The sequence below is a fragment of the Heloderma suspectum genome, chromosome 2 (assembly GCF_057233095.1).
Source record: "Heloderma suspectum isolate Gila_16-S chromosome 2, 16-S_ref, whole genome shotgun sequence".
Classification (NCBI taxonomy): domain Eukaryota; kingdom Metazoa; phylum Chordata; class Lepidosauria; order Squamata; family Helodermatidae; genus Heloderma; species Heloderma suspectum.
Genome location: NC_139459.1, coordinates 128,869,589 through 128,941,677, shown reverse-complemented (window position 1 = coordinate 128,941,677; position 72,089 = coordinate 128,869,589).

Sequence of the window (72,089 nt, the reverse complement as noted above, 5' to 3'; positions counted from 1 at the left end):
GAAAGCCCAGGCATGTTGCCTCTCAGATCACTGGTAAGATGGTTGTGTGCATCCCCTTGGAAGCAATGTTGATGATGGCATGTCAAAACCCGAGTCCTGATGTGGCTGTAGATGATGCATACAAGTTCACCATAAGCTGGTAGTCAACATACCCAGACTTTTCCATAACCCTTGGAAATTATGCGACTGTAAGGTTGTGTGAATGTAAATAACATCACCCCTTTCTTGTCAGTGCAGAGAAGGACAAGGAAGACCTTTCTGCAAATACACATTATCAGTCACCTGAGTGAACCAGCACGTGAGCAAGGGGATGTGCCTAAATTCCTTGGAGTTTCATGGCTGTGTAAGCAAGTGTCATGAGAATACTTGGGATGGAACAACTTCTGGCATCTTTGTTTATATACACAAACCCATGGGGAAAGGTGTTACAGTTCTGGAGTGCATGCAGTCAGGCATGACAGCAGCATTATGTACAAAACTCAAGGCAGTGACGTAACGTTAGTGTGAAAACAAATGCTTTCCCATGAGTTGTTGGGAGAGGGTGCTTATTCCATGCTCTAATGATACACCACTCTTTGTACATCATTTTGCTGTTGTGCTGAGCACATGTATTACAGTCAATTATAGCACCATTACCAGTGGGTGGCATGGGTTTAATTACAGAGTTCAGCCACCAGTGAAGAGGTTGTATTGTAAAGCGAAACCTACCCTGACTACTGTGTGAAAAAAAGAGTGGCTGTCAGGAATACAGAAGTTGCCCATCTGTGGTTTTGCTAGGAATAAGCCATTTTGTGACCATTTTATATTTATGGCATCTTAACTTGTTCAGTCGTTCAGTCGTGTCCGACTCTTCGTGACCCCATGGACCATAGCACGCCAGGCCTTCCTGTCCTCCGTTCTTTCCTGAAGTGTGCTCAAATTCATATTCATTGCATCGGTGATGCTATCTAGCCATCTCATCCTCTGCCGTCCCCTTCTCCTTTTGCCTTCAATCTTTCCCAGCATCAGGGTCTTTTCCAGAGAGTTTTCTCTTCGCATTAGGTGGCCAAAATATTTGAGCTTGAGCTTCAGTATCTGTCCTTCCAATGAGCAGTCAGGGTTGATTTCCTTTAGGATGGACTGATTTGACCTCCTTGCAGTCCAGGGGACTCGTAAGAGTCTTCTCCAGCACCACAGTTCGAAAGCATCGATTCTTTGGCGCTCAGCCTTCCTTATAGTCCAGCTCTCACAGCCATACATTGCTACTGGGAAAACCATAGCTTTGATTATACAAACCTTTGTTGGCAAGGTGATGTCTCTGCTTCTTACTATGCTGTCTAGGTTTGCCATAGCTTTCCTCCCAAGGAGCAAGCATCTTTTAATTTCATGGCTACAAGTCACCGTCTGTGGTGATCTTGGAGCCCAAGAAAATAAAATCTGTCACTGCTTCCATTTCTTCCCCTTCTATATGCCAGGAAGTGATGGGGCCAGATGCCATGATCTTCGTTTTTAATGTTGAGTTTCAAGCCAGCTTTTGCACTCTCCACTTTCACCCTCAACAAGAGGATCTTTAGATCCTCTTCGCTTTCTGCCATTAGGGTGGTATCGTCTGCATATCGGAGGTTGTTGATAATTCTCCCAGCAATCTTAATTCCGACCTGTGATTCATCCAACCCGGCGTTTCTCATGATGTACTCTGCATATAAATTAAATAAGCAGGGCGAGAATATGCAGCCTTGTCGTACTCTTTTCCCAATTTTGAACCAATCGGTTATTCCATGTCCGGTTCTTACTGTTGCTCCTTGACCCTCTTACAGGTTTCTCAGGAGACAGGTAAGGTGGTCTGGTACTCCCATCTCTTTAAGAATTTGCCACAGTTTGTTGTGATCCACACAATCAAAGGCTTTAGCGTAGTCAATGAAGCAGAAATAGACGTTTTTCTGGAATTCTCTTACTTTCTCCATGATCCAGCGAATGTTGGCAATTTGATCTCTAATTCCTCTGCCTCCTCGAAACCCAGCTTGTACTTCCGGTAGTTCTCGGTTCACATACTGCTGAAAGTATTAATCATGTTGAAAGCCCCATTTTGTGAGTTTGTATTTTAATTATGCAACAGCATAGCCAGTGGGTGTAGAATTGATTACAACATAAACTCAGTGGGTTTATGTTACAGCAATGGGTACATTGCTGTACATTCCATCAATGGCTTACAGCAAATCACCTTCTCTTGGCTTCATTTATTATTTCCTGGAGAGTGGAGAAAAGAACCAGCTCTGACAGAGGGACATTATGGCTGAAGGACTCTATTGTACTTCATAGACTGGATAAAAGATGGTGGTGAATAAGAATACTAATAAATACATTATACCCAACACAGGGAGGGAGTAATCCTATGGCCGCTAGACAGCGGCTAGACGGCCATAGGATATCTGGTTTTCCGGGAACCGACCTTCCCCAACTTCCACGCTGCCTTGTAGGCAGCATGGAAAAGCCCCATGCTCCGTGCTCACATGAGGACTGCATAATGGCCAAAATTGGGCGTTCCCAGGGGGCATTCCCAGGGGGCGTTCCGGGGTGGGCGGAAATGCCTGTACGACACATGCAATGTGTCGTATGGTAGCCTCCTCCCCTGCTCAGCCCTCCCACAGCTAACCCTCCCATGGCTTCCTCCCAATCGCTGTCTAGCCGAAAATGCAGGGAAGGAGAAACACGGAGGGAATGATCCCCTCTGTGCTTCTCCTGCCCTGCTTTGGATAGGCGGTCATCTCCGAGTTCGGAGGTGGCCGCCTATCTGCATTGGATTGTGCCCTTAAAATATCCTACATTTAATCCAACAAAAAATAAATAGGGATGGCGGAGAATTCTGCCACGGATTTCAGTGAGGCCGAATGTACTGGCATTCAGCCCCCCAAAACCCGTGACAGAACGGCCTCCCCCCCGCCCCCCCGCAGAATCCCCCCCGGGATGAAGCTTACCTGGGGTGGATGTCCCGGCGGTGGCGGCTCCGGCGGCAGCTCCGGCGGTGGTGGAGGCAGCTGGTCTCTCGGCCAGCTGCTGCGGACGCAAATGGCAGCCACTGTAGCGGCCGCCATTTGCGTCCGGCTAGGCTGCCATGATAGGCTACGTAAGTATTTACATAGCCTATCATGGCAAAGAGCAGGGGTGCAAATGGCGGCTGCTATGCCGTTTGCGCCACTGCTCTTTCCGTGATAGGCTACGTTAGCCTATCACGGCAAAGGCAGCCACGCAAATGGCGGCCACTATGCCATTTGTGTGGCTGCCTTTAATGCGATAGGCTATGTAAATACTTACATAGCCTATCACGGAAAGAGCAGCGGCGCAAACGGTGTAGTGGCCGCCGTTTGCGTCCCTGCTCTTTGCTGTGATAGGCTACATAAGTACTTACATAGCCTATCACGGCAGGCTGGCTGGACGCAAATGGCAGCTGCTATGGCGGCCACCATTTGCGTCCGCAGCAGCCCGGCTGTGGCCGGAACTCTGGCTGTGGATGGCCGTGGCTGGCGGCTCTGTGGAGCTGCCACGGAGCAGAGCTGGCCAGGGACAGTTCCAGGGGGAGGGACGGAGCGCCTCTCCCGCCACCGTGAATCAGACCGGCGAAAAGGTAAGTGACTTTCATACATCCCTAAAAATAAATGAGGGATCACATTGGAAGTTGCTTCCGTGGCTACTACAGCCTTTAGTTCTCTCTAGAAGGTCTAGTAAATAGAGAGATTCCTAGTGCAATCTTATGCATTTCTACTTAGAAGACAGTCCATTGAGTTTGCTGGGGCTTACTCCCAGGTATGTGGGTATAGGATTGGAATTGTTCTGACTGTCAGGAGCAGGGAACTATGGATCAGTCTATTTCCAGTCAATGGCACTTTTGCACATGTTCGCTCATAAGTTTGTTCAGTCCCATATCTGTATTAATCTGCATTTTTTTTTAAAATCTGCACACACAAAAATCACATTTAAATTCATTATTTTGAACATATTTTTTACAGGATGCATGTTTTTGAACGTATTTTCACTCAGAAGGTGTGTTTATGTGTGGACTTTGGCTAGTCTTCTTCAGGAATCTAGCTGCTGCATTCTCAACTGATTCAAGTTTCCAGTAGGGATGTACGAAAGTCACCTTTCCGCGGATTATGTTGAGGGGGGGGAGGCGATCCGTTCCTCCCCCCCCGGAATCCTCGATGGCTGGCTGTGCGCTGCGGCAGCTCTGCAGAGCAGCCGGCCAGGCCCAGCCCAGCCCAGCCCAGAGCCATCCGCAGCCGGATTTCCGGCCACGGAGGGCTCTGGGGAAAATAAAAAAAACCCCACGTATGCAAATGGCGGCGGCTACGGCCGCCGCCATTTGCGTTCCTTATTTTTGGCCATCTTTAAGTCTACGTAAATATTTATGTAGACTATGATGGCAAAAATAAAGGGGAACGCAAATAGCGTAGCGGGCGCTGTTTGCATCCCTTTTTGATTCACCGTTTTAGCCTACATAAATCTTTACATAGGCTAAAATGGCGAATCAAAAAGGGACGCAAATAGCGCCCGCTACGCTATTTGTGTTCCCCTTTATTTTTGCCGTCATAGTCTACATAAATATTTACGTAGACTAAGATGGCCAAAAATAAGGCACGCAAATGGTGGTGGCCGTAGCCACCACCATTTGTGTACGCGGTTGTTGTTGTTGTTTTTTTTAACCCAGCCATGATAGGCTATGTAAATCTTTACGTAGCCTATCATGTCGTTTTTTGTTTTTTGTTTTAACCCAGCCATGATAGGCTACATAAATCTTTATGTAGCCTATCATGTCATTGTTGTTTTTTTACAAGACAAATGGCGGCGGCGGCCGGTCAGAAGACCAGCCGCCGCTGGAGCCGCCGCCACCCGGAAGATCTGCCCCAGGTAAGTCTCATCCCAGGGGGGATCCACGGGGGGGGGGGGCAGGCCGTTCTGCCACAGATTTCGGGGGGCCGAATGTACTGGCATTTGGCCTCACCGAGATCCGTGGCGGAATTCTCTGACATCCCTAGTTTCCAGACACTCTTTAAAGGCAAACCTACATAGATAATGTTGCAATAATCCAACCCAGAGGTTACCAAGATATTTAGGATGATGGCTAAGTTTTGTTGTTTCCCAGTAAGGGTGCAGCAGAAATACACAATGTAGATGGAAAGGGAGGCTGTTGATAATGCTTACATCATGAGAACTTGAAATATTTCATCAACATCCTTCTCAGCTGGGGCAATTGAACTTTAACCATTGCTAAGAAATACTGATATTGTCATTAGCTATATTTTGCACAGTATTGCCAACTTGAAGTGCCACCTATTTCTACAAACATGAAAATAATCTTCAATCATCCTTCTAAATGGCCTCAAATCTTTGCATTTTGGCCACAATCTAGAAAGCCCCTTTACACATTTGCATCAGGAGCACTAATTTTAAATGTTACATCTATCACAGGTGCTGCAGAAAGTTCTTTAAAAATGTTCGTACTCTATGCAGTGGATGTCATGTTTTCAGAAAGGCTCTTATTCCATGGACTGGGGCATGCATGGAATTAGAGCCTTTTAAACATTACAGCTGCTACATAATGCAACCAAGGGTAACTGCTTTTCAGTGTCCTCCATAACATTTCAATCAGCCATCAGTTCCTTTCCAAAACATTATGGAATTTGACAATGGCCAGGATTATATACTTACCTGAAGCTTCCCTTCAGTAGGCCCAGTGAAGGGAAGGATGGATGCTTGCAAACTTCCACTATGCCTTTAATATATGTGTCATTTTTGTATGTGTGGATGGCTTGTATGATCTCCACTGTGCCACTAACCTTATAGAATGCCCTCTATGCTGGTATTTGGGAGGTCCCAACTGCAACACATTTTAGTCGCCTATTAAAGAGACCCATCACTTTATGCAGGCCTTCCCTGATTGATTGTGCTGTACAGTTTGTTTGTTAATTGTTGTGTTTTGCGTTTTTTATTTAAAATGTTTAAAATGATGAATATTTGTATTTATTATGATGCTGTATTTTATTGTCTGCTTTTGTAAACCACTTTGAGATATATATTTTGATAAATACCTAAATGTATGCATTGATTAAATAAATAAAACAAACAATTTTTGCCCACAAAAAGGGAAATAGATAACAGAAATTATTTATGCGTGCATACAAGCTGTGTACACTCAGCCTATACCTAAGTGTGACAAGGGTGCATGTTTCTTCACCATGCCTACCCAGAGGGACCATTTGTGTTGGGTGAATGGCCCAAACCATAAAGCCATCCATGTTTTGCCCATCTAAAGATGCCATGCTTTGCACACCTAGACAAGCATGTTCCGGAATGCCAGAGGTACAAGAAAGGTGATGTGGGAACAATCTCTCTGTGTTTAAAGAAGGTCAGCATATGTCCTTTCCTACAAACCTCGCTGGAGTCTGATCTTCAGCAATAACTGTTCACATGCCCTTACACAAAGTTCCAGGTTTTGAGTTGTGGGGAGGGAAGGCAACCGATGACAATAGTTAAAATTGAACACATGGTGCTATTCAAGAACATTTTTGTTACACGCGGAGGTCCCATTCGCAGCTCAGCTGAGAGCCTTCAAAAATATTTATCTTATAACCAGATTAATATTTTGCAGTTTATTATTGCAAACAAATGAAAAATGATCATAACTTAAGAGCTTTCCAAGACTTGTCTGCTATGATGAATGCAAAATAAATAAAGAGATTTGGAATTTGACAATGGAAAATCTCTAAGCCACTGACCAGTGGGAATTGGGTGAGAGGGAGGGCTTCAAAAAGGTTTTCACTTTGTGTTCCTTCTCAGCATGTGGAAGCAGTACAGCGTTCTATCCAAGTGTCATTTCACCCATTAAGCAGAAGCATGGATCTGCAAATGGATAGCAACATGGAACTGCAGCCGGTCACACCTAATTACATCCCTGATTGAACTGTTTGCAAACATGTGTTCATTTCATTCATGCTTTCAATTTTTAGGTGTACTTCTTAAAATGTTTTGGTATCCACCAGTGGTGGGCAACACACAGGTTGCATTGCCATTGCCCCCTGGACCTTTTTTTGCAGCCCTTGCCACGCCCAAGTTGCTGTCTGCACCAAATTGCTGCCGAAATTTGGTGGTGCAGTGGTGACAAAGCCACATTTTCACTTTAAAACAAAGTGTGCAGGGAGTGTTGTTGTTGTTCAGTCGTTCAGTCGTGTCCGACTCTTCGTGACCCCATGGACCATAGCACGCCAGGCCTTCCTGTCCTGCGCTCTCTCCCGGAGCGTGCTCAAGTTCATATTCATTGCATCCGTGATGCTATCTAGCCATCTCATCCTCTGCCGTCCCCTTCTCCTTTTGCCTTCAGTCTTTCCCAGCATCAGGGTCTTTTCCAGGGAGTTTTCTCTTCGCATTAGGTGGCCAAAATATTGGAGCTTCAGCTTCAGTATCTGTCCTTCCAATGAGCACTCAGGGTTGATTTCCTTTAGGATGGACTGATTTGACCTCCTTGCAGTCCAGGGCACTCGTAAGAGTCTTCTCCAGCACCACAGTTCGAAAGCATCAATTCTTTGGCGCTCAGCCTTCCTTATAGTCCAGCTCTCACAGCCATACATTACTACTGGGAAAACCATAGCTTTGATTAGACGGACCTTTGTCGGCAAGGTGATGTCTCTGCTTCTGACTATGCTGTCTAGGTGTGCCATAGCTTTCCTCCCCAGGAGCAAGCGTCTTTTAATTTCATGGCTACAGTCACCGTCTGCGGTGATCTTGGAAACCAAGAAAGTAAAATCTGTCACTGCTTCCATTTCTTCCCCTTCTATATGCCAGGAAGTGATGGGGCCAGATGCCATGATCTTCGTTTTTTTAATGTTGAGTTTCAAACCAGCTTTTGCACTCTCCTCTTTCACCCTCAACAAGAGGCTCTTGAGATCCTCTTCGCTTTCTGCCATTAGGGTGGTATCGTCTGCATATCGGAGGTTGTTGATAATTCTCCCAGCAATCTTAATTCCGACCTCTGATTCATCCAACCCGGCATTTCTCATGATGTACTCTGCATATAAGTTAAATAAGCAGGGTGACAATATGCAGCCTTGTCGTACTCCTTTCCCAATTTGGAACCAATCGGTTGTTCCATGTCTGGTTCTTACTGTTGCTTCTTGACCCTCGTACAGGTTTCTCAGGAGACAGGTAAGGTGGTCTGGTACTCCCATCACTTTAAGAATTTGCCACAGTTTGTTGTGATCCACACAATCAAAGGCTTTAGCGTAGTCAATGAAGCAGAAATAGACGTTTTTCTGGAATTCTCTTGCTTTCTCCATGATGCAGTGAATGTTGGCGATTTGATCTCTAGTTCCTCTGCCTCTTCTAAACCCAGCTTGTACTTCCGGTAGTTCTCGGTTCGCATACTGCTGAAGCCTAGCTTGTAGGATTTTGAGCATCACCTTGCTGGCATGTGAAATGAGCGCAATGGTGCGGTAGTTTGAACACTCTTTGCCGTTGCCCTTCTTTGGAATTGGAATGTAAACTGACCTTTTCCAGTCTTGTGGCCACTGTTGAGTGTTCCAGATTTGTTGACATATTGAATGCAGCACTTTAACAGCATCATCTTTTAGGATTTTAAATAGTTCGGCTGGAATACTGTCATCTCCGCTAGCTTTGTTGTTACTAATGCTTCCTAAGGCCCACTTGACTTCACTCTCTAGGATGTCCGGCTCAAGTTCAATGACCGCACTATCATGGCTATCAGGGACATTCAGATCTTTCCTGTATAGTTCTTCTGTGTATTCTTGCCACCTCTTCTTAATCTCATCTGCTTCTGTTAGGTCCCTGCCTTCTTTGTCCTTTATCATGCCCGTCTTTGCACAAAACGTTCCCTTGAGATCTCCAATTTTCTTGAAGAGATCTCTAGTCTTTCCCATTCTGTTGTTTTCCTCGATTTCTTTGCATTGTTCATTTAAGAAGGCCTTCTTGTCTCTCCTTGCTATTCTCTGGAACTCTGCATTCAGTTGGATATATCTTCCCCTTTCCCCCTTGCTTTTCGCTCCCCTTCTTTCCTCAGCTACTTGTAAAGCCTCATCAGACAGCCACTTTGCTTTCTTGCATTTCTTTTTCTTTGGGATGGATTTCGTTGCTGCCTCCTGAACAATGTTACGGACCTCCGTCCATAGTTCCTCAGGCACTCTGTCTATCAGGTCTAATCCCTGAAATCTATTCCTCACCTCCACTGTATATTCATCAGGGATATGATTTAGGTCATACCTGAACGGTTTAGTGGTTTTCCCGACATTCTTCAATTTAAGACGAAATTTTGCAAGAAGGAGCTCATGATCTGAGCCACAGTCAGCTCCAGGTCTTGTTTTTACTGACTGTATGGAGCTTCTCCATCTTTGGCTGCAAAGGACATAATCAATCTGATTTCGATATTGACCATCTGGTGACGTCCATGTGTAGAGTCGCCTCTTGTGCTGTTGGAAAAGAGTGTTTGCTATGATCAGCATGTTCTCTTGGCAAAACTCTATTAGCTTTTAATGCAAAGTTGTGTTCTCCCACAGCTTCCAGGAGTATTATGACATACTGAAGTGAAAATATGGCTTTCTTTTGGTTCGTTTTAAAGTGAAAATGTGGCTTTTTTTGGCTGCAGCCAAATTGCTACCAAATTTCAGCAGCAATCTGGTGGCAGCAATTTTAGCAGTGGCAGGGGGATGACCCCTGGTGGGTTCTGCAGGTCAGAAATCAGGCCCCAGACCTCCTGAAGCTGCCCATCACAGGTACACAGCAAAGAATGTGATGTTTGACATCGCTCAAAGAGAAAGAGAGATGCAACCTTAATCTCTGTAGTTCTGAACCACGTGGCAAATTGTAATATATATAGTATGGCATTTTTTGTCCACTAGACATCCAATATTATGTATTTTATGCATACATGTATAAGTAGATCTACCCAAAGGAAAGCTGAACAATACTCAGCCTAAATCTGAGCACAATCCAGTTCTCCTTAGGCTGAAAAACTTTCAGCCGCTCCTTTCCCCCACCCCCACCCCTTTTTAAATACACAGTCAGTTGGTGTACATGGCATTTTTAATGAAGTTTCAAAAGCAAGAAAGACAAGTCCTTGCCCTGAGGAGGTTACAATTTAAATTTAAAATGTGGAGGAGAGAACAGAGGGATTGAAGGTGTTAGAGTGGTAAGGGTGAAAAGGGATGGATGGGACCAAAAGAGAAAAACAGAGGTTTTATATAACCACAAGTTCCACTGAATGGAGCGCTGCCTATATATGGTTATGCTGGCATGGATCTACGTGACTAAGTACAGTGTGCTCAGATAAAGCTTGGGATAAGGTGGCTTAGGCAGCTAAGTTTCTTACTGGATAAAGTTACAACTGTTCTGTGAATGAGAGCGTCAATATGACCCGCAGTTTGCATTTATGATGATAAGTAGGGAAAGGGTCAGGACACTGCTTTTCCTCCTAAAACCACTGCCATGTCACTAGTCCCTCCTGTTTAAAGAGTAGGACTGGTCTACTCTTTCAGCCATGAAATCAAATCACTGGAATGAAATATAGTGGAGAAGGATAAAGAGCAATGTGTCAGGGCCAATGCATAAAGAGGAGAAGCCAAAAAGAAAGTGCAAGTCCTCTCTTGTAATGTGGCAACATGCAGATCACCCCCCCCCCCATGGGGAAGTGAGGAAAGGTGGGGCCTTCCCCCTTGCTTTGTAAATGAATGAAGCAGTCCTTTGAGAATTAGGCTTTATAAAGTGAAGCTAATGAAGCTGCAGAACATGCCCAAACCTGGAACTCAGATTCTGTGGACAGAACTTTCTGGACCACAGATACTCGGGTACAATTCCCATTCAGTCATGAAGTTGATTGGCTGGTTCTGGGAAAGTTGAAATTTCTCAGCTGAACCTGTCTGCCGGGGTTATCATGAGGATAAAATGGGATAGCCAGTGTACCCCAGTCTTGGTTTCTTGGAGGAAACTCTGGATAGAAAAAGGTCATAGCAATGACCCTGAGACAGAAGCAGAGTCTATAAGACTGGGATTGTCTTCATTCTGCACTTGGGAAGAAAGTGAAAGAATGGTCTGGTAGATGTCCCAGAAAAGTACAGGGATAGCCCCCTTCCAAGCCATATTTTCACAGAGTGTGGGGCCAAAGGCATGACATGGAAAGTGTTCCCCATGGGCTATGATGCTGGTGAATCAGCAAAAGCCACATTTTGCTTGGCATCTCGATACCACTACACCCAGTTCAAACAGAGTTGCGCCAAGGGCTCCTGGGATAAAGGTTGGGATTTCCCCCTCATACCATGACATTTTTATGTTGTTGTTTTCTTAAGCTGAATGGAAACAGCATTAGACTCATCTGGCTTTGCCTCTGAATTTTGGCCAAGGATAATGACAAAGACGGCAAAGGTAATAATTTGTGAGTCAAAATTCTAGTCAGATGTGGTTGCTCTATTAATTTATTTCTCCAATTGGACTTTCAAAAGAGAAGGAAGTGGTGTGTGGGGTAACCTTTTCACTGCCAAGGAAATGATTTCTGATGTGAAAGGTCTTCTTCTTCTTCCCTCCTGACATATAAAAGAGAGTGTCAGCCAATGCAATATTAATCTGATCTGACCATATGGTTTGTTGTGGGAGTAGCCCTGTACAGGGAAGGCTTTAAGTTGTCACGGTCAATTCTCTCTCCGGTTTTGTCTGATTCTTTCAGCCAGGAGGAGCACTTCAGATTATTTTTGCATCGACACTCTCACACTTTTCTGGGAAGTTCCTATTTTCTGCATGACTCAAAAGATTCTGAAACGGTACTGAAGTTGACACACAAAGTGTGCCCTCCAAACCACAGCTAAGACTCCCAGTTAGCAAAAAGAAAAACAAACCAGCACAACATAAAAACCTGAGCCTATTCCATGCTGATTGCTGGTGCCCTGTAGTGGAACCTCTGTGAGACAAACAGATGAGTGACACTCTCGGTGACTCCATCAGTAGCACATGGAGTGGGGGGGCGAGGAATGGCTGCTTCCAAACAATGACTCATAGATGGGCTCTGTAGCATTTCTGCCTTCTCCTTGTGAGAATTCCCCTTCTCTAAGGCTTCCCCCAGCAGGAACCACCTCCTCTCTCACACACTGGGTTTTGCGGCCAGCAGGACCTTTAAGGCATAGGGCCAACCCTTTGTGCAGTCCTCTATCAGCGAGGACACACAGGCTTTACTTATAACCTTGTATTGTTCCCTTTACACCTTCCCCTTACATAGCCAAGAGCAGAAGGCATAGGATTTATAAATAAAGCAAGCTTTACTGATTATAATAGTAAGTTGTTGAGTAATAAACAGGTAACACTTAATGGCTTAATCAGTATGTTCTCTCATAAACCATTCTCTAGATCACACTCTCAATCACTTCACAAATCCCCACAGACCCCCCTTTCTCTCAATTCTCAATCCTAACACTATATCTGTCTCTTTCACAAATGCTATCTGCTTCTCACAGCAAAGCAGTTAATATAGCACACACACTTCACCCCACTTCACTCTCTCAGCCGATCTTCACACATATGCAAATCCACCATTCTCCCAGTCACTCATCTTGCCCTCTCTCCACAGAAATACTCACCATAAAATACAGAGATATAACAGGAATACCTAACCAAAACCATAGACCTATTATAAACAGACATGTAATGTCACAGGCTCTTTCTTCAGATCAAGTAATAACTTGATAGGTTGTCTGACTAAACTTCAAAGGCAAGAGCCCCAAAGCTAGAAAGAGCTGCTAACTGTTTGCAAGAGCTGCCTATAGCAGATGAGGCAATGGAGCTGTGAGAGAGAATTATAAGCCCAAACATGTGTCAGGATTGGGTGTCCAAGAAGCTTGTGAGTCCACTCCAGAGGATCAAGGGCAGCTGGTAGTTGGCTCCTGAGCCCATAGGAGGACAATAGTGTAGCGGTAAATTCTGAAATGCAGACACTCATCATGACAGTCCCCATAGCCATGTCCTGAAGGAGAGTCCATATCAACAAACCAGCTCTAGCAATTGTCATCTCCACCAGAAGTAGGTCTTTTGTAATGCTAATGGCCATTCAAGACCAGGAATTGAATGGAATCGAATGGAATGCCATTCAAGACCAGGCTACCCTGAAATACTTCACATTACAACAGGGATAGTTCACAACCATATATTGTTGCTGGGAACATCCCTTCTCTCCCCAATGTCTTTATGAGGAATGCAGCTAGGTTCAAAGGAAACAAGTTAGCCTGAGGTGATGTCAGATGATGTCACATTCTAGGGCGATGTTAGATGATGTCACTGTCCCTGCTAATCAGAACGTTCCGGTCCTTCAATCCTGAAAGCCCCTGCTCCAGTACAACACTGGAGGACAGCAAAGACAACATTTCCTGTCATAAGTTCAGATAAAATCTTGACTGCAAAGGCCAGCATTTAGGCCTGAGTTCTGCAGGATTAGAAGTGAAGTCTGTTTAGTTGTTAGGGGTCTGTTGTTTAAAACAAACAGACAAATAAACTGACCTTCTTAGCAGGTCCTATAATTTTTCTAGAATTGATGCCTTTTCACAGACATTTTCAACCCAGGGTTTGAAAGAGAGGGACCTGATATTATTCAAATTCTCAGCTGGCAAATGTCTCTTAGAATCCAGCTCTCCAATTGCTTGCTCCAGGACACCTTGTTGTTCTGCTCCAGGCCTAAAACTCTGCACCCCTTCACTGCTGAGCTTGCCTAACAGCCCCACAATAGTGTGGGGTCCCCCCCCAAGCTAGGTTGCTTCAATTGTCTTCGGAGTGTTGAGGCAGCTGAAGCTTCCTGACACCTGAACTCCAGATGACAGAGAGCCAACTGTAAGTTAAGGGTGTTTACCTTGTAGTAGTAATCGGTTGTGGTATTACCCTGTAGAAATAATCAGTGGTTGTTGTAACCCAAAGCTTCAATGTTTATGAAGAACACTGTGAAAGCTTCCCCTAGCCCTGCAATGTGATCACTGGGGGAGCCCTTCAAATAGAGGGCTCTTCAAATAAAGGGCACTCCTATGCGTTGTAAGACACATGGCCACCCTCTCCCTTTATGAAAGAGTCTATCACATTAATAGGGCTGTCTTCCAGTGAAGAAGAAGAAGAAGAAGAAGAAGAAGAAGAAGAAGAAGAAGAAGAAGACGACAACAACAACATAAGGCTGTTCCCTGATTCCCTGATTACAGAAATCTTAGTTGATTAATCACATTTTAATTGATCAGTTAAATCTCCATGCATTTACATATGACTAAGATTATCATTTTGAAGATGGGGGGAGTCTTCCTTTCTTTGAAGATGATGCATGTGTGTGTGAAGTGGGCACTACTTTATAATTGTGTTTCCTCAAGAAGATCAGGAATTTCTCATTAACTTGTTAATGGTTGCCAGAATCTCAATTAACTATAAATGGAATGGAAAAGATGTCCTGTTAATATGAGAATGGATGATCAGGGTTTGGGAAGTGGTATTAATGTTGAAACTCAACAATATGGTTAGAATTAGAGAGGGTAGACAAGGAAATACATGTTCAGTTTTAAAATAGTCCATTTTTATTTATGTTTTGGAATAATAAAGTGCAGGATAAGGTGCTAGCTTCTGATTAACTGGGCATATTGTAAGAAGTGAAGGCTATGTAAAGTTATACAGCGATATATATATATATATATATATATATGAATGATTGCACAATGGAAATATGTGTAAGTTCTTACATGAGTTTGTATTATTTACAACAACAACAACAACAACAATGAAAAGGGAGAAAGATTTATGGTAAGTAGATTTACTGGTTCTTCAGGTTGGGAAAGGCTGCTATTAATTATGACTATTTATTTATTTATTTATTTATTTATTACATTTATATCCTGCCTTTTTTCCTCCTTAAGGAACCCAAATGATCAGTGAGAGCCAGTGTAGTGCAGTGGTTAGGGTGTTGGACTGGGACTCGGGACATCTGGGTTCTAGTACCCACTCAGCCATGAAGCTCACTGGGCCAATCACTGACTCTTCAGCTTAACCTACCTCACAGGATTGTTGTGAGGATAAAATGGAGAGGAGGAGCATGTCAGCCACCTTGAGTTCCTTGCAAGAAGAAAAAAGCTGGGATATGAATGTAATAATAAGTATAATAAAAAATATGAGTTCATCAGGGATGGATCCTTGATGCTTCTCCTCCTGTGGCCATTCAGAAGGAACCAAAGAATTGCAATTCCCATTCAGTATCCTTCTTTTTCATTTGTCCTCATCTATCCCATCACAAGGAGCAACTTTCATATTTAAAAAGTGTCCTTATTTTCACCATGTCCACCTTATTTTCACCAGAAAGCGATGGGGGTGCCATGTTGGTAGGTATATCTGATGTGTTTTGTGCAAGAGCTGTGTAATGGCAGGGGGAGGGAGCATAAAATGTGCCAGACCATGCATTTGCAGTGGCTTCTGTAGAACAGTCTACATAAACAGCAGATCACATGGAAAAACTGTTTGTAGACTATGCCATTTCAGACTACAAGTGGGGGACTGCATTACTGAATATAGCCCTGTATAAAAATATATACCTACACATAGAAAATTAGATATTTGGGAGAAATACCCTACCCCGTGTCCAAATCGCCTGGCCTCAAAGGGGCCATTGCGGGTGTTGGTGGGGGGGAGAGACGTGGGTAATCGCCACTGGCAGTTGCCATATTGTGCCACCAGCTCGGGGAGGGGCTTGAGAGGTGTTTTAGCTCACCGGGCCCCTCTCTCCCATGTCTTCAAAGCACAGCTCCCTCCCCACTCCCTGTATGCAGTGGGGGTTTTACTGGTCATCCTTTTGGGGGCCGAGTAGGAATTTTTGGCTCATAGTCTGATTGGCCAGGGGCTGTGAGTCTTTTTGCCTACTTCACACTGTAAGTGGGGCAGGGGTGTTCCTTAGGCGAATTGGGATTCATGTTGATGGCTAGGTTCATTTGGTAAGATTTCATTCCAGGTAGGCTGCAAGGGATGGGCACTGCTGCAGAGAACAGGGATGGTGAGCATTCTGAGGCACTGTTTGGGTGACAGGTGACGCCTAAGGCCTCCCATTCAGGGTTTTGCAGTCCCAACAGGAGGATAAGGGTTACCTGTGAGGCCAACTCATCTCACCCACCTGGTGTTTTGCGGCCCGGGAGGGGATGACAGGGGAAGGCCTCCCTTCCCCAAAAGGGGTAGTCTTGGGAGGTGGTGTGGTGATCTTATCAATGCCACTTATCAGACAGAGAATGTTTTGCCTGTTATATTGCCTAGCTAGTTGCTGGCATAGTTTAGCGGCCCATCTCAGTAACTCCCCATTTCAGATTTTCAATAAATGTGGCCCAAATTTGATACTAAATACTTGTGTCTCATATCTTATTTCCCCCCTCCTTTCACCTGCAAAGATTCTAGCCCTGACAAGCTAGTTTACTCTTTGCAGACATGTGAGTTTACTCTTTGCAGGGGGAAGAGATGGGTGTTCAAACATGCAATTCCTCCTGCTGTCTGAAGCGGTATCATACAGGTACAGCTTTAGCTGCTTGTGAAGCCTGGTTCTGAATGATAGATACTGGAAGCCACCTGGCACAGAACTTACTCAACTTAATAATGGAGATGCAGAATGCCTTTCATTTGCCCCAGACCCTTGGTAGTAGCCGATTATAAATATTGTTGGACTAAAATATGTTTTTTAATGTAAATAGGAGATTTCCAATGGAGTGAACAGTTATGGTTCTCTGAGAGAGAGAGAGAGAGAGAGAGAGAGAGAGAGAGAGAGAGAATGCATTCACTGGCAAGGATTAATTGCCTATTGAATAGGAATGGAATGACGCCCTTTGGCTGTTCAGCTTTTACACTGTTTACTATAATGATGATCTCAGGACAAATATTCAGCATAACTGTGACCCCCAGATGACCTACACTTCTAATTTTTTTTATTATTATATGTAGCAAGGACCATGAAGGTGCTGAGAAGCCTTCTGTTCTGTACTAGGAACTCTCAAAACTGTATAATGTTGCAGTGTTGCAAGGATCTGTGATAAATGAAGTACTCTGATTAGTCACACACACAAAATAACATACGTAAGTGTTTTTGCGGCCTAAGAGTTCAAACGGTAATCTGGAATAAATTGATGAACAATGCGAACATTGCATTCGGGTAACATTTGGTTTGCGTTTACCCTAACCCCTCCGCACACATAGTGAAGATTGTGGTCATCATAACATGCTTTTGTTAGTTCCTACATGGTTCCACAGTTAAGACGGAACTTAGTTTTGTAGCAAGGTGGAATCCTAATCATAGACAGACATAAGACCTCACTTCTGGAACAACATTGTTGAAATACTGATGTATGTCTATGGTAGAGACAAGCCAATGGGCAGCTGGACATGGGAACAAAAATACCGTGTACAAGGAAACAGTGTACCATGGGCACCAACTAGCCTTGGAACCAGGACCTTGTCCCATAGCCCTGGTCATCTCTGTGATGAACCTCCAAGAGGTGGTGATGCGGGCTCGCAGAACATCGTATTGCACAAGAAGGCTCCTGAGTAATTCCCACCTCTGGTGACTGGGATTGCTTCCTTCTAGCCCTGGATCTTTGTAAATGGTTGCTGATCAGTCCTTGAAAATTGCCTTAGCAACAGGTAATGTTGCTGCTTCCTGTATATTCTCGTACTCGATTCTTCCCAGCCATCTTTGCTTGCTGCCAATATTGATTTGCACTGTGGTCTCTCTCAGCCAGAACTGTTCACTCCACTGGAAATCTCCTCTTCTAAGTGTCCATCAATCCATTCAGGGCCAGCTCCAGGCTGCATTCAGTGTCCCCAGTAGGCCCCACCTGATTCTCACCTACCAGGTGATGGAGGACAGTGAGGAGCAGTGATGGCAGAGCTGAGAGTTGAATGCACTGAGTAAGCCATTTTCTTCTCTGCCCCCCACAAATCCTCACAATGTAGGAATTCTGTGTCAGGGGTATCAGGGAGACAATATAACGGCAGCTTGCTCACACACTCACATGCTCAGTGAAGCCACCTGGCACCTCCTGGGTGGGCAGCTGCACTGAGAGGCATGTCCTAAGCCAATGAGTGAGCCATCCCACCATGTCCCCAGTGTAGAAAGACTACACTGGGGGCTTCGGGAGGAAGAATGAAAAGATGGCTCACTTGTGTACTCAGTGCAGCAACCTGGTCACCTCTTAGCTGGCATGGCCACCAAATTTTTAAAGATCCTCCCCTCCATCCAGCCCAAAGTCAGGCAGGCGTCAGAGGTGGTGGGCAGTGCTGCAGCCCCTGGTATTTGCTTAAGGATGCTGGCTGCCTGATGACACTGAACATGAATCTATTTTTCCAATTCTGCTCTGAGTTATCCTGACTCTGGATGGTTCTGCTAGCACTTGACCTTGCCTTGGGCTCTAATAATGCCAGCTTTAACTTTTGGATCTTGTAGCTGGTTCATTGGTTTCATCTACCTTGAAGTGTCCTGGATCCCTGTTAGGATCTGAGCCTGACCATACCTACAGGTCTGTGCTAACCATGTGTATTTCATGACTCATGGAATTGTTTTGTAGTAAGCAATCTGAGGACAAGATTATTCTTGTTTATGCTCTATACCTATTGTCTTTTTCACAATTTTGAATCACATAATGACACCATTTTGCAAGCACAGCAAATAGGCCACTGGGTTTGTACAACGGAGAGAGCTGAGACTTCTAATGTGGTAGTCTTAAGCAGTTATCCACTATCTGTTTCTTGAATCAATCTCCTACGATGATGACTTTTGTCAGCGCTCTTGTGTAATCTCTCTGCCTTAAGGAGTAATCTCTGTGACATCTGGAGGGATCACATCCTTGAGAATACAATGGTGGCATCCACCAAGGGTGAATACAGATGATTGCTTACCAGTTAACATGGCCAATGGTCAGGAATGATGGAACTTGTTGTCCAACAACACCTGGAGGGCCACAGTTTTCCCGCCCCTACTATACAGCAAACCCCCCAAATAAAGCCCATGCCAGAACCCATGTCAACGTATGTCTCAATCACTGAGTAACTGACAAGAAGCACGGAGCTTCTGGATTGGTGGTCACAGTACTAGTTCCAGGTTTCTGAGGGCCCTTGGGCAAGACAACCTCAGTAGATCCCTTAGCGAGTCTGCCCTCTCACTCCAATTGTTGCCAGCTGCTATTGCTCCCCAGTCTCTTTTTAAAATCATTACTACCACTTGCTTGCTTGACAGGCAGACAGTCCATGAGTAAGCAGGCAGTGGCATCTACCTTCTTTTCACCTTCACCATTGTCTATGCCAGAGTGAGAGGCAGGTGAACAAGAAGGTTGCAATGGTGAAGAGGAGGAACAATGCTAGAGGGGTCTTGTCAGTGGACCCCTGCTGGGATGTGGACCCTTGGCAGGTGCCCAACCATGCCTACCCTCGATGCTGGCATGGATTGGCCTGTTCTGGAATAAATATTAGAAATTTGGCCTTCTGCTTGGTCAGCAGAGCAGTAACTTGCATTTCCTGAACTTCTAGCTCTAGCTTATCCATCTTACAATTTAAGCCACTGACTTCAGAGACCCTGGACTGTACAATCCCCAGGGTAGATTTGGCTCCAACCACTAACAGATCCAGCCTGGTTCTGGCCAGTGTGAATTCAATGGAAGATCTTGCAGTAGAAGGTTCAACTTTATGGCCTTTTGACCATTTCCTGGCCTGCCTCTAAGAAATGCAGTGCATCCCAAACCCAAAGCAAATCTGTTGATGAATTGAACATATTCTTATGTTTCCACAGTACTGTTTTTTATGAGCCCTCAGATGGCCTTCAGTGTACTTAAAGTCAGTAACCAGATTGCCATTGGGAACTAGAATCTGATGAAATAATCATTCCTATGGCAATGTGGCTTTCCTAATTGGCACATTGTATCCTCAATTTTATCTGACAAATGAGAGGTAGATGAGCTCCTCTGTCCCTGCCCCCTGTCTGTCCATTCCCCAGTCACAGTTGTTCAGCTATTATTTTAATACAGCAGGCAGTCACTCGTATCATAACACTTTATGGACAGATTGTATACTTTTAATGGGCAAGCCTGTGAATCTTCGTAGCTGATGATTCTACCCGTAAGACCTGCAGCTTCAGAATATCATTGTCACCACTGGACTGCTCTTGAAGAGCTTTCTCATGAAAGAAAGAAGAGCCACAGAATTGCAAGGTCTTCTTCTAAGGTGGCGGTGGGGCAGGGCGGGGGGAGAACCTCTTTCAGCCAAAGGGCCAAATTCCACTTTGAAGGAGCCCTTAGGAAGGCACATTTCAGTGGTGGGTGGGATGAAAGCAAAGGGGCAGAGCCAACATACCAGCATATTGTAGCTTAAAGCTCGTACTGAGAGATAGCCAGTGTGGTGTAGTGGCAAGAGTGTTGGATAAGGAGCTGGGAGATCCGGGTTCTAGTCTCCACTTGGCCATGGAAGCTCACAGGGTGACTTTGGGCCAGTCACAGACTCTCAGCCCAACCCACCTCACAGGGTTGTTGTTGTGAGGATAAAATGGAGAGGAGGAGGATAATGTAAGCCGCCTTGGGTTCCTTGCAAGAGGAAAAAAGGCGGGGTGTAAATGCAATAAATAAATAAAATAATAAAATACTGCCAGTAACGAAGCCTTGGGAGAGGCATCTCAACCATTTAGAATGGGGGAGGACCTGCATAAAATTCGGAAACCATCAAATGATTGGTGGTTGGGGAATAGGGGTTGTGGCCAGGGGAAGGGTGCGTGGCCTTCTTGGGACCTCTGGAGGGCTAGATTTAGCTCCTGGCCTGAGGTCCTGCACCACTGTTCTAATGGCAGATCATATTCATGGAGCCTAGATCTGAAAAAGTTTCTGGATCCACAAAAGGGAAAGCACTGAATGAGAAGTACAGGGAGTTCATGGAAACCATATTTCAACTGCATAGATCTGACCAGTACTTAATTTCTAAGAAAGCTCAAACCAACCCCACAACTGTGCCACCAGGCAAGGAAGCCCTTTTCCATGATCCTACCTATCTGATGAGGTATTTGGTGTTGACCAAAGTAATGTGTCACAAGCTGCCATTTTTCTTTATTACTACGAATCAACCCTGCATTTGATAAAGGATTCTAGGCCTAAGGCCTACTGAATTTGGCTCAGATTAAGCCCTGAGTCTGCTTCCTTACTGGCCTATGTAAATAGAGCAGTGGTGGGTAACTTGTGGCCTTCCAGAAATTTTGTCCTATAACTCCCATCATCCCTCACCATTGGCTGTGCTGGCTAGGGACAATGGGAGTTATAGGCCAAAACATCTGGAGTTGCCCACCCTTGTAATAGAGTATATATGGAACTTGCTAATTTAGTTACTCATGTACAGACTCCATGTGGGTGAAGTTGCTCTTAGGAGGCCGCTAGCCCTAGCTAAACTACACCCGTAACCTGTGAGCTGTACATTGCTGGTTTACAAACATTCTCTGAATATGAGCCAGCTCATGGTCTCAGACCTCTTCAAAATATGACACAGTCCACATGGAGCATCTGCAAATACTTTTTGGCGCAGCTACAAGATTTCTGCTACATTTAAATCTGCTCTGTGTTTGTAGCATGATGCAGCTGAAAATATATTGGTTTAGTTTTGTTTTCATTTATGTGTGTGGGGGAAATATATCTGTTTTTTGCTAACTTTGTAGCTCTGTGAGGGTGGGCCTCAGAAGCGGGGATCTGGGCCAGATGCTGTGCTTCTAGACCTTTTAAAGATCAACCTCAGTAAGTATGGGACCCTTGCTCATCATTGGCCAAGAGAGCCTCTGCCTCTTGAAGAGGAAAAAAGAGCGTCTGCCTGTTTAAGCTAATGTCCATTTGCAAGTGGCCAGCCTCTCCTCAGCCAGGTACTGAGGATGCTGCTCCGCCTTGTTGGAGCACCTGGAACATGAGGAGGTGGCTTTTCTGCTGCCTGTGGTGGTCAGGCCTCACCTCTCTGTTTCTGGGCCTATTCTGCATCGGTAGCTATGAGAGGTTACTGCCTTCTTGGTCCCCTTTGGGAGGAAGGCATGTGGAGCCATCAGGAAGTGCTTCTTCCTGCTCTCACTCTGTGTTCCCCCACTTGCTCCCCTTTTGTCATATAGCAGCCATGTTTTGTCGCTAGCTTTCCTCCATCTCCACTGTGTCTGTTTCTAGCAGGGTCAGGTCATGTAGGGTGGCCAGGTGCCCTACTTGACAGAGGACACTCCTTTATTTTGGAGGTGTCCTCTGTTTGAAGAGATGTCCAGTCCAAGTCTGGTTTAAAGTCAAAAAACCCTAAGGAGGGGGAACAGGGGCCTTGAAGTTGCCCATTAACAGCACCTGGATAGCAGAATGAGCAGGCACACAGATCACCTAGTGCAGGAGTGGGCAGAAAGCAGATCTCCAGATCTTTTGGACTTCAGCTTGCAGCATTCCTGACCATTGGCCATGCTGGCAGGGGCTTCTGGGAGTTGAAGTCCCAAACATCTGGAGATATACCTTCTGTCTCCCGCCTTCAGTCTTCCTATAATGACATATATTGTATTTCTATTTAAATTTATTTTATGCTAAATTTGCACCTATACATATAAATTTGCATATGCAAGCATTATGCAAATTGGTGACCTCTTGTGTGTGTGTGTGTGTGTGTGTGTGCGCGTGCGCGTGCGTGTGTGTGATCCATTTCTTCTTCTTTGGTGCTGCTTGTCATCCTAGTAAGGTGGAGTGGAGCAGCCCTTGTGACCATCTTCTCAGCAGTGCCATAACGGATACCCTTCTCAAAACATTATATCAGTTTTGAGGAAGCTGTACATAGTTGGCCTGCCCCTGATGTTGGCATGGGAGCATTGTGCAGCCCCCAAACTGGCCTGTAAGGGACCGGAAAGCTCTCAGACCTCAGAATGAATGAGAGTCTTTGAGGCAGCCCTCAAAGAGAACCCCCCTAACCTCCTTAGGAGCACATGCTGGCTGGGGAATACTGGGAATTGAAGGACCTTTTTCAGTCTAAACATGCACAGGATTGTGCCCCAAGCTTACGTCCAATAATAGATGCAATACTTTCCCAGTTTTATGCCAGAATAAAGATGTTTTGACAGAAGACTCTTCAAAGGACATTTTGAGCCTCTCATTGTATTTGTGTCCGTGAGGTAGTTAGTGTGGGATAGGAATGTGCAAAATTGTGCACGTTATACTTTATTTAGTCCATGTCGCATGATCGCATTACAGAAAGTGGCAGATTCTAGTGTAAAATTGCCCTAATGACATGAAAAAAAATTGTGACCAATCCTTGATTCTTGTGGCTTCCCAATGTTTTTGGCTAGATTCAACAATATTTATACCAAGTACAGCAGTAGACTATATTGTTTACAACTGACGCTGCTCTGTTTTACTGTTTTGTTTTAGTTGTACATTTAACTGTTTAATATGTTGCATTATATTTGCAAATTAGCTGTGGTTTTAATAATATTTTGTGTATAAATCATTTAGATACGTTATTATATTAAGCAGCAGATGAGTATTATAAAAAAAGAAGAAGAAATTGTACTCAAAACCTCTATCCACAATTAAAGAGGAGTTCTATATTTGCCAGATATGGAGTCTGCAGTTGCTGACACTCATCTGAATTCCAATTACACGTTTTCTGTAATCTTATATTCCATAAAATACTATTGATAGGAATTGTTCCCACAACACTTCTCTGTTATCTGGGAACTTAATTATACATAGTTCTTTCCACCTGAGAGTGTATAAGATTTAAATAATTCTACTTTTTTTGTTTTTCTCAGCTTTCAAATGGAATAGGACTATATATCATTTGTTGTTGTTGTTGTTCAGTCGTTCAGTCGTGTCCGACTCTTCGTGACCCCATGGAACATAGCACGCCAGGCCTTCCTGTCCTGCGCTCTCTCCCAGAGTGTGCTCAAGTTCATATTCATTGCATCGGTGATGCTATCTAGCCATCTCATCCTTTGTCGTCCCCTTCTCCTTTTGCCTTCAGTCTTTCCCAGAATCAGGGTCTTTTCCAGAGAGTTTTCTCTTCGCATTAGGTGGCCAAAATATTTGAGTTTCAGCTTCAGTATCTGTCCTTCCAATGAGCACTCAGGGTTGATTTCCTTTAGGATTGACTGATTGGACCTCCTTGCAGTCCAGGGGACTCGTAAGAGTCTTCTCCAGCACCACAGTTCGAAAGCATCAATTCTTCGGCGCTCAGCCTTCCTTATAGTCCAGCTCTCACAGCCATACATTACTACTGGGAAAACCATAACTTTGATTAGACGGACCTTTGTCGGCAAGGTGATGTCTCTGCTTCTTACTATGCTGTCTAGGTTTGCCATAGCTTTCCTCCCAAGGAGCAAGCGTCTTTTAATTTCATGGCTACAGTCACCGTCTGCGGTGATCTTGGAGCCCAAGAAAGTAAAATCTGTCACTGCTTCCATTTTTTCCCCTTCTATATGCCAGGAAGAGATGGGGCCAGATGCCATGATCTTAGTTTTTTTAATGTTGAGTTTCAAACCAGCTTTTGCACTCTCCTCTTTCACCCTCAACAAGAGGCTCTTTAGATCCTCTTCGCTTTCCGCCATTAGGGTGGTATCATCTGCATATCGGAGGTTGTTGATAATTCTCCTGGCAATCTTAATTCCGACTTGTGATTCATCCAACCCGGCGTTAGGGTTGGCGGAGAATTTCTCCCCGAAACTTCAGGGGCTGAGCGCCAACGTGTTCGGCCCCCCGAAGAAGTTTCGGGGAGAAATTCTCTGAACCCCCCCGCCCCCTGCACCCCCCTGGGACGGGACTTACCTTTCCCGAATGTCCCTCCCGGCGGCGGGTCCTGGCGGCGGTTCGTCGGGTCTTCGTCAGGGGTGGGGGCGGCAGCTGGTCTTTCGACCGGCTACCGCCGCCGCCATTCCAATAAAAGTAAAAAAAAACCAAACGCCCCCGTGATAGGCTACGTGACGATTAATGTAGCCTATCACGGCTAGATTTGCAAAGTCAGCCGTGATAGGCTACGTCAATCGTCACGTAGCCTATCACGGGTGACTTTAAAAAAAAAAAAAAGCGCGTACGGCTAATGGCGGCCCCCATAGGGAGCCGCCATTCGTGTTCCTTATTTGGTCGCTGTAGTCTACGTAAAGATCATGTAGACTACAGCGACCAAATAAGGAACGCGAATGGCAGCTCCCTATGGGGGCCGCCATTTGCGTACGCGCTTTTTTTTTTTTTTTTAAGTCACCCGTGATAGGCTATGTGACGATTGACGTAGCCTATCACGGCTGACTTTGCAGATCTAGCCGTGATAGGCTACGTTAATCATCACGTAGCCTATCACGGGGGCTTTTTTTTTTTTACTTTTTATTTCGCGGCCGGGCGAGGCGAGGCGTCTCCTCCCCGGCCTGAATTTCGGCTGGGCGAGGCAGGAAGCCTCCCCCCCAGCCTGAATTTTGGCCGGGCAAGGTGGGAAGCCTCCCCCCCGGCCTGAACTTCGGGGGGAGAGCCGCGAAGCGCCTCACCCCCACCGCGAAAAGCTGCAAGACCAGGTAAGTGGATTTCGTGCACTCCTACCCGGCGTTTCTCATGATGTACTCTGCATATAAGTTAAATAAGCACGGTGACAATATGCAGCCTTGTTGTACTCTTTTCCCAGTTTTGAACCAATCGGTTGTTCCATGTCTGGTTCTTACTGTTGCTTCTTGACCCTCGTACAGGTTTCTCAGGAGACAGGTAAGGTGGTCTGGTACTCCCATCACTTTAAGAATTTGCCACAGTTTGTTGTGATCCACACAATCAAAGGCTTTAGCGTAGTCAATGAAGCAGAAATAGACGTTTTTCTGGAATTCTCTTGCTTTCTCCATGATCCAGCGAATGTTGGCAATTTGATCTCTAGTTCTCCTGCCTCTTCGAAACCCAGCTTGTACTTCCGGTAGTTCTCGGTTCGCATACTGCTGAAGCCTAGCTTGTATGATTTTGAGCATCACCTTGCTGGCATGTGAAATGAGCGCAATTGTGCAGTAGTTTGAACACTCTTTGGCATTGTCTTTCTTTGGAATTGGAATGTAAACTGACCTTTTCCATTTCCTTCGGTGCAATAAATATTTGTGTGAATGCTGTACCTGGTCTCTATTTTCATGGGAGTGGACCATGAGCAGAAGAAAATGGTTGAACCATGAGCAGAAGGAAATGGTTGCTAGTAGTCTTGCACAAGAGGTTGCTCAAGAGTTTTCTGCCATGCGATAATTGTTTGGTTTCATAGCAGATCTGATTGTTGAGCAAGAGTTTAAGATAAACTCTTGTTCAAGTAAAAAACTCCCTCTGGATTTAGGTTCCCTTCAAAGCACACTACCACAAGATGTGAAGCGGTCTACCTATGAGCAGAAGTGACTTTCTTCATGCAGAAGCAAACCTTTATCTCTGATCCACTATTCATAAAGCTTCTGATCTGTAAGTAAATTTTAAATGGAGCTATTCCCTGTGACAGTGTTCAGGCCTCGTGACAAGGTTGTACAAACAGTCTACATAATTTCTTAGTTTAAAGTCATTTTCCAGCCAAAAACATTTGTTTGTTTGGAAATGGCATTGCCATTTAATGTACTCTAGTCTCAGAAATAGAAATATCTTAAATAAGAGATCAGCTGACTTTTAAAAAGAAAGTCTATTCATTCAAAAGATGTTAGGGATGTTAAGGTAGCTTTAATTTATCTAATGTGGTGCAGGTAGGGATGTACAGACTGTGTAAAATCTGCTCCATCTGTGTTTCGCATTTGTGAGGTGCCTTTTGTTCCATTGTCCACCCACAGATGGATGCAATTTTTTTTTGTCATGAGGAAAAATATGCCAATAATTATGCAAATATTTACGTAGGTATTTACATAATTTTCTTCAGTACGTAACATTTAGTGTATTGTGTGCCCTATTCCATTCAACATTTCCTCAGCAGAAAAGTACGTATTTTTCTACGGATTTATATGTGTACATTTCAGGAAAGTAAAAAAAAATCAACCGAAAGTCCACGGACTCCATGTGGCCTGTAGGGATTACTCCACAGCGGATTCTGCAGGTCAGATTCTTAGAAATCCGAGTTCATTGTAGTCTGTCTCGAATTTCTCCAGTGTCCCTACGTGCAGGTGTCTTAACTTGTTTTGAAGCTTGAACAAAAAAAAAAGGCTGTCTTGAGGAGGATATTCAGTTTTTTGGCTCCTTGAAGTATTCCTTTGGGTAGTAAGCTGCCCCATTGGAGCTCTACAATTTTGAGGTTAATATTATAAGTAGGCTTGGGATGATGGAACGGGGTGTCATAATTAAAAATAAGAGACATCTGGGTGTTTTGAAGAGGTTCCAATTGGAAATGAAATGTATGACTTGAAGCATATGCAATCCATAAAGTGGTGAGATAAAGGACGACTGTGTGTGTGTGTGTATGTGTGTGTGTGTGATAAAAGTTGTAAAATTAGGAATGGTGTGGAGAAAAGGAATTTTCTTCTATCTCTCTCATAATACTAGAATCTGAAGTCATCCACAGAGCTGACAAGCATTAGGGGTGGGATTGGAGTTGGGATTGACAAAATGAAGTTGCTCTTCATGAAACTTGTATTTCAGGGCCAAATTATAAGAGGCCAAATTATATGAAAATTATACGTGATTGGATCTCCTCACAACTTTTTCTCTTGCTAAAAGCAGTTGCGGGGTGGGGGTTGACTTGGATCAGGGAATTGGTATGGAGGGGAAGGGTTAATGCACACACTCTTGTACCATAGCCCAATCCAGTACCAACACCCGCTACTTTTAGTAAATGAAAAGACATTCGGAGATACTTTAGCTTGTTACAGTGGCCTTAATGTTGCATCCACTACCATATGTGTTTGTAGGTAAGTTGAAGTGCCATTTTTGTTTCTTTGTTCAGAGAATGTGACTCTTGAAGTGGACAAAGTTAATGAGAACAGAGACTAGAGCTGTACACAAATGGCCTCTTTTAATTCTCCACCCTCTTTCTAGACAGAGAAATTAGGAGAATAATTTCACCACATTTCTCCAGGGGGAGGATACATTTCCCAACAGATTTCCAGGGGTGAGATGCAGTATTAGCAGAGGCAGTAGCATAGTTTCTTTCTTTTTTTCCCTATATCTCTTCACCCCCCAGTCACTAGAAATGGCAGCAACAGCAGCAACTGCATTGGCTGCTTGGTCACCATTCCTGGGTGGAGAATATTTTGGAGAATGTTCAGTGAAGTTCTTTTTCTAGGAGGTTGAGGAAAAACTCTTAAATATTCTCTGAAAAAGTCTTCTAAGAAATTTTGGCTCTGCTCCAGTTGCTACTAAACAAATTGAATTTTTAGATGCTTGCTTGAGGGAAACACCTGAGGGACTTGAGGAAAGAAAAAGTGTTGCTTAGACTGGGGGATTTTCATAAAGTTACACACACCTTTATTTGAAAGAAGTACACCATACTTTCTAGAGCAGTACAGTCAATACTAGCATGTATCTTTGTACGTTTGTTTTTGGCCACACTTCTAATGTCTGGTCGTCCCAAGTGATCATGGAGAAATGGAGAGACCTGCCAAAATACATGGGTATCCCTTGGCAACTGATCAATTGCATTCTCAAATACCCTGCAGGAATACTTTTGTGGTTGGAAAGAGCCTTGGTGGCAAACCACCACCTCATTATCAGAAGATTAAAAGAATGTCTGAACAACCACTGAGAATAAACAACTGACATCTTTGGGGCATCTTCCAGTGATTTATCAGGGGGTAAATGTGTGGTCTGAAATCAGTTTATGTAATCCCCCCCTTATAATAAATGTTAGTGTTCATGCATTCCTCGTAATGCAAGCCATTAGATACCATAACTCTTAAACAGCTAGGTCCCAAGCATTTCCCCCTGTATCTCCCTCCAAAGCACAAACAGCTATCCCTTTCTCCTCTTGACTAACATTTCATCAAAGCAGGAGGACTTTTAAAATTCTGGTAAAAAAAAAGAAGGTGCTCATGCAGCAATACATAACAAACTCCCCCCCCCCCCGCACATACACAGATGTTTTTGATCATTCTCTATCTGGCAAAGCTTTCCACACTGGAGATTTTATCGTATTCACTGTGAGCAGTATCGTGCGCATGTTTAAAATCCCCCTGTGGATTGGTTTATGTGGGTAAAGCCGGCTGCCAAATAAAACAAGCTATGGTTGCAACGGAGAGGCGTTTTTCATTGGAATGATAAAGAATATCCTGTGGCATCCAGTATGAATGCATTCCACCAAAATGTTTCCACTCCCAGAGTTAAATGGAAATCGGAAGAGGCTGAATGTCATAGGCTTAAAAAAGAGAGCACATGATGCAGCAGGGGAAATTAGACCCCCCCCCCCAAAGAGGGGGAAATTGGGCTTTTAAACAAGTTTGTCTTTGTTGTTGTTGTACTGTTTCTTTCATGTTTAGGGTGACAAATTGTGAGTAAGCCCAGCAAAGTTCTTAAGAAAAAACTGTAATTCTCTCTCTCTCTCTGAAAAGTGATGGATTAAAGGATGCCAGTCTTTGTGCTAGATCTCTGACTGCTGCAATTTTGCATCACTTTTGCAAGATCAGTCAGCGGTGGCAATAAACCCAGTAGCAGAAATCCCTAGTTTTTGCTAAAGTCAGCAGCGCAGGCATTGTTCCCTTAGGCAAGAATAGTTAAGCTAGGCAGCTTGCTTTATTTGTATTTCAGATTTTTTTTGGAAAAATGATCAGTTCCAATTGATTTTTTTTAAAACATAGCATTATAGTGTATAATACAGTCAGGGGTAGATGCATTCTAATCATGTTCGCCGAGAGAACAGATGAATGGTGAGTATTGACAAATTCACTCAGTCCTTGTTAGGTCTGCCCAACTCCAACTGGTTAGAGGGCCTTGGATAGCTAATGCCATAGATCTGACTTGGGATTCTTCCACACTAGGTGCGTTCTTCTAGAATAGCCATGTTTTGTTCACTCACCTTTTAGGCAGCATCTATGTAACACTGTCATCAAAGTTTCTCCTGTGTTTTCCTTGGAGTTATCTGTCTCTTTTTGGACTGCAGAAAATACAACCTTGTTGTTGCTGAAACAACAGAACAGTAGTGCAATTTCCATATGTGAGTAGCGCTACTTTAGCGCTACTCTTCCATCTTTCTAAACAGACATGGGGGGCTCCATGAGTAATTTATTGCAAGGTTGCTGCGTTTGGAGGTCATTCGAGGCACATGATGTCATGGCCATCTTGCAGCCACCCCAGAGTTTTGCACCAAAAAATGGTTCTTCTGAGATGAATTTTAGTCCAATTGTTTCCCTTAATTCAGCTTGTCTGCACTTCTGTTGTGGTGTGCCCTACCCTCTGCATTTACTCTGGAATGATTTCCCTGCTCAGGGGTGTGTCTTTCACCTGGCCATGACCTCCCTGACCCTGGTAAAGGGGTGTTTCCCCAATGTTTTTGCCGCCTGTGTTTCCCCAATGTTTCCGCCATTTCAGGGCTGGCTGTCAGAATTCTGAGCTACCTCATGGCCTTTACTTCACCTTGCCTACCACTAAACTCTGGTGGCCATCCCCACAAAGTATAGGTGTGCTCTGGGCAGCCTCTAACTTTTTTTTTTTTTAAAGTAACTCATTAAAGCAAAATAGCGCTTTTGTCCTGCAATACCTACACCCCCATCTCACTATCGAGCAATTGTGTGATAGTGAGATAGGGGCTATAGGACTTGCTGGCAAATGTGTGATAGTGAGATGGGAAGGTAAAGAAATAAAAACAAAATTGGTGGAATCCAGCATAGGTTGGGGAAGCAGGTGTCTCCTCAGAAGTAACTCCCATTGTGGTCAATGAGGGTTATTCCCTAAATATTGATGCCATGTTTCTTTACTGTTTGCTTGGTTGCTGTAAGGAAGTAATTAATGTGAAACTTCAAACCTTTGCATTACGGGAGCTTCAGGGGAAGGAGGCAGGGGGGTAGAGCCTGGAAGGGGGGGCTCTCTTATTGGCTGAGCAGCCCCTGCCAGTCTGATGGTGTTCACTCCATCCCCCTCCCCAGAAGTATGTTCCTGTTAAGCGACTTGGAATGGTGTGGTGCACTCGTTTGTGGAGCCCTGCACAGACCAAAGCGTTTCTTGAAAAATCCAAGTAAGCCAGCATCCGCTTCTCTTTCCGTTGTCGTGGAGACACAGCCATAGACTCATCTGCCTGACACATCACTACCACACCTAGCACCACACATGGTTTACAACCATGTCATGAGGACTGGCACACTTTGGGCTGGCAACTGACCTTTGGTGTCCTGCTTGACTTTGCTTCTTGGACTGCATTTGTATTTTGACTGCTTACCTATGTTTGGATCTTGGCTGCCCCTCAGACCTTTCTGTTGGAACTCTCCATCTTGCCTGTGCCTTAGACTATTGCCTGTTTACCTACACCTCCTATTTACCCCCCCCCTCCACACACACACAACAGCTAATTGGAAGGTTGGGTGGGGGGCTGTATCTGCTGGGAAACAGGTGTGTGAGGAGAGTCCTCCTTGTATGCTGGGTTCCCAGCAGAATTGCCCTCCCTACCAGCCTGCCAAAAAGCTGTTTGATGGGCTGGGAGGTGGGGGGCTCCCAATTCTGCTGAGAAACCAATACATGAGAAGGAACTGCAAAACAAGTGCAGCTTTTTAAATAGACTATCTTAAACCAAATGAGGGGGCAACTAATGAATCCTGAATACTTAATACCTAATCAAAGCAGTTCTAATATAGTCTATAATTTATCTACAGCTGTTTGGCAGGGTGGTGGTGACGTTGAATCTGCTGGGAAATGGGTGCATGAGGTGAGTCTTCTTCATGTGCTGGTTTCCCAGCAAAATTGCCCCCCTTCCCAGTAGATTCAGCATCCCCCCCCCCAATCAGCCCAACAATCATCATCACCTTCTCTTACTCTTTCTCAGCTGCTAATATGTGGTAAATGATAGTTTTTACCCCCTTCTCAATGTTCTAAATCTGCCGTGATGGGCGGTGGTGGTGGGAAAGCTGACCATTAGTCCTACTGACTATCATTAGGCGTAAAAAAAAACTTTATTTAAAAAACTCAATAAATGGAACTTTGAAGTAAAATAGTTTCCCACGGATTCCAAGACCCAACCCACAGTACCTCCATCTTGTCTGGATTAAGTTTCAGCTTGTTCACCCTCATCCATCCCAAAACAGCCTCCAGGCACTGGCTCAAGATCTCCACAGCCCCCCTGGGATGTGCAAATGGAAATGAGTGGCAGAGCTGAGTATCATCCGCATACTGATGACATTTCAGCCCAAACATTAGGGACGGGGGAGAATTCCGCCACGGACTCCTAATGGAAGACTTACCCCTGCCTCCACACAGAATCCTCTTTGGCTGGATCCTCTGGCTCCGGATTGCCAGCGATATGGCCGCCATGCCGTATTGCTGGTTGAAGGGAAGTGACTGGGGATGCAAATGGCATCCTGGAAGCCATTTGCATCCGTGCTTTTACTTAACGCAATAAGTAAAAGCAGGGACGCCTATCGCGTTAACTAAAAGCACAGACACAAATGGCGTCCAGGACGCCATTTGCGGCTGTAAAGGCCTTAGTTTAAGGTAAATGCAGCCATTTACAGCTGCATTTACATTAAACTAAGGCCTTTACGGCCACAAATGGCGTCCTGGACACCATTTGCATCCACAGTCACTTCCCTCCCTTCAACCAGCGATACAGCATGGCGGCCGTATAGCTGGCACTTTGGAGCTGGCCGGCAGCTCTGTGGAATCGCCGTGGAGTGGAGTCAGCCAAAGAGGATTCTGGGCGGGGGGGAGGAACGGATCGCCTCCCCCCCTGCGCCCCCCCTGCGGAATGGCAGGTAAGCGTTCTGCCCATCCCTACCAAACCTCCTGATGACTTCTCCTAGCGGTTTGATGTAGATACTACAAAGCATGGGGCACAAGGTAGAACCTCGCGGCACCTCACAGGCTAATGGCCATGGGATGGAAGTCCCCCAGCACCACCTTCTGAGAGCGTACCTCCAGAAAGGACCAGAAGCATTTTAAAACTCCCAAGCAGGCCTCTGGCAGCCACGCCCTATATGCATCTGCAGGAGACCGCAGAGGGTGGGACCAGTTTGACTGATAGGCTGGAGAGCCAGCAAGATATTATACACACAGTGTCTCTTATAATATGCTTACAGTAAGACAGGCAGTCCTTCATAAATTTCGCATCTTGACCCCATATAGAGTGAGGGACCATCTATAAAGTATATGATGCATTATGTGGGAAGAAGTGGCGTTGCAATTATGAAAAAGGACAGCCTTAATAGGTTAAATTGGGCAATGTTGAGAAGATATGTTTTGGTTTTTGGTAAAGTCTTAAAGTGTTTCATACTTTATGGATGGCCCTTAATACCATACACTTTCAGTTTTTTTCTCTTTTTTTAAGACCCTATGGTGGTGGAATTTGGGGGGAAAGTGGTGGGGTGGAAGGATTTAACCTCCCCTCCCCATGCCCCATGCATGGTTGTCCCAAACTGGATCAGGCCCCCACAGGCTTACACTAAAGAAAACAATATGATGGGGATCAGCTGCATGCTACATATTTAATGTAGCATGTAGTTTAGCCCTCAAATATGCAATACAAGACAGTGGTTTTAGGCTGGTTTATGTATTTGAACTTTGGAATAATTGCTCAGAATGAATCACTGAATCTTTTAAGGCTCATCCATGACTAAACAAAACCCTTTTTTAATGACAGATGTAATGCTAATAATGAAGAGTTACAATGAGTGTACATATATTTTTCTTTCCCCTCTGGTGACTCACTGATGAGCAGAATGAACTGTTTCTGTTAGAAATGTGCATGCAAAATAAGTCCGACAGGAAGACGGGTTCTAGCCTAGAATAGCCGTCTTCCTAACATGCCAGTTCAGTATATGCTGCCTAGCGATGTTGCTGAAATTTGGAATTTGAGGATTTGGAGCTCAACTTTCTGCACTTCTATTACTTAGCTTCAAAGCTCCAAAGCTATTTTTTTTCTGCAGCAACAAATGATCTAATGAAGGTCGCAGTAGCAGATTTTCTCATTGCCTCTGGTTGGGTTGGGTGGGGGGCAATTTTGGATGCTTCCAGGCATCACTGTGTATCCAGTGACATGTTTATTTATGTATTTAAAAGATTTATAAGCTGCCTTTCAGGATAACGTCTCCCAAGGCAGTATACAACAAAACCGAAAACTATAAAGCATAATAAAACAATAATAAGAATAATGATAAAATCAAAATTAACAGTGAAAACCGAACAGCACTATGTATACGTTGGCATCATTCAAGTCTGATTGGGTGAGACAATATATGACTATGCAGGAAGCATTGCCATTACTCTCTCAGTTGGCTTCGTTTCTCCACAGTAACATTTTTACGTAGTCATATCTGATTGGCTATGTAGCACTGTGACTTCATCAAGTTCATTTTATGATCCCTGCTTGGTTGGGATCACTCAAAGAGGGGAAAATGTAGCTCTAACCAGGAAAAACGACAGTGATAAAGTAGCAGCAGAGGAGGGTGACAGTGATGATAAACATAATGGACTGGCTTTCAAAAAGGTGAACATTACGGGATTTGGGGGAAAATTTTTCACCTGTCCTAAAAGCTGTATTTTTGGCTCAAAAACTGAAATGGCTTAATGTTTGACACAGGCCTTAAAAAACAACACTGAGGCATATTCAAATATTAATTTGCCCATCTGAAGGTTGGAGTGGCGACAGATGCAACAGAAGTGGTCATGGGAACATGCAGCCCAGGCACAAGAGACACAGGGCCAAACTTAACATTTTCCTTACACTTACATAGTTTTCCTTACACTTATGTAAGCATGTGTGGACCCTATTTAGATCAGGACCATGGCACGCTGGGAGAGTTTATAATTCCCTCCCCCCAAAATACCACCCTACCCACGTGTGCGTGTGGTGGGGGTGATGGGGTTAAAAAGGTTTTTTTTTTAACCATTTCAGGAAAAAATGGGGGGGGAGGTTTAACCCCACTTCCCAGAGCACTACGTTCACCATCCAAATGGGGTGTGTGTGTGCTTGCTTACACAAGAGTAAGAAAAACTATAATGCACAGCTACACTATGCATGATTAGCAGAACGTTTCGTTTGGTCTTCAGGCAGTCTGGTTAGTAGAACTATTCTCATATTGCCTTGTGCATCTTGCATGTTGTTTGCATTGATCCTTTCTGTGGAGTATTATTGTCTATGGCAGAGCTGTTGAATCCAGAGTAACCTATAGAAGGCCTTACTTTACCTGAAGGGCTAGCTTAGTTTCTTATGAAGGTTTTTACAGCTCCTTGGCCTTGATTCTCGATATAAATCCTGAACATCCATAATTTTAGGCCACAGTTTTCGAAAGGAAAATTGCTTAGCCACATTCAGGCTAAGCACGTTAGCTGCTAGTGATCTGATGACTTCCTTGGGTTTTCCCTCTGCCCTTTATTCTGTCTTTCGAGATGAGATAAAAGAAGGCCTCTTGGAATAACATCCAGCCCTTGCAGGCTTCAGTCAGTCAGAACTCTCCCCATTCGATTACTCATGTGAGGAGATGAAAGCAGCAATATTTAAAGTTCTGCAACCATAATTGCACGTTTGGTTTGGAAAAGGATATGCGTACAGGAAGTATATCTGCAATACGAGATGAATTTTATGTGTGTTGGGGGATGTGGTGTTTACTGATCATGGAAAGGATTGACTTGATGATGGCGAAGTCTATGTTAAAAAGGCACCATGTGCTGCTTGTTTTAGGGAAAGCAATCCTGGGCAAATAGTCTGAAGAAGAGTCCTGTTGCATCAGACTAAGGATCCATCTAGTCCAGCATCCTCTTTCTAAGCAGGGAAGAAGGAGCATCCTTGTGTTTGACCCCAAAGAGGGTGTGGCTCTGAGCACATTCCAAGGGGACATGTGCAAACCTCCCAAAGATTCTTGAAGTCCCTGTGGTCCAGAGGTGTAGAACCTCAGGCCCAGGGGCCAAATCTGGCTCCTTGAGGACCCCAAGCTGGCCCTCCAGGATTCCCCAGAAGGCCCCACCCCTTCCCCTGGCCCCACCCCTTTCCCCCCAACCACTGATTGGTAGTGTGGTCGCCCTGATGCATGACCTTTATCAAGGGAAAGACAGTGCCCGGTCACTGAGGTTATTGGAGGTCTTGCTCCTGGTGGTTCCACATGGGCCTATGGCCAGATAGGAGACTACCAGGAGAAGAGCCTTCAACATGGCAGCCCCCTTTCTTTTGGAACTCCCTGCCCTTGGAGGCCAGGTAGGCACCAACACTGTGTTGTTTCTGGCACCTCCTGAAAATAGCACTGTTCAGGAGGCATTACTTAACTGACCAGCCACAGTTTCTATTGGCATTGTGTTTTTTTTTTTAAACAAGTGTAATTTTAATGTGGTGTTTTAATTGTTTTAGGCTCTTACTGTTTTATCCCTTGTGTTCACCGCTCCAAAATGTGTTCTAGATATGGAGCGGTATACAAATATTGTAAGTAAATAAATACATATATGAATAGTTTCCCGGCTTTTATGCAGTTTTTCTCCCTTCTAAAAGGTTGAAATGCCTCTCCTAAGACATAGTTATTCACAGTAAGAGCTATAAATTAAAATATGCTGGCATTTTTGGCTCCACCCCTTTTTGCCTTTGGCCCTGCCCACCACTGGAATGTATACCCAAGAGCATCTCCAAAACTGCATTTGGGTCTTGGGCTGAAGGAGGTTCTGCCCCCTGCCAGCCACTCCCTCCCCACCCCCCGAAAGGCAAAGAAACTTTCTTTCAGGCACATAGGGGAGGAGGCAAAGGTTGCGGCTGCAGGCGCTCCCAGTGTCCTTTTCCCACTGAAGAACTGGGACCCCCAGTTGCATGGTCCACTGTGGGAAGTAATGCCATCTACCCTGTTTCCACAGTGTCCTTGTCCCACTGGGTAGGCTAAGACTGGGATGACAATTCCCAGCCTCGTGTACACAGTTCCAATGGAGGTAGAAGTCTTTGGCCTTCTTCGTACCTCAAGGCAAGCCTCTGGAATGCCTTGGGGAAAGGGCGGTGGCAGCTTGCAGGTCAGGGTAAGGGTGAACTTTGGGGTGAACTATTTGCTTTGGTCAGAGCGGTGCTGTATTTGCCCACATCCTGAGTGCGTGCAATATCCCTTGTTCGAAGAGTGTCTAGCCAGACATTTCCAGAAAGCCCACAGTGAGATATGATGGCAACTGTCTTCTGTTACAGTTTGCCTCACTGCCCCCCAACAAATGGTATTCAGGGGGGAATACTGCTTCTGACTCTGGAGGTTCCATTTAGCTGTCGTGGTTAGTTAATACTCTTTTATATTGATTTGCCCATCATGAGTTTGTCTAACTTTTTTTTTTAAAGCAATCGAAACCGATGGCTGTCACCATACCATGTGGGAGCAAATTCCATCAATTATGTGTTGTCTGTCTTGAATCTATATGGCCCTTGGGTAACCATGCTGTCTGGGAATTATGGGAGTTGTAGTCTATCACATCTGGAGGGCATCAGGCTTGGGAAAGCTTGAAATTTTATAAAACTCTATCATGTCCTTGGTCATTGTTTTTCTAAGTTACATATCCCCAAATACTTTATCCTTTTCTTGTAGGGGAACACCCCCCCCCCCACTGCAGAAGGTCCAGGGATCATTTTGTCTTTATGAAAAAAGAGTCAAATGGAACAACTTTGATAGAAGCTTATAGAAATCTATGGGACTCATGAAAAGAAAAAGATAATAAAGGTATGAAATAGGATGAATTAATAGATTACCCTGGAACAGAGATAGAAAATAAAGGAGGGGAGAAGAAGAATCCTGAAACTGTTTGAGCTGGGGGAGGGATTGGAGAGGGACTGAGGAGGGATTTTGAATTAATAAGAATGGGTGTTTTTTTTGTTATTTCTTTTGAAAAATAAATAAAAATATTATTAAAAAAACATTTTGTTCCCCTCCCAGACTCCCTCTCAGGCCACACTCCAAGTGTACCATTCTGCAGCAGTTTGCGCCCAATTTGTGGTGGCAAATCAGCTGGGGGTTTCTGCCACTGTGAATTTTGGTGGTGTGGCGGGGAGGGGGCGTTGCCCACCCCTGCTGTAGACCCTTGATCACTTTGCAACTTTTCTAGTTCTACTGTGTCATTTTAGGGATGGAGAGAGCAGGATTGTACACAGTATTCTAGTTGGGGCCACACCATGGGCTTATAGAAGCACATTATTATAATCATCCGTTATATTTGCAATCTTTTTTCTAATACAGCATGGAATTTGCCGTCGTCCCCACCACAGCACACCGAGTTGATATATTCTTTGAGCTATCCAACACAACCCAAAGATCTCTTTTCTGGTTAGTCGCAGCAGGGGCAGCCATCAGTGTATGTATATGGATAGGATTATTATTTTTTGCCTCCATCTGCATCTATTTACATTGAACCTTAATTGCCATTTTGTTGCTCATTTACCCAGTTTGGAGAGGTCAGTTTGGAGCTTTTTTACAGTCTAGGTTTTCACTATTCTGAATAATTTGGTGTCATTCACAAAAGTGGCCACTTCACCGCTCACCCCTTACTCCAGATCATTTTATTAATAATTTTTTTAAAAAACATAACTCCCAGTTTAGAGCCTCGAAGAACATCTTTCTAAATGGCTGTATTCTTCCTGAATGTTCATTGTCAGAACTCTGTTGTCAGCTTCTATCCTAACCCCGAGAGGATGAACTAACACATTAACCCCAATTGTATTGTTTATGACCATGACTCAAAGTGGTGGAGCTTGCCTTTAAGGTCCTAAATGACTTGGTCCCAGGAGGACCATCTCCTCCCATACCATCCTGCCTACTCTTTGAGGTTCTTCTCGGAGGTTCTCTCTATCCTGTCTGTGGCTGAGGACTCACTGGGGTACAGAGAGGCTGTGCTTAGACATTGGAACTCCATACCTAGGGAGATCCATGTAGTCCAGGGGTGGGCAACTTGTGGCCCTCCAGATGTTTTGGCCTACAACTCCATCAGCCCTAGCTAACATAGTCAATGGGGAGAGGGATGATGGGAGTTGTGACCATCCAGCTATTTTAGCCTACAAGTTGCCCACCCTGATTTAGTTGCTTATCCGTTGGCTTTCCATCACTGGGTGCAGATGTTTTTATTCCAGCTGGGGGTGGAATGTTAGTAGCTGATCCCTGTTGTTGTTTTTATCTGTTGGACCTGTCTCTTGCTGATTTTATTATTGTTTTATTCTATTTGTATACTGTATATTGTATTTTTTTTTAATGGTGATTAATTGTCACCAAGTTGCCCAGCCTCACCGCCGTTTTAAGTATACTTCCAATGCCTTGATTCCAGAACTTTCCATGTTGTTCAGGAAAGTTATGTCAACTAAATGTTTGGACATACAAGCAACAAAGCAGATGCACGTGGCTTGTCCATTTTGGTGTACCGAACAGGATTACCCATGGCTTTCTTCACACGGAGCTTTTATCCTGTGATTGAGATTGCTCCCTCACTGAAGTTTGCGGGCTCTTTACATGACACCGTTAATCTCCAGAGCGTCTCCTGCACTAAATGCCCTTTGTTCCATTTTAAAAAACATTGCAGATAATGAGCTATCAAAGTACCCTGTTGTGTGTGTTCCGCTTGACTTCCCCCTGTGAAAAGAGGAAAAGTGGCAAGAAGAGGAGCGAGATCAATGAAAGAGAATGGAAGACTCAGATACAGGGAGAAGGAGGTGGGGGAAAAGGAAGCGTGTGTAAAGGGAGTCAGTGGTGATCCTGCATTTAAAACAGAAGCAGAAAGCCCCGTTTTAAATGCAGGATTTTAGGCTGGTGTAGAGATGCCCAATGTCTCCATGGATCTAGTTATCTGCATTCAGTTGCATGTTAGAGAGGAGGCTAGGCTAGAAACCTTCGCTCAGTATGTAAGCTGTTCACGTGGGTATAATTTTGACATGAGACTGTATTCCAAAAACAATCCCCTTTGTGACATCTGAGATGATAAAGTCACACTAGAGGATTGTACCATGCCAGTAACTGAACTGCTGAATCTGTTGCAAATCCCCAAACACATCAATTGTGGTTAATAGAGTTGATAACAGCAGAACAACATTCCTCAAGGGTTAGGATCACATGGTTATATGGAGTATGAAGTTGAAAATTAGTCATCTCATCTGAATCACCATAACAAGAATTCATAATGTGTACCACTTCCCAGGCTGCATTCTCCAAACCCATCTGTCCTACTTATTAGCCCTATTTAATCTGCATCAGCATTTGTGCTAGTCTTAACAAGGCTAACATATTAGCAGAACGATGTCCAATTTCAGAATTGTTGGTCCCACAAGCCTACCATCACTGTCTGTTATAAATCCCTGCTTTTGGAGGCTTATATACCAGTCTGATGTTTCTTGACAGAGAACATTGACTGGTTATGTGTTTTCTCTAGGGCTTAAGAATTGAAGTTTATTCTCCAGTCTTGCCCTCTCTGCTAACTATGAAGTGCCATCAATTTCTAACAACAGCAACATGGAATGGGATATGGCTACGTTGTAATTCCTCCTTCCAGCACAGAATTGTTTACTAGAGTACATAAGCCACATTTTTAATAAAATGAAATTTAAGAAGCCATTAGGAAGAAAGACCAGCTTAGCGGTCTCCCATCACGGTCAAAATACTGCGATTCCATAGAACCACAATCTGAATCCTGGCATGGTTGACTCATTCCTTAATCACTCTTGGAGAGCAAAAAATGGAGTGCAATGTATTTTATTGAGCCAAACCCCCAAGTTAGAGAATTGGTGGGCCTTAACCGCTCCAACCTCAGCCAACCTTTGCTCTGAAATATACCTGGGATAAATCAGCAGCATTGACTTGAGGAAACTGAGTGCAGTGCTATCCCATTTTGGATGAACAGTGAAAAAAATTGCGGTCGCAACTCGGTTGTGTCTCTCTGTATGTTAAATAAATGTTTTCAAAAGTAATCGGGCTGGATCCACCACTCTGTGACATCCTAGGATGCCACTCCAAAAATGGTTTAAAGCCACCCAGGCAGCAGTTTGGGAGCTGGGCAATGACCCTATGCTGATCTATGGACTCTGATTCTGATCTTTTCAAACAGTGGTTTGTGATCTGCTCTAAGGTGCATCGCAACAGTAATGCTACCAGTGTGTGTGTGTGTTTAAGGTTTTCTCCCCTGTGCTACTGAGTTTGATTGTCAGAAAAGACATGCACCATGCTTGTGGAGAAGTTTAAGATGACTGTAGAAAGTGTGTGTGTGTGAGAGAGAGAGAGAGAAAGAGAGAGGGAAGAAAGTGGCTTAAAAGGAATATAGGTGTAAACAAATGGGTCTTGCAAGTAGATATTCCAATAACAGCATAGGATTGGAACTTCCTACATGATACGTGATTCTACTAGATACATTCCCTGTTCTGAATTTTGAGATAATTACCATCTTATGTCTGGATGTTATGTCTGGATGACATCTCACAACTGAGGATATGAAAGGAATTTCTATATATGATTTAATTACATTTTCAGGGTGATTTCACATATCTTTCTTTGCCATGTTTTTAACTAGCATGGTTATGTGAATAAAAAGGTATGTCTACTAGTGTCATAAAGTCCAACTGACTTCTGCAAAGTAGGGTTTTCCCCCCTCTCTTCCCTGGAGCAGTGATGGGCGAGATACATGGTGTGTTTCCATTTTCTGCCATTTCTCTTCACTCTCACTACCAAAGATGCATCAGCAGGAAACTGTGCATAGCTTCCCTCATACCTCCCCTCCCCTCCCCTCCCCTCCCATTAAAGTCAATATAAGATTCCTTTCCAAGAATTCCTTGGGAACTGGAAGGCTACCTATACAATTGCCTTCAGCACATAGCTCTGTCATACTACATAATTCAGTAGCAAGAGACAAGTGTCCCCAACCATGCATCTAATAATAAAAGGCTATTTCATGTACTTTCAACAGTTGTTATAAATGGTTTCTCCCATGAATGGGTATATTATGATAAGCTACAGCAAGCAAATAGGTTTTCTGTTTGCACTTTGCTAAAGAAGGGGCCAAAAGCTGTGGAAAGCAAGTTTGAGAAAATAAGGAATGTATTTATATTGACTTACTATTTAAACATTTAAGGCATATATGATAAGATCTCCCCCCCCCCCGAGCTGTGAAGCTTGGCATGTATATTTGTTTGAACATCTGGGGCATTTCTAGCTTCTGCAATGAAACAAACAATAGTGTTCAACAGATTATCACCACCTCTATCGGAGGAGTTACTCAGAGTTTAAACGGGAACAAAATAAAAGTTCAGTGAGCAAACCTGTTCTGTGTGGACTGTTTCTAGAGGCTTCTACACTTTCCCAAAGAATGAAAGTTGTGAACAATCGAACAAACAACGAAGAGGCAGAGTGAGAGATGTGATTTAAAAGCTGTTCAATAGATCACCCAAGTTCAAAAATAATGGATTTTTTTTTTTTTTAAAGCAAGCAGCCTTTTCTTGTGAGGTTGGAAAAGCTCTGTTGTTACTTATAAAATATTCATGTGGATGAATCAATGTTAACAGACGCTTAGAAGAAGTGTTTGGAAAGAAAAAGTGAAAGTATCAAGAAGGGTGCATAAAGCCTCAAGGGAAGTAACATTTAAGAAATAGGGCTTGATAACCTTCAACGTATCCCTTTTTGTTCACATGCCTGCAATGCCACTGTGGGCTCCTTCACACTGAGCTTTTATCCTGTGATTGAGATTGCTCCTTCACGGAAGTTTGCGGGCTCTTTACATGATGCCGTGACCCTCCAGGGTGCCTCCTGCGCTAAATGCCCTTTGTTCCGTTTTCAAACGGATCTCAGATAATGAGCTATCAAATTACCCCATTGTGTTCCGCTTCAGTTTCCTCCATGAGAAGAGTAAAAGCGGCAAGAAGAGGAGAGAGATCCATGAAAGATAATGGAAGACGGGGGAGAAGGAGGGGGAAGGGGGTAGGGGAAAGGAAGCGGGTAAAAAAGGGAGTCGTTGTGATCCTGCATTTAAAAAGGAAGCAGAAAGCCCCGTTTTAAATGCAGGCTTTTAGGCTGGTGTAGAGATGCCCTGTATAAAAGTGCTGAGGTTAACAGCACAAGCATATACATGCCTACTCAGACACAAGTTCCATTGAATTCAATGGCAGTAAGTATAGGACTGAACCCTTTGGGTTTTGAGCAATCTCTGTGTTTTCATACCATTCAGCCAAGGGGTTCAAGCTGGCCATCAGAACTTTAAAAATAAACCTGACTTACTCTGTTTCCCCGCTCCTGATTATGAGAATTTGGTAGGGATGTATGAAACGACTTACCTGTTTCGTTCGTGACATCTGCGGTGGAGGGGAGGTGCTCCGTCCCTCCCCCCGAAATCCTCGCTGGCCGGCTCTGTGGCGACTCCACGGAGCTGCTGGCCGGGGCCGCCCGCAGCGACATCCGGCTGCTGCTGGGCTGCGCAGGGACGCAAATGGCGGCTGCCGTAGCGTCCCTTTTTTCGTCATGATAGGCTACGTAAATATTTACATAGCCTATCAGGGCAAAAAAAAAAGGGAATGCAAATGGTGGCGGCTACGGCAGCCGCCATTTGCGTTCCCTTTTTTTGCCATGATAGGCTACGTAGATATCTACGTAGCCTATCACGGCCTCCGCAGGGTATTTACGTAGTATTTACGTAGCCTATCATGGGAAAAATTGTGAAGTGAATGGCGGCTGCAGACATGGCCGCCATTCACAAAGCAGTGCGAATGGTACCAGGTAGGTGCTCTGTTTCGCGTGACTTTCACGGGGTGGTGAGGTGGGGGGGCTTCGTTCCGCCACGGATTTCGGGGGGCCGAATGCACTGGCATTCTGCCTCACTGAGATCTGTGGCAGAATTCTCCACCATCTCTAGAATTTGGAATGTAACCTGAACATCTGGTAAGATCAACCAGAGTTTGTATGTTTGTGTCTGTGTTTTTTATTATTATTATCACCCTGTTCACTCTGCCGGCTTGTTTCAGTCATCCATTTTGTTTTATAAATGACAGTGAGCATTCTCCTGGTGACATTTGTAAACAAAACAGAAAACTAAACCCCAATGATAACATAAAATAACTTATGTCAAGACTTCTATGCAATTTTTAAGTGGCAAAATTCATTGCTGATCACCTTTGCTCTACCACTTGACTTTCTCCCATTACAATCATATAAAAAAGTATGCGCTGGTTTACTGGTGAGGTGGAATCTCCCACAATATTTCTATGGATGTGCTCTATCTATGTTCCACTAACTAAAGTGTTCTCTTATATTGGAGTATGAATACATGCAGCAAACACATAATTATCCTCACTGGGCAAGGGTGGTTGGTTGGGGTGGTTAAGACATCACCCAGAACCCATGGCCTGTTGTGTGTTTATGTATGTGTGTGTGTGTTTGTAGGGATGGCAGAGAATTCCACTGCGAACTCAAATAAGGCTGGATTCCAGAGAATCTGACCCCCGGATTCTGCGGCGGAATGGCACGACTTAGCTCTGGAGGATTTCATGCGGAGTGGCTCTCCAGCTCCCTATACAAGGCGATACACTAATGGCAGCTGCCATTAGCCTATCACTGGGAAAAATACAGACCCAAATGGTGTATTGTATGTAGGGATGGCGGAGAATTCCGCCACGGATTTCAGTGAGGCCGAATGCGTAGTGGGCGCTATTTGCATTCCTTTTTTTCCCACCGTAATAGCTTACGTAAAAATTTACGTAGGCTAAAACGGGAAAAAAAAGGAACGCAAATGGTGCCCACTATGCTATTTGCGTTCCCCTTTTTTTTGCCGTTTTAGCCTACGTAAATAGTTACGTAGGCTAAAACAGCGAAAAAAAGGCAACGCAAATGGCAGCCGCTGTAGCCGCCACCATTTGCTTACGCGTTGTTTTTTTTTTTCCCCCGGAAGGCTGCCCAGTGGCCGGATGTCCGGCTGCGGGTGGCCCCGGCCGGCGGCTCTGCAGAATCTCCATGGAGCGGAGCCAGCCGGATCAGAATTTCGGGGGGAGGTGCAAACCGCCTCCCCCCCACCACGAATCACCCTGTCGAAAAGGTAAGTGACTTTCGTACATCCCTAACTGTATGCCACTTGAGGCTGTAAAGCACTGATTTTGACCCAAATATAGCCATAAAAGGTTGCAATTAGGTCAAAGTCAGGGCTTTACAGCCGCAAGTAGCATCCAATATGCTATTTACGTCTGTATTTTTCCCAGTGATAGGCTAAAGGCAGCTGCCATTAGTGTATTGCCTTGTACAGGGAGACAGAGAGCCACTCCACAGACTGCCCTGGATGCAAAGCAGCTCCGGAGGATTTTGAGGGGCCATGAACAGCATGGATAGCCCCTCTACGAACCCCCTCGGACCGGAAAGTGGGGGTTTCGTACATCGCTATGTGTTTGTATGTGTGTGCCTCCAGTACATAAATTGATCAGTCAAAAAAGGATTCCACCATGTTAAATGAAAATCAGGGGGGGGGGTTATTCTAACCTTAATGAAATTGAAAGGGTTTCACCAATCTTCCTAAAAATCGCACATGCTGAACAGAAATGTCTATTTTACATAACCTTTAAATTTCAGGGGGTTTGGTTAAAGATTGACAGAGAAAGGGCAGTTAACAGAAAAAATAAAGTAAATACTTGGTTGTGCAGTTTTGGCACTGAAAACATGTGTTGGCAACTTTTTGTGTCCATCATTTGCCAAAAGCCTGGAGGCCAAATAAAACCATTTATGTTTTCCTATTCCATTTCTATTGTGGTTGGTGGAATGGAATTTCTTCTTTTTTAATTCAATGTATTTATTTTTTAAATAATTGTTATTGGTATACTGAATCCCTAGGAGATTTCATAAGGTGGCACTTGGAATGTCGAGGGGGGAGGGAAATAACTGCTGCGTTGAGAAAAAGCAGCAGCAGCTGACTTTCTGGGACCTCTGTGTGTCTGTACACTAGGGATGGTGGAGAATTTCTCCACGAATCTCCGGGAGGCCGAATGCCAACGCATTCGGCCCCCTGAAATTGGTGGTGAAATTCTCCCCCCCACCCAGGGATGGGACTTACCTCCATCAAATGTCCCTCTCGGCGGCGGGTCCCGGCAGCGTTTCGGCAGAGTTTCGGCGGGGGCGGGTCTTCTGACCGGCTGCCGCCGCCGCCATTACAAAGTAAAAACAAAACAAAACACACGTGGTAGGCTACGTAACGATTTACGTAGCCTATCATGGCTAGATTTTCAAAGTCAGCCGTGATAGGGTACGTAAATCTTTACGTAGCCTATCACGGGTGACTTTGAAAAAAAAAAAAAGTGCGTACGCAGATGGCGGCGCCCATGGGTGCCGCCATTTGCGTTCCTTATTTGGGCAGGGGTAGTCTACGTAAAGATTTACATAGACTACGGTGAAAATAAGGGCAACACTAAATCTTTACATAGACTACCCCTGCCCAAACAAGGAATGCAAATGGCGGCGCCCATGGGCGCCGCCATTTGCGTACGCGCTTTTTTTTTTCCCAAAGTCACCCGTGATAGGCTACGTAAAGATTTACGTAGCTTATCATGGGTGACTGAAAATCTAGCCGTGATAGGCTACGTAATTCGTTACGTAGCCTATCACGTGTGTTTTGTTTTGTTTTTACTTTGTAATGGCAGCGGCGGCAGACGGTCAGAAGACCCGCCCCCACCGAAACTCTGCCGAAACGCTATTTGCGTTGCCTTTATTTTCACCGTAGTCTACGTAAAGATTTACGTAGACTACAGCGACCAAATAAGGAATGTGAATGGCGGCTCCCTATGGGGGCCGCCATTAGCTGTACGTGCTTTTTTTTTTTTTTAAAGTCACCCGTGATAGGCTACGTGACGATTAACATAGCCTATCACGGCTGACTTTGCAGATCTAGCCGTGATAGGCTACGTAAATCGTCACTTAGCCTATCACGGGGGCGTTTTTTTTTTTTAACTTTTTATTTCGCGGCCGGGCGAGGCGAGGCGCCTCCTCCCCGGCTTGAATTTCGGCCGGGCGAGGCGGGAAGCCTCCCCCCAGCCTGAATTTTGGCCGGGCGAGGAGGGAAGCCTCCCCCCCCGGCCTGAACTTCGGGGTGAGCAGCGAAGCGCCTCCCCCCACCGCGAAGCAAGCTGCGAGACCAGGTAAGTGACTTTCGTGCACCCCTACCTTTTGCTTAACTCTGAACTTTATTAGCAGAATTTGATTTTTTTTAGAGCTTTTTTGGTTCTTGCCTCCCTCCTAGGGATGGCGGAGAATTTCTCCCCGAAAATTCGGGGGGCCGAGTGCCAACGTGTTCGGCCCCCCGAACAAGTTTCGGGGAGAAATACTCCGCACCCCCCTGCCCCCCGCACCCCCCCCCGGGACGGGACTTACCTTTGCTGAATGTCCCTCCCGGCGGCGGGTCCGGCTGGCGGTTCGGCGGGTCTTCGTCAGGGGCGGGGGCGGCAGCCGATCTTTCGACCGGCTGCCGCCGCCGCCATTGGAATAAAAGAAAAAAAAAACAAAAACGCCCCCGTGATAGGCTACGTGACGATTAACGTAGCCTATCACGGCTAGATTTGCAAAGTCAGCCGTGATAGGCTACGTAAATCGTCACTTAGCCTATCACGGGTGACTTAAAAAAAAAAAGCGCGTACGGATAATGGTGGCCCCCATAGGGAGCCGCCATTCCCGTTCCTTATTCGGTCGCTGTAGTCTACGTAAAGATTTACGTAGACTACAGCGACCAAATAAGGAACGCGAATGGCGGCTCCCTATGGGGGCCGCCATTTGCGTACGCGGGTTTTTTTTTTTTTTTTAAAGTCACCCGTGATAGGCTACGTGGTGATTTACGTAGCCTATCACGGCTGACTTTGCAGATCTAGCCGTGATAGGCTACGTTAATCGTCACGTAGCCTATCACGGGGGCGTTTTTTTTTTTTTAACTGTTTAGTTCGCGGCCAGGCGAGGCGAGGCGCCTCCTCCCCGGCCTGAATTTCGGCCGGGCGAGGCGGGAAGCCTCCCCCCCGGCCTGAATTTCGGCCGGGCGAGGCGGGAAGCCTCCCCCCCCGGCCTGAACTTCGCGGGGGGAGCAACGAAGCGCCTCCCCCCCACTGTGGGAAATCTTCGAGGACAGGTAAGTGACTTTCGTCCACCCCTACTCCCTCCCTTCTGGGAGAAGAAGAGTCCTCTTTTCTCTTTTTGAACATGTTTTCTCTTGGTGTTGAGACTATTTTGGGCTATCTTTCCTCAAGCCCATTTCTCTGAGCTTGGCACCTGAGCAGCTTGGTGTAGTTTTTGCCTGCTATTTTATTTTGCTCACTGGTGAAGCATGGGGTTCACAACACTTTTCAATTTAAAATATTGTCTTCACTCTCTACCTGGCCTAATTTTCCCTACCTGGACTTTGCTGAGTTCTCCACACTGAATTCTAGGAGAGGTCTCTTGCAACCGTCTTCTGGGTCCAAGAAAACCTGGTCTTCGGATTTCTGCTTGGGATAGGTAAGCTATACGTTCCTTTTACTTGCCCCCCCCCCCCCCAACCTGCCCATCCCTCTCCCTCCTCCCTCTCTTCCTTTTCTCTAAAAGCTTGGACCATACTGCTATATAGCTGAAAGCATCAAACACTGCATTTCACTAGTTTGGATTGATGGAATTTAAGTACAGCTAAGTACAATTGAAACTGCTGCTGGGCCTACTAACATTGCTTGGGGCCTACTAACATTGGGCCTACTAACATTGTTTTTTTCAATAGGCCATAGCAAGAGTTAAACTATAGTGTATTTTGCATAGTCTACACATGTATTTTCCTTATAATCATTGCATGTTTCACATTTTAATTCTGTATGTCATGTTCTTCTGCATTTACTTTTCTTTATAAACCATATCTTAAGACATCTCGTGTGGCATGTTTTCATTTGTTTAACAATGTAAAAGGGTATTCACTGTGTTCCTGCTTAAGTTTAAAATATATTTTCAAACATATTGAACTTTTACATAGTTTTTTAGATAGCAGGGATCTGTATTGGGAACAATGCTTTTCAACTTGTTCATGAAGATACTGTGGTGTAGAGGTTAGAGTGTTGGACTGGAACCTGGGTTCTAGTCCCCACTCAGCCATGAAGCTCACTGGGTGGCTTTGGGCCACTCACTGACCCTGACATGGTTGTTGTGAGGATGAAATGAGGAGGAGGATGCCCATGGAAGCTGCCTTGGGTTACTTGCAAGAGGAAAAAGGGCAGGAAATAAATGTAATAACAAATTTAATAATGGTAGTAGTAATAATAGTAGTAGTAATTATAATAAATTATCTGGAACTAGGACTAAGCAGCAAGGTGGCCAAGTTTGCTAATTACACCACATTATTTAGGGCAGTTAAAACAAAGAGGGATTGCAAAGAGCTCCCAAAAGATCACTCCATAGTGGAAAAATGGACATCAAAATGGCAAATGCAGTTCTATGTAAGCAAGTGTAAAGTGATGCACATTGGGGGGAAAAAAATCCCTACTTCACTTGTCCGCTCGTGACTGACCAAGACAGAGATCTTGGGCGTATGGTTGACAGTTTTATGACAATGTCAACCCAGTATGCAGCTTCTGTGGAAAAAAAAGGCACATTCCATGTATTCCAAGGCATAATTAGGAAAGGAATTGACTTGGCTGAGGGGATGGGAAAATGCTGCAAGGCACTGATGTTTCAACACATGCTTACCCCCCCCCCCCTCCATGACTTTCTGGTTCAAGTCAGGCAGATACTATATAATGACAGTAATTTCACATCTTCTCAGGGCAATTTCTGCAGATTCAAACAAAAAGAAAAGTGCAAACTTCCCAGTTACGCAGGATTATTTGTAAAACAGAATCAGAAGTATGCCGTATCATGCACTCAGAAATTATCATTAATTTTTATCACAGAAGCTTCTGTACTGCCAGTCACTTTTTCAAAACCACTTTTTAGTGACAGATATAGATTGAAATTGTATGCAAGCCTATTTATTTTTTTATTGCATTTTGTTCTGCCTTTTAGCTCAGAAGTCTCCCAAGGTGACTTACAAAGATAGGAAAAAAGACAGCCCCTGTCCACGGGCTTACAGTCTAAACGACATAACACAAAAGGAAAGGGGATTGGGAGGGAGGAGGAAACATAGGGCCAAGATGGAGAAGCCATGTGGCGTAGCTGTTTCTCATTACACACTGCATGGTGCATACAAGAACACAGTGCAAAAGGAGGATCATCAAATCAAACATGCTATAAAGGCTTTGGACAAGTCAAGTTTACAACCCAACAAATCACATGCAGGTTGAACCCAAATAAACAATAAGTGTAAACAATTCCTGCATGCAGCCTTACAAACTAAACAAACAAACATGACACATAAGGAACAAAGAATTGGGAGGGATGAGGGGGAAAATAGGATACAATCCTAGGCACATTTAGGCAGAAATAAATTCTACAACACCCAGCACCCCAGCCAGCCTTTCAGTAGGAATGGTGCTGCTTTTCCCTCTCATCTCCCTCAGCTGGAATGGAAGTTTTAGACTGCCTTTAAAGGTAGAATTTATGAGGGTAGAACTACAGGATAAAGAAACAATACAAAATTATTGTTGGACATTTCTTTTTTAAAAAAACATTTCGTTTTTGAAATAGATTGTCTTTTTCTGCAAGAAAATCGTGCTAATTCTGAAATAAATGTGTTCAGCATCAGGACAGCAGAAGCAAGCTCCATTTTATTTCTGCAGTCATAGTTGTGATATAATTTAAGTGAGTTTACAGTGTAAAACTACACATGCTCAGAGTACTATTTTTTAATCAGGGTTGGCAAACAATTCTACACCATGGAACTTGTTCCTGTATTCCAAAGGCTGTGTTTTTGTGTGATTCTGAGACTATAACGTGTTATTTTAATTATCATCATCGATGTTATGGTTTGGGGTGTTTTTGTGTATGTGTGAAAAGTGCAGTGTGTGAAAAGAGCCAGTGTGGTGTAGTGGCTAGAGTGTTGGACTGGGAGTCGAGAGATCCGGGTTCTAGTCCCCACTTGGCCATGGAAGCTCACTGGGTGACTTTGGGCCAGTCACAGACTCTCAGCCCAACCCACCTCACAGGGTTGTTGTTGTGAGGATAAAAGGGAGAGGAGGAGGATTATGTACACCACTTTGGTACTTGGAGGAAAAAAGATGGGATATATATGCAATAAATAAATAAATTGGGGGGGGGGGGGTTGCAAAGGGTTCCTGCTGGCTTCCAAGGGATATAATCATCCTTACCGTCATGACATACAAAGGGATGCCTATACTTTCTCCTGAAAAGTCCAGTCCTTACTTCTTACAAGTAAGATTTGCAGAATCTGGAATTTTGTACTGTGCTGCTTCTGAGTAGGCCTGCTCTGGTGGATGCTTTGCGATGGATTTTTGGATGCTTTTAGAACAAAAGCATGGATGTTGGGAGGCTTTCAGAACTTGTTTCTATGTTCCAAAGGCTGCTTTTCTATGTGGCTCTGAGAGTATCACATCTTATTTTAATTATTATCATTATCATTGTTATTATGGCTGTGTGGATTCTCTGCTCCCATTCACCATCTTAAAGTCACCCAATTCTCTGTGAAATGGGAGTTATTGCTGAAACAGGAGAATGTGGGTGCAAAGGAGTACTTTTATGTGGTTATGTGATTCCCCCTCCCTTGCATGTTTTGTGCCTCAGTTTTCTCCTTCTGTGATATGGGTTGGGGATTCAAAGACTACTCATCTGCTGATCCCCTTGGCTCTGTCTCCCATGACCCCTTGGCTATGCCTCTGCTGATATGCCTTCTGTCCCACCATTCAGACTGTCCACTGGTCTCCACTGCATGATAGTGGTGTTTAAAATTATGCATGGCTAGAGAAAATGGATAGGGAGACATTTTTCTCCCTTGCCAATAATACTAGGGCCCAGGGTCATCCCATGAAGCTGATTGGTGGGAGATTCAGGACAGGTAATAGGAAGAACTTCTTAACACAACTATGGCATTTGCTGCCACAAGATGTAGTGATGGCCACTAATTTGGATGGCTTTAAAGGAGCATTGGACAAATTCATGGAGGATAAGGGTATCAAGGGCTACTAGTAATGATGGGTATAGCTATCTCCAGGATCAGAAGCAGCATGTTTATGTACACTAGTTGCTGGGGAACACAGGCGGGAGGGTGCTGTTGCGCTCATGTCCTGCTTGTGGTTTCCTGGTTGACAGCTGGTTGGCCACCATGTGAACATAATGCCCTTGGTCTTATCCAGCATGGCTCTTCTTATATTCATATTAGACATAGGACCTCAATGTTCAGAAGCACTGTACCTCTGATTGCAAAGACAGAGAGAGAGAGACAGAGAGACAGAAAGACAGAGCGGTGTGTGTGTGTGTGTGTGTGTGTGTGTATACGCACACACACCTTGGGGAGACATTTGCTTTTCAAAAACCAAGGAAATTCAATCTTCAAAAAAACAGCCGGTTTAAAAGACCAGATGATAAGGCTGGAGCGTCTTTGCTGGTCAACATGGAGCATCTTTGCTTGTCCCAGGCACTCCATCCTCCTAATCTGGATTTAGGACTGAAAGGCCCAGGAAAAGTGTAGGTGCATGGAGGGTAAGTTGTAAGAAAGCACAGTTTGTGACATTGCACAATATAATGGCTGATCATGGGGGACGTCAGATAAGGCATCAACCTTAGCTTCTAGTTTCCTGGCTTTGTGGAGTTTGGACCAACGTGAGATAGCCTTATTGTCTGGTCTTTTTTTAAACTGGCAGGTTTTTTGATGATTGAATATATATATATATATATATATATATATAGAAATAATATGAAAAATGTACTTTTGGGGAGGTTTTTCAATTCTTCCCTTTCTACTGTATGTGCAAACATTTGATTCTTTTTAAATTTTGGTTTTTGATACCATATTGCATCTTATGAATGTTACGCAATTTAACAATTTTCACAAATGTTTCAGTAATAGTTAATGAGATGTTTGGCACCAGTTTTGAAAGCCCTTATGCACTCACCTGGAAGATGTAGCTATGGTTTTCACTGCTGTATTTTGTTCAAAATGTTTATTGGCTTTGTATTTTTATTGTGCTTTTATTGGATTCATTATTTTATATTGCATTGTGGTTTTAAAATTGCTGTGAGTTGTTCTGAGTGGTGCACGGGCACTAGAAGGGCAGGATATAAAGTTTTACATTAATAAATGACTAAATGAATCCAGGATTGGTGGTTCTAACTGTTGTGGGAATTAAGATATTTTCACTTTTACTTACAATCATAGAATAGTAGGGTTGGAAGGGAGAGGCTGTCCAGCCTCATCTTGAATGCCTCCAGTGTGGGAGAGCCCACTACCTCCCTAGGTAATTGGTTCCATTGTCGTATTGTTCTAACAGGAATTTTTTCCTGATGTTCAGCCGGAATCTGACTTCCTGTAATTTGAGCCCATTATTCCGTGTCCTGTACTCTGGGATGATCGAGAAGAGATCCTGGCTTTCCTCTCTGTGACAACCTTTAAGGACTTGAAGAGCGCTATCGTATCTTCCCTCAGTCTTCTCTTCTCAAGGCTAAACATGCCCAGTTCTTTCAGTCTCTTTTCATAGGGCTTTGTTTCCAGTCCCCTGATCATCTTCGTTGCCTTCCTCTGAACCCTCTCCAGTTTGTCTGCATCCTTCTTCAAGTGTGGTACCCAGAACTGGACACAGTACTCCAGATGAGGCCTAACCAGTGCTGAGTAGAGGGGAACTAGTACTTCCTGGGATTTGGAAGCTATGCTTCTCTTAATGCAGTCCCAAATAGCATTTGCCTTTTTTGCAGCCACATCACATTGTTGGCTCATATTCAGTTTGTGATCTACAACAATTCCAAGATCCTTCTCACTTGTAGTTCAACCAAATGACCAGGATGTGTGAAAATAAGCAAGCCACGAGTGATGGGTCAGGAATTGTGTGTGCACACAGATGCTGTTTGTATGGGTTCCCATACGTAGATGACCAAATCAAGCATTTGGGACTCTGTGCTTCCCGTACTTGGTTAGGAACCAGACAAACTGTCTTTCCAGATGTGTTTGGTGCTATCGTCACTTCTGAGAGTTTTGATCATTTGTTTGGGTGAAGGTTCATTGAGATGAATTCAGACCTCCTCCTTGAACACAGGTGGCTAGCATGTCAGAGCAGAATTTGGGATAGCCAGAACTGCAGTAGTTGACTCAAACTCACTTTTGGGGTGACACAGCTTTTTGTGTGTTTAATGAATTGAATCTGTTTGCGTAATGTGGCCTTCTCCAACCTGGTGCCCTCCAGATGATTTTAAGTACAACTCCCACCATCCCCAACCTGAGGATGCTGGGGGTTGTAGTCAAGCTCATCTGGAGGGCACCAGGTTGGAGAAGGCTGAAGTAATGTTTCATGTAATGTGGGGCACAGCCACTTTTTTAATTTGAAGGACGAGTAGGGATGTCAGAGAATTCCGCCACGGATCTCGGTGAGGTCAAATGCCAGTGTGGCCGCCATTTGCAAAGCAACGCGAATGGCACCAGGTAAGTGCTCCGTTTCGCGCACCTGTGCAGGGTGGTGGGGCGGGGGGCTTTGTTCCGCCACGGATTTCGGGGGGCCGAATGCACTGGCATTTGGCCTCATTGAGATCCGTGGCAGAATTCTCCACCATCCCTAAATTGGGAAGCATTGTGCTGAAGCCTCTCGTTCTCTAAAAAATGGAGACGATCATATTTGGAATGGTACAGGAGCATGACTTTTCCAGGTTACCTAAAGCAGCGGTCCCCAACCTTTTGGAAGACAATTTTTCCACGGACCGGGGCGGGATGGGACCGGGCTGCAGTAGGGGTGTGGGAACCCCCCTTACCTTGGGTCCTCGGGGGGGGTGATCTGTCCCTCCCCCCCAATCCTCACCGGCCCTGGTTGGCTCCGCTCCGCAGCGAGTCTGTGGAACTGCCGGCCGGCTCCGGCCAGGGTAGGACTTCCAGCCACTGGGATGCAAAGGAAGACCTTTGTATTCTCCCAGGCCTTTTAGTCCTTCAGTTTTGTTTTTAAATATGTTATTGTGTTCTTAGACCTTTACTCTACTGCTGGTGTTTAAGCTGATTTTATTCTGTTTTAAACGTTAGAGGTTTTATATTATGTTTTATCATGTTTTATGTAGGTTTGCGTCCTCTTTGTTCTCCTTCTGCCAGCAGGCAAAGACCTTTTTTATTCAAGGAGGCCTTTGGTGTGTAAGCGGGCCTGTTGGGTTGGATGCTGTTTTTATTCTGTTTTTGTTGTGTTTTTGATTGGGTTTTTAATGCATTTATTTTATTATTATTTTAATCGTTTAATTTATGATTGTAAGCTGTTTTGAGTGCCATCTTTTTCTTGGTAGAAAGGTGGGGTTCAAATCAAATCAATAAATACATTTTAAGTTTTTAAGTTTTGTGAACTGCCTAGAGAGCTTTGGCTATTAGATGGTATAGAACTGTAATAAATAAATAGTGCAACCTGTGAGCAGAAGGTAGAACAGGATACACTGGTAGGTGATTTTCAGTAGATCACCAAGGGTTTCTGACTCCCAGTGGACAAGAGCATCAACGAAAAGGCTCCCGTCTTTCTAAATTAGACTGCTGAGATGGAAGAATACTTGGGTAGGAAACCAGGAGTGGATTTTTGTGTGACAGAACTCAACTGTGAGCTCGGTTCTGTTATGCAATACAGATTCCTGAGCTGACCATGTGCTGAGAGGCTCTCTTGTTCCTTAATTTTATGTTCGCCCCATCCCGAGTCACTATTTTGCACCTGGCTCCTGTTGGTGGAACTCATGGTTCTTGTAAAAAAACACCCAAAGGCAAGCCCAGAAGCCTGGTCTTCACAACGCAGGTCTGCTCAACGCGACGTTGTCATACAGATGTGAGAAATACAACAATTGATTTTGCTTTTCAGTAGTTGAAATAAACACGCCCCTGGGTTTTGCCATTCTCTCTTGAACATGCAGGGGGTAGGTGCTTATCTGTAAACTTTTACCATTTTAGACCTTTCCAGTAAAACAGAAGCCAAATAAGGCTATTCACTAAACATTTGTGAAGGGACAAATCATAAATCACTAGCAAGAGCTTTCAGATTTGATTGTGGGCAAGAGGAGTAGAATGTGGCCTAACTTCTTTTGGCAGTATATCGCTTTCCAGCAATGATTTTAAGGTAGGAAGGAAGGAACTTTTGCAATACAAAGTAGTAGCGCACTCATGTGTCCCATAGTCTCTCTGCCTTTTGTCAGTACTGAAGTTGATTAAAATACATAGGTGGACTGTTAATTTGGCTGCTTTTTATGTCAATATTGATTCTGACCTCACCTTATTCACATACTGTGGAGAAATTTTATATCCCAGTGGATTATATATTTTTTTGTAAATATGGTACTGTACATATTTGCCTTTCTTTCTTCCTTTCTCCCCCTGCCCCCAACCTGTGCCTGTAAAACAAAGCAGTGAACCTTATCTCTGCATTACATTTCCCCTTATTGTGGGCCTTGCTCATCATAGCTGCGGCATCTTAGTTGATCTGATCCATAAAGGCAGCTTAATGCAGCAAATAATGCCTGTTATGTCCAGTGCATTTTGTGGCCAAGATATCCTTTGAACAATTGAAGATACATTATGAGCTGAAAGGCTTGCTTTCCCAAATCACTTGGCAAAGATTAAGTAGTGGTAAAAATAGCCACAGGCAGAATATAGCCAAAGTTAAGAACAGTTGCTTTTTAATGGATAAATTATGCATGTGCGCAGGACATAGATAGGTAAAACTTAAAAGATTTGGGGCACAGGCTCATAGGACATAAAACTTGCACAAAATATGCATGTGCCAATGTATACCTATATGCATATTTAGAAATAATTACTAGGAGTTATTTAAATTTCACAGAAGGCAAAGCCAACCAACTAATTTCTCACCCAAATAAAATAAAGTTTTCAATTAATTTATACCACACCATCAGATAATTCCAAATCAGTAGTTCCTCTTCAATTACAATTAATTTGTAATGGCTTTGAACATACACACCCACACATGCTCAGACACCCACCCACACGCACACCTGGTGTCACCTCTCCATGAGACAGCCAGGGCAGGGCAGGGGGACATGCAAAATGAAGGGGAGCCAACCAAGCACAGCTCTGTAATTCTATAATTCTCTGTAATTCCAAGTCCTCTGTTTCTGTCTCACTCACCCCCCGTTCTCTCTCCTTCCTGGAGAAAAATTGCCCCCACCTCATTCAATTTGGCTTAGAAAAAGGGCATCAATTGATATCAATGGAAGCTTTTTTCTAGGCTTAATTGCCATGTTGTGTTGGTGGTGGTGGTGGGGAGGATTTTCAGGGGGGTTGCACTTGGGAAGGGTTAACCCTCCTGACATGCGGTGATCCCATCACCTCCCCCACCCCCATGAGAATTAGGGTTAGAAAAAAACCTTTCCACTGGCACCCACGGTGGTTTTTCTGAGCTTAATTGCCATGCAGTGTGTGTGTTATTTTTTGGGAGTGGTCACAGGATGCAGGGAGAAGAAGGTTAACCTTTCCTTTCCCAGCTGTGACACCCCCCCCCCCACACACACACACATTGCCCCTGTGGCATTTAGGCATAGTAAAAAGCACCCATTGACACCAAGGGAAGCTTTCTTTCTTAAGCCTGAGCACTGGGGGGGGGGGGGTGAGGAGGTGAGACAGACAGCATCTCACAAGTTCTGGTGAAGTTGTGTGAGATTTGGTGAAAGCTTGCAAGACGCCAGACAAGAGGTCCGGGGAGGCCTATGGAAAGCCTTTTCCCACATGCTCTGGCTTCAGTCTGTAGTTGGGTGCTGGTTAGGAAGTGCTTGGCTGGGTAGCCATCACTGCAGGCATTCTCTTTTGATTGAAGTCCAGGAGCCACAGCAACAGGAGAAATCAGCCAATGGGCTGGGCAGCAGTATGGGGGAAAGGAGAGACATTTGGGACTCTGGGAAATAGATTTGCGGCTTCATGGGCCCAGGATGAGCAACACCCCTGCATGTGCTTCAGTGTCTGCCATGGAAGTCAGTGGTATATTTCCCAGCAGGTAACTTCTCCAGTGTGGTTCCCACTGCCTCAGTGATCACTCCCCTGCTGAGCCGGGTGTGTCAGTGTAAACCTTTCCATCCATGTGGTTCAGCTTCCTGGTTTGTTTACAGACCAGGCAAGTGACAGATCTCCTACGGTACTGGGTGGTTTGTAAGTCTCCAGGAATAAGAGAGCTGAAACCAGGCCGTTCTGTAAAGCATTCTGTAAAATGCTTAACTGTGGCTGGTTCATACTTTACGTTTTGACTGAAAGATACACGGTCATCTTACAAATGAGAATCTGCATTGAGCCTGTGGTCACAGTTGCTGAGCTGCTCTATGGCGGATTGTTTTCCACTTTCCAGGACAAATGTGCTAAATGTAGGGCTGCCATCTCCTGGACCAAAGAGTTATTCTCCTCCTCCTTCCTGGGTACTTGGCATGGGTTGGTTTTTGTATGATAAGAGTGCTCCAGTGTTTGGAAAACCCGTACACCGTCTACTCAGCTATAGGAAGCATTAAACAAAGCTACAAAGCCAGGCAATTGACAATTCTAAGTCACTGCCTGTCAAACACACATTGTGATCATAACTAGAGCTGTGCACAAATGGCTCTCAGAATGCTTCACCCTATTTGTGGGCAGAGATATAGGGAGGATGATTTCACCAAATGTCTCTATGGGGAGGAGAAATTCTGCAACAGCTTCTCACGGGTAGGGCTCACCATTGACAAGGCGTCTAGCCCAGCTTGCTTCTCCTTTCCTAAGGGTTGTGTGTGTGTGTGTGGGGGGGTGTGCGTGTGTGTGCTGCCACTACAAATGGCAACAGCAGCAACTGTGTTGGCAGCCTGGCCCCCATTTTACATCCTCCACAGTGTCTCACATCTAGCATCATTCTGGGGCATTGTGGGGGAAGAGAGGGAAGGTAGCCAGCAGCATATGAAAGCGATTGAAGTGTGGGAAGCTGAAGAGGCTACAGGCAGCCATGGAGATGATTGTACAATGAAAGACAGGAAAGTCACGCACATTTCTTGGCCACCTCATACATAAGGTAAGCACAAGAACCCTGAACCCAGCCTATGATAATTTCTCCAAAACTTTCTTCTCCTTTGGATTTCTTTTTAACAGCAATGTCTTGTCTTTTCTATCAAATGGAATGAGAATGACTGAAAAAAACATGGAAGAAATTTTTGACACAGCACTAATCAAAACATCTACTGTAGAGGAAGAAATGAGAGAACTTGTACATCACCAAACCTATGAAAAATGCCATTAAAAATGGAACTGGATTTATATGATTTTTGGAATGTCTTTCTTTTATCCCAAAGGAGTGAAGGAATGGCAGCAGGGAACAGGGCTTCTTGGAAGCTGCCAAGCCAAGTTATGAACAAGCCTTGTGCACACACACACACACACACAGCCACTTTGCTCCTCCTTTCGCACAAGTGGGGAAACAAATCAGAAAGCCTGTAGGTTCCCATTACATCTCAACTGGAAACTACATTGAATGGCTTTCAAACAAGCCAGAATATGAAGCCATGGTTTGAAGCTGGCTTCGTATCCTGGCTTGTTCGGAAGCCTTAATAGTGTTATCTTTTTTTTACACTCCAAGCTGCAATGGTCCTATGTATGTTTACTCAGAAGTAAGTCCCACTGCATTCAATGGGACAGACTCTCAAATAAGTATGTTTAGGATTGCAATGAAAGTGTTTTTATTTTCCTTTGCACATCTTTTGGGACCACTTACTTGCTTTTAAAGCCTGTTTAAGAAGTGAGATACATTTAAATGAAAATTAGAACCTATTCTTTTTAATAGAAGTCCTACATAGGGAAAATCGGGCTGAGGTAAACAAAAGGCCATTATGTAAGCATAGAGTTCTCAAGAGGCGAGAGGGAATCTAAAACCTTATATGACATTAGCTGAAAACGGTGCGAAAGTCTACTCAAAAAGCAGCCATTTTCTCAGCAGTCTAAAAGCTTTTAGACTTCAGTAAATGGCCAGAGGGCCTTGACCCCAAGGAGAAAATGTTCCAGCTTGGCAGTTCCAAGCATCTTATTGTTTTGTTTTAAGGAAATCAATATTCTGAAATTCTGAAGGTTGCAAACACGAAACACAAGGTTTTAAGTTAGAATCCCAGAGTGAGAAACCTAAATACATTGAAGGATGGAAGATGCAACAAAGGCAAATAAATACACCTAAGTAGATTGGAGGAATAGAACTCGGACACAACCAAGGATAATTTGTGGCTAGCTTCGAGTTCAGAACTTCAAGTAGGTTTTAGAAAGAGGGGAACCAGTTGTATGGCTTTTTAAATGAGACATCAGTTCCTTTGCAGGGAGCCTGTACCTTTTCAAAACTAGGGATGGCAGAGAATTCCGCCACGGATTTCAGTGAGGCCGAATGCACTGGTATTCGCCCCCCCGAAATCTGTGGCGGAACGGCCTGCCTCCCCGCGGATTCCCTGCAGGACGAGGCTTACCTCGGGTGGCTGGTCTTTCGACCGGCTGCCGCGGCTGCCATTGCCATGTGCCCTTTGCCGTGATAGGCTACGTAAGTATTTACGTAGCCTATCACGGCAAGCCAAGAAAAACAAAAACCCACGTACGCAAATGGCGGTGGCTACGGTGGTCGCCATTTGTGTTCCCTTTTTTCCCGCAGTTTTAGCCTACGTAAATATTTACGTAAGCTAATACAGTGAAAAAAGGGCAACACAAATAGCGTAGTGGGCGCTATTTGCGTTCCTTCCCCCCGGCCGTAATAGTTTACATAAATATTTATGTAGGCTAAAACGGTGAAAAAAAGGAACGCAAATGGCGCCCACTACGCCATTTGCGTTGCCCTTTTTTTCGCCGTAATAGCTTACGTAAATATTTATGTAGGCTAAAACTTCAAAAAAAAGGAACACAAATGGTGGCCGCTGTAGCCGCCACCATTTGCGTAAGCGGGTTTTTTTTTTCTTCCAGAAGGAAGGCTGCCCAGCGGCTGAATTTCCAGCTGCGGGCAGCCCCGGCCGGCAGCTCCATGGAATCTCCGCGGAGTGGAGCCAGCTGGAGAAGGATTTCGGGGGGAGGCGCGGAGCGCCTCCCCCCCACTGTGAATTGCCTCATCGAAAAGGTAAATGACTTTCGTACATCCCTAGTCAAAACTAGTAATAGCAGTTACCCATGCTAGCTCATGTCTGGGTGGAAACTGAGCCGATAGAACCCCAGAGCAGTTCTGATTCTGAGGAGGATCAGCAATCCGTGGGAGAGGAGCCAGCTCATCCCTCACAGGCACAGCAGCTGGCAGAGATTCCTCCTGCCGGCATTCCTGAGATAGATAGTGATCCTAGCAGTGAGAAAGTGCGGGAGCGGGGCTTGCTAGACGCTCGACGCAGACGCAGGGAGTGACGAGCGATGGAGGGCATGGAAAGGAGGCGTAGCGCCCGTTTGGCACACAAGCAACGGCCGCCTCCCGTGGACCCAATGGAAAGAGGGAGGATCTCTCCCTAGCCCATAAGTTCAGGGTCTTCAAGTGACTCTCCTTCAAATGGGGATCAACTGCCTACTCGGAGCATAGGCTACTCTGCTGTTCATTGCTTAGTCGCTGGTGATTAGCATCTGAAAGAGTCATTAAGTTGTAAAAGGATTAAAGCCTTGAAAAGAATCCTTTCTTGTGTGTCTTGAGTTGGCTATTGGAGTCTACTGAAAGAGGCTGCTAGGGCGCTTCTGACAACTCTAAGCAATGCTAGTGCGTCTGCCAGTGAGCATCTTCCAATATTTATTTTATGTGGCCTCATTGTTGCACACTAACACCCCCTATGTGGAGTGGTTCCATGGCTGCACGAAGGAAATGATGGAACTGGCAGGACCACATCGACAGGACCACCACAGCATCATGGCATGATTTGCATAAGCATGTTTGGTAAAATATGTGCTGTTGCACTGATGTGAAGTACTGCTGTGTTAACCTATGCAACTGTGACTATGGGCCCATTTATCATGTATGATTGTGGTAGCTACCAAGCTTCCAAATATTCTACCAAAGGATGTTCATGTGGTATAACCTTAAAGCAAACCTTCGAAATATGTTAGGCCAGGGCTAGACAACATGACCCCCTTCATGGATCACTGCCTTGTTGTGGCGAAGGGGCTTGCATAACTCAGTGAAGCCATAAGCTATGCCGTGCAGGGCCACCCAAGATGGACAGGTCATGGCAGAGAGTTCTGACAAAATGTGGTCCACTGGAGAAGGAAATGGCAACCCACTCCAGTATTCTTGCCAAGAAAACCCCATGGAACATATCACAAGGCTAAAAGAGATGATGCCGGAAGATGAGCCCCTCAGGTTGGAAGGTGTCCAATCTACTACTGGGGAAGAGCAGAGGGTAGCTCCAGAAAGAGTGAAGCAGCCGGGCCAAAGCCAAAAGGACACTCAGCTGTGGATGTGGCTGGTGGTGAAAAGAAAATCCGATACTGTAAAGAACAATATTGTTTAGGAACCTGGAATGTCAGATCAATGAATCAAGGTAAGCTGGAGGTGGTCAAACATGAGATGGCAAGTCTGGACATCGACATTTTGGGAATCAGTGAACTAAAATGGACAGGCATGGGCGAATTTAATTCAGGTGACCATCATATCTACTACTGTGGGCAAGAATCCCTTAGAAGAAATGGAGTAGCACTCATAGTCAACAAAAGGGTGGGAAAAGCAGTATTGGGGTACAATCTCAAAAACGATAGAATGATCTCAGTACGAATCCAAGGTAAACCATTCAACATCACAGTAATTCAAGTCTATGCCCCAACCACTGAGGCTGAAGAAGCTGAGGTTGATTGGTTCTATGAAGACCTACAACACCTTCTAGAACTAACACTAAGAAAAGATGTCCTCTTTTCAAAATGGCATTTCTTCGGAGTGTCCAAAGCGTTCATGACAAAAATATGAAGTCACTGTTTTTGGATACACAGTGTGTATGGATATATAGTAGGATCCGGAAGATCATGGGAAGGTATCATCTCTGGTGTGCTTCTGAAATGTTCAGCCGTTGTATATTTCCATATACTCAGTGTACCATGATGCATGGCAAAACTATTGTGATAAGGGTGTGCTCCAGCCAAATGTAAGCACTTTTAAATCTATTGAGTTGTCCCATACATTTTCATGGGTCTACTCTAAGCGGGACTAACATTGGAATCAACTCAATATAGCTCGTTAGGAGAGGGCTGAGCTGGCATTTAACACTTCCACCCAAACCCATGAAACTCTGCTTAACTTTACCCCAAATGTGTATTTGTACCCTAAATGTGTAGACATTGGCTTGAACTCCAAGTTATCACTCCATGAACAGATGAAGCTTCTGTTGACAAAGGGAGAGTTACAGTGATAGAAGGGCTCCTTTCACTCATGGAAGGACTCCTTCCATGAGTGGAGCTCGCCTTTCCTGAATGGAAGTTCCTTCCATCCACAGAATGAAAAACCTATGTACATGGGGCGGTATCTAGGCACATGGGAGCTCTGCTGACGTGCCCCATTTCAGAAATGAGCATTTCTGCTTGTTTCAGGGCTTACCCATGGAAGCACTAAATCTCTCTTCCATAAGCGGTGGGCCCAGCTTGCATAATGGAATGGGTGGGGCTGGCCACTTGTGAAACAGAAGCAGTGGTAGGCCCCACTTGCAGATGGTCAGCACTGGATACAATCCCAAGTCATTATTAATTGGTTCCATGCTTTTGGAGCAATTAAATGTCCTGAGTTTTGGCTGTGGTATATTTTGAAACCGGGGGAAAATGCAATTTTTCCTTCACATGGTGCACCTATTGCTATTAGGACTCATTCCTGGGTGTAATGTGATTGTAGAAGTGTTATGGGCATCTCTTGACACAGAACTGTGACATCATTATAAACAAGGATGGGCAAATCAAATCTGTCAATTTCAATTTCTGACTTGAGTTCGGTTCATCCCGAAATCTGAGTTGATTTTTTTGTTAAAATCCACATGAAAATGTGTATGTACTATTTATTAAATCTAGTAAATGCTTCATAAAATAAATTTCTCTAGATGTTTTAAAAAAGGTAAAGGTAAAGGTGTCCCCAACCAGTCGTGTCCGACTCTAGGGTGCGGTGCTCATCCCCGTTTCTAAGCCGAAGAGCCAGCACTGTCCGAAGACGCTTCCGTGGTCATGTGGCCGGCATGACTGAACACTGAGGTGCACGGAACGCTGTTACCTTTCCCGCCGAGGCGGTATCTATTTATCTACTTGCAATTTCTTGCTTTCAAACTGCTAGGTTGGCAGAAGCTGGGACTGAAGACGGGAGCTCACTCTGTCACACAGCACTCGGGTCTCGAACTGCTGACCTGCCGACCTTCCAGTCTGCAGTTCAGCATCTTAACCACTAAGCCACCAGGTTTACAAGTTGAAATATCATCAGCACCATATAAATAAAATTCCAATAAAATCACAAAAGCACATTTTTCTGTGCGCTTTCCCTAATATATGCACTTTGTATATAATTTTGTTTAATATACATGTTTTTTGCAAGCAATTTTCCTAATATAATGCATTTTGACCATTATTTTCACTATTGTGTACAAAACGAGTGGGGGTTTATTATACATTTTTTTAAACTGGAGAACTCCACTGCAGAATTCAGAGAAGTGCAAATTTCAAAGGATAACTGAGCTTCTATTCACATATTTGTCTGAAAGTGTAAACTTAGGTGCAAACTGAATGGATTTCTTCCCAATCCCTAATTATAGATGCTGAGCAACAAAACCAACCCTGGCAACTAATCCAACATTGATTTTAATTTCCTTAGGGAGCAATCCTATTGGCCGCTAGACACTGTCTAGAGGGCCATAGGGTATGCTCATTTCCGGGAACCGACCTCCCCCCTCGTCCACACTGCCTCGGAGGCAGCGCGGAGAAGCCCCATCCTCTGTGCTCGGAAGAGGAGCGCAGAGCAACTGAAAAGGGGCATTCTGGGTGTGTATGCTCTGGGGTGAGGAGAGCAGAGCTGCGTGTATGACACATCCAACATGTTGTACGGCAGCTTCCTCTCCTGGTCAGCCCCCCCACTGCTAGACAGCCAAAAACAGCTGTTTAGCGAAAAATAGCAAGGCAGGAGAGGCATGGAGGGAATGATCCCCCTGTGCCTCTCCTGCCTTGCTTTGGATAGGCGGTTGCCTCCGAGGTCAGAGGCGGCCACCTATCTGGTTAGGATTGAGCCCTTAATCTTGCTCTCAGTGATTCTATCTTCTGCAGCATAGTATATAACACTCCACTAATCCACTGCTAGTTTAAAACACAAAAACAAATTGAAAGTGTAGTTGGGCTGTAGCCTTTCTCCCATTTCACCATACCTTTTTGGTAGATCTGGGTAGGGATGTCAGAGAATTCTGCCACGGATCCCAGGGAGGCTGAATTCTAGTGAATTTGGCCCCCCGGAATCTGTGGCGGACTGAACTAACCCCTAGGGATGGCGGAGAATTTCTCCCCGAAACTTCGGGGGGCCGAGCGCCAACGTGTTCGGCCCCCCGAAGAAGTTTTGGGGAGAAATTCTCCGCACCCCCCCGCCCCCGCACCCCCCCCGGGACGGGACTTACCTTTCCCGAATGTCCCTCCCGGCGGCGGGTCCCGGCGGCGGTTCGTCAGGTCTTCGTCAGGGGCGGGGGCGGCAGCCGGTCTTTCGACCAGCTGCCGCCACCGCCATTCCAATAAAAGTAAAAAAAAAAACAAAAACGCCCCCGTGATAGGCTACGTGACGATTAACGTAGCCTATTCCGGCTAGATCTGCAAAGTCAGCCGTGATAGGCTACGTAAATCGTCACGTAGCCTATCACGGGTGACTTAAAAAAAAAAAAAAAACGCGAACGCAAATGGCGGCCCCCATAGGGAACCGCCATTCCCGTTCCTTATTTGGTCACTGTAGTCTATGTAAATCTTTACGTAGACTACGGCGAAAATAAGGGCAACGCAAATAGCGTTGCCCTTATTTTCGCCGTAGTCTACGTAATCTTTACGCTATTTGCGTTGCCCTTATTTTCGTTGCCCTTATTAATTATTTTGTGTTGCCCTTATTTAATCTTTACGCTATTTGCGTTGCCCTTATTTTCGCTGTAGTCTACATAAAGATTTACGTAGACTACAGCGACCAAATAAGGAACGGGAATGGCAGTTCCCTATGGGGGCCGCCATTTGCGTTCGCGTTTTTTTTTTTTAAGTCACCCGTGATAGGCTACGTGACGATTTACGTAGCCTATCATGGCTGACTTTGCAGATCTAGCCGTGATAGGCTACGTTAATCATCACGTAGCCTATCACGGGGGCGTTTGTTTTTTTTTTACTTTTTATTTCGCGGCCAGGCGAGGCGAGGCGCCTCTTCCCCGGCCTGAATTTCGGCCGGGCGAGGCGGGAAGCCTCCCCCCCGGCCTGAATTTTGGCCGGGCGAGGCGGGAAGCCTCCCTCCCCCGGCCTGAACTTCGGGGGGAGAGCAGCGAAGTGCCTCCCCCCCACCGTGAAAAGCTGCGAGACCAGGTAAGTGGCTTTCGTGCACTCCTACTAACCCCCCCCGCGAAATGGGCCCGGAACAGAGCCTACCTTGTGTCAGCCATCTGGTGCTCCGCGAATGGCGTCTGCATCCGCCATTCGCATTCCATCGAATGGCCGTGATAGGCTACGTAAGTATTTACATAGCCTATCACGGCTAACACAGGGACGCCATTTACGTCCCTGAGGAGGCCGTGATAGGCTACGTAAATATATGCGTAGCCTATCACGGCAAAAGACAGGGGCGCAAATGGCGGCGGCTACAGCGGCTGCCATTTGAGTCCCTGCACAGCCCAGCGGCCGGATGTCTGGCTGCGGGCGGCCCCGGCCGGTAGCTCTGTGGAGTCGCCGCGGAGTGGAGCCAGCCGGGGAGAATTTTGGGGGGAGGAACGGAGCGCCTCCCCCCCACCATGAATGACCCCATGCAGAACGAGGTAAGGGATTCGTACATCCCTAGATCTGGGTTTGAGGGGATATTATAAAATATGGGGCCTGTGATGGTGTGAAAAAGCCCTTGATAAAGATGATGCAGGAAACAGGGTGAACTTTTCTTATTGGAACTGGCATGTTGGGGTTGGTTGTTTCGGTCTATTTCTGGTCCATGTCGGTTTCACATATGTTCATTCATAAGTTCTTTTTTATATCTATTTTTGGTATGTTTTTTAAACCAAGAACTGCATTGCAAAATCCATGGAAGTATGAAATCTGAAGGATAGGTGTGCTCCAACATGCACATTAGTCCAAGACGTGTGGATCAGGTTGATTCGCTTCGAGAGACAGACTAAATGGTTATGTCTGAACATCATTAGTTATTGTGATGGACAAAGCTGGAAGGCTAGGATAAGCTTTAGTAGCAAGCAATAGCTGTGTCATTAAAAATAGCTAAACTTGAAGCTGAAAGGGACTCTTTGTAAGGTAGATAAGAGCTGCCAAGCGGAGCTACTCCACTGTAAATATGCCCTGACATAAATAGCCCAATTAATGGCATAGCTGGAATGCTGCTTCCACAAGGCTGTCAAGTCAAAAGTTCACCATTCATAATATACCTCAAAGACGACTAATTCTAGTTGGCTTCATACTTTGCTTAAAACAGCTATTGCTGTTATCCTAGCTCTTGTATCTACAATAGACGTATCTACAACAGGTATCAGATTGTATCTACAGCAGGAATCAAGTTCTGTCAAGTACTTGGTCTTACATTAAACGGGAAATAGGGCCTGAGAAGCTTAAACAGAGTAACTCAGTGAGTAATGGAGGAAAACTTCCATGAAAGATAGCTTGTGCTACTTATCTCCCTGTGCAATCTTCAGCCACACAGGAGTATTGTGTGTGTTCTAGGGCATACTCTTGGTTCACGTGGGGTGGCATTGAGGCCTCAACCAGCCTAGCAAGCACACCAGCTCAACTATACATGAGTCCTAAAAGATCCTAGAATCCTCTTCAGCATTCCTTGGCAGATAAGTCATAGTTGAGTGTGTTCCATGAAAGTAGCAAGTTTGAAAACCATTGGTCAGAACTATCCTCTTTCTCTCCCCCCTCCAGTCTATATTAAAGAGCTTCAGGCAGAGCTGGAAAAATTAGCTTTTAGACAACTTCCTCCAGAAAAGACAGCATTACACAAAAGGACACAGGAAAGTGTGTTATACTGAGTCAGAGCCTTGGTCCATCTCGCTTAGTATTGTTTACACTGCCTGGCAGCAGCTCTCAGGGTTTCAGGCAAGATTCCTTCCTTGCCCTACCTGGAGATACAAAGGATTGAACCTGTGACCTTCTGCATGCAAAGCACATGCTCTACCACTGAGCTACAATGCCTCCTAAAATGATGAAAGACAGTCATAAAGATGAAAGACAACCATAACATTTTTCATAAAAGAACCATAAACATTTCTAATTTCCATAAACTTGTTGGGATAAAATGACCTTCACCAGTTTCCTGAAGGCCGTTAGTGAATAGGCCTGTTCAACTTCACCACTGAAGGAGTTCTCTAACATGGGCACCATCGTGGAATCCCCCCCCCCATGCCCCACACTTACTTTTGTCAGCTGAAGTAATCTCAGTGCTAGCACTCACAACAGAGCCCTGTCTGGATTGGACTTCTAGACAGGGAGTCCAGTCCATCATGGGCTCATCCATTCCATAACTGTCTCCAGACAAGAACTTACCCCAGTACCATTCCACTGATTAACAGAATTCTTATTTTAACACCCTGTGTGGGGAGAGTAACAAGGGAGGACTGCAATGTACCTCCTTGAGGGGACTGTATGGTGATTATAAGTAGAATGTAGCATCTTCTAAGCACCATGCTTTACTTGTTCATTTGGCTCATTTTTGCAGAAAGCACAGCAACGACAAGGTGAGACAAGGTTAGGGGTTTTCATTGGGCAGCAACTTTATTAACTACAGCTTTTAAAGGCTCTGCAACAATTGATATGGCTAGATACTAAAATCCCTCCCTTCTGTGAGGACCGAGATTGGTCTAAGGCAAGGTGGCCAACTTGTGGCCCTCCAGATATTTTGGCCTACAACTCAGCCCTAGCCAGCATAGCCAATGGTGAGGGATGATGGGAGTTGTAGGCCAAAACATCTGGAGGACCACAGGTAACCCACAGTAACCCACCCCGGCCTTAGACCAATAGGGTCCGTCACAGTGCAAGGTGGGTGTTGTAGTATTCCTCCTTATGCCTCATCCTTTTCTGGGTGGGGCTCCCTGGCTTGGAGGCCCAGAGTGGTTGTTACCCTACTTCTAGCCAATGCTTTGCTGTGCTGAGGAAGGTATGTTCAAGTCACACACCCTACCCCCAGGTCTTGTGGCTTTGGGTGGGTGAGTTAGACAGGCCTCAAGTGGAGCTCAAGTCCTTATGTCCTTGAGCATCACAGCTTCGATAGGTAAATCTAAGGATGGCTCCCTTCACCTTAAACACTGCCTCAGGGTGCCCACCAATTTGTTCTTATTCTCTTTTAATGCTAGGTGAAATATTCCCCTTTACATTTACAGGGCCATTTGTCCCCCACAAAAGTGTAGAGGGTTATTTGCTGACCTTTGGGGGTGGGATGAATTAGTACAACGTAGGGGTAGGGTGGCTGTGTCCTCTCTTCCAGAGGATAATCCTCTATTTGAGGGGCTGCCAGAGGACTGTCCTCTATTTTGAAAGCATCCTCTATTTGAAGGGCCAGGTTAAGGATAAGGAACCATCAGAAGGAGGAGCTGGGCCTTGAAGTCACTCATCAAAACCACCTGAACAGCCAACTGAGCCGGGCAGGCACACAGGTCACCTGGTCACAGTCTTCCACACTTTGGGGAGATGTCCTGTATTTCCACTTCAGTTATAATAATCATTTCTAATTTTGCATCTATAGATATAAATCAGCATATGCAAGTTTTATGTAAATTGGTGCCCTCTTTTGTCCTTCTTTTTTTTTTTGGTGATGCAATTCCTTTGGTGGCCTAAGTGGCCACCCTATTTATGGGGGAAAGATGTCTTACCATTCCAAACCAGATGGCTGAGGGTTTCTCTCTTTTCTACTTCGTAAAACACACCAAAACTGTATTTCCTGCCACTCTGTCAAACAAAGGAGAAAGTGGAGAAATAATCATTTGGGTAATAAATGAAACAAATCCCAGTGACCATGCCTTGTATGGAAAAATTGCATGCCTTTTTTTTGGGGGGGGGGGCGGGTTAGTTTGAATCTGTAAGATTTGCCCTCACCCTTGTTTGCTTCAGTTTTACTGTGCGTTTCACATTTGCATGGTCTGTTCAGTACTGTTGATTTCCAAGCTAGATGAAGCCAATGCGGATAATTAAACCAGTGTAATCTAACCTGCCACAAGTCAAGCTTTAATGTGTTCTAGGATCCTTGAATATCTGAAGGTTTGATTGAATCGGGCAAAGAAAGATCAGACCGCAACTGAGTTTAAAAGATTTTTTTTTAAAGTATTTTCAGCACTGGAGAAAATCAAGCACAGCAGGCAAAATTGCCACAAAGTTTATTTTGATTCAGTGCCCAAAGGCAGCGCATTAGTGACAAGACTCAATATAGAGCGGTGTGCATGTGTGTGTGTGTGTGTGTGTGTGTGTATTTTCAGCCGGTCCTATGTGGAAATATTTTCACTAAGCTGCTTAATGGTTTGATGAGAAAGTGGGACAATTTAGTAAGGTTTTGTTTTGCAGTTCTGAAACTGTATAAGCCTGCCCACTGCTTTATATATAATATTGAATTAAAGGTCCTTGCGGAAACTCAGAATAGGTTCGTGTAGGTTCTGTGGTTATCCTGGTTCTTGCTCTCTCTAATTCGGAAAATGCATGTGCTAGAAGACTTTAACAACAAAGAACCCTTGAACTGCAGACATGTGGCTCCCGCTGAACTGGATGTCATGGCTATCATGTTTTATAATTTTAGACACACAGAGATGATTTAAATAACTGAGGTCAGCAGGAGGCAAACAAACTGAGCATTCAGCAGAGGGATGATGAGCATCGTTGAGGTATTCAGAGGGCAATATTCAGCGATTCTAATTTTTGAAATCTCATTTAATTAGAATCTGGTGCATGAACCCTAAAGCTGTTGATGTTCCCCATTAATTCAGGGCTGGTCCATCTATGAATGTGCTTGATTGCTATATATTTGATGACACTGGATGTATGAATTAAGTCAAATGACTTATTCTGTGGCCATCCACACTGTTGAGAGTTAGTATGGTGTCATGGTTGAAGTGCTGGACTAGGACAGAGAACACCCGGGTTCTAGTCCCCACTTGGCCATGGTGCTCACTGGGTGACTTCAGGAGAGTCTCAGCCTAACCGACCTTACAGGGTTGTTGTGAGGATAAATGGAGAAGAGGAGGATGCACCACTATGGAAAGAAAGGTGGGATATAAATGCAACAAATGCAGCTTTACATTTCATGTAAGCCATCATCTGATGTTGCAGCCATCAAGTGATGAATATACATGCCTGAACCAGCCCTGCAGATAATATGAATTTCTAATATACTTTCAGAATGGATCTGTATGAAAAGACCAGTAGAGACATGAATCTGTGCTTCTTGTTACCACTATTTGGATTATGACTGTGATCTGTTCCTATTCTCTGACTGCTAGTTTTAGTTCTTAGAACCCCCAAGGGGTTGGAACTTGGAAACCTGAAGGTTAGCTTCTGCCTTCCCAAACCTTCAGATGTGTTGGACTACAGCCTCCATCATCACTGGTCAACACATCTGGAGAGCACCAGGGAGGGGAAATCTGGCCTATATGAACCTTTCTGCATTTGGTCTTCTGACTGAGGAGGCCCTGCAATGTGTCCCACTTCCATCCCATGTCACCCCATCACATCCTCACCATGGCTCATTCTGGGCCCTTGCACTTACTTTCGGTGCAATCCTAGTGCACTTCGGTGACTCAGAAGTTAGTCACACTGTGGTCAATGAACACAGGATTGCAGTCGTATGGGGATTTTGGTTAAATAAATGAATTCCACATTTAAACAGCCAGCTGTTGACTGCAAGAGACTGACTGTCTATCATAT